The sequence below is a fragment of the Hevea brasiliensis genome, chromosome 17 (assembly GCF_030052815.1).
Source record: "Hevea brasiliensis isolate MT/VB/25A 57/8 chromosome 17, ASM3005281v1, whole genome shotgun sequence".
NCBI lineage: Eukaryota > Viridiplantae > Streptophyta > Magnoliopsida > Malpighiales > Euphorbiaceae > Hevea > Hevea brasiliensis.
The window spans coordinates 31,898,233-31,970,321 of NC_079509.1; positions in this window are offsets into that span (position 1 = coordinate 31,898,233).

The window sequence follows — 72,089 nt, forward strand, 5'->3', positions numbered from 1 at the left end:
ATTCAAAAAAGAGTTTCTGATGAGAAAAATCTTTTTAATCAAGAACTGGAATTAAAAGAGAACATAATATTCATAGCAAATGAAGTTTGACATAAACCATGACTCCAGCTTGAGTTGGGATTTTGTAACAGAGAGATTCTAGTGCATGGTAACATATGATTATAGGTTCATTTAAGATAAATCTTATTACTAATTGGGTGGCCATGGCATGCTATGCTAGGTGTTAACCATGGTCTATGAGGTTGATAAAATGATTTAGAGAAATCATTTATGGTAAGAAAGAGTTCTGATGATATTAAGAGTTGATATCATGTCTCATTGCCAATTAGTGATGAGCCTAGTAAGTCACACACATACACAAGTTATCACCTATTTAAATATGATTTAATTAATTAATTAAAGAGTTTAAATTGATTAATTAAATAGGTTTGGTTTGCAATTAGATTGCAAAGTCCCTAGCATGACTTGAAACCAAATCTAGATTATTGGATGTATAATATAAGTTAAATTTATATTTAAAGTGTTTAAATATGAATTTAATTAATGAGAAATTAATTAATAGAGATTAATTAATTAATTTATATTTGATATAAATTAATTAGAAGAAGAAAATAATTATTTTGGGTTAAGAACTCAAAATTAAGACACAGGGGCATTTTGGTCATTTTGCAGTGTGACACGTGGCACCATGAGATGGTGACACATGGCATAACACATAAGCTTGCCAAATGTTTTTTAATCATGTAAGATGATTAAAATCAAGATTAAATATAGGTTTGACACTTGGCACAATGTAATTGGGTCACTTAAACCTAGAGCTAATCAAAGGGTGACATGTGGCAAGGGTTTAATGTGTTAACCTAGCTATTTAAGTGTTGTTATGAGAAAGAAAAAATAACCAGCAGCCACACTCCTTTGTCACGCCACTTTGAGGGTTTTTATCTCTTCTTCTTCATCTCTCATCAATTCAAAGAGTTTAGCCATCAATCTCTTGAATTAAGAACACTAGAAATTGTTTCTAGTGTCCTGTTTACATCTCTACTATCTTAAAAGGCAGAACTTGAATTTCTAATTAATAGAAAAGGCTTTAGAAGCTGTTCAAGGGCTGCCATAGGTGTTCTTGGTGTGGACAAGCTAGAGAGACAACATTTGGTGTCCTGAAGACGAATCTCAAAGGCGCAGACATTTGCGATTGCATCAAGAGGTTAGTGTAATCGTTCTTGATTTAATCTAGGGTTCTAAAATTAATCTGATTAATTTTAAAATCTTAAATGGAAAATACAGATCCAAAAACAAATTAAAAGAGTTTTAATATGTTGTTTATCATTGAAATCAAATAGATAAAAATAAATCTTGCATGGTGCATGTGACCCTAGGCGAAATTTTTTTGAATTCAATGGAATAATCTTGTGTTTTTCACGCTTCCGTTCCTTCAGTCCAAAGTTTCATGTTCCTCTTGTGTGGCCTCTAGAGGTAAGGGACCAGGAACATTTGAATCTAGAACATATCCTATATGTTCAAGGTTTAGGACAAGTTTCAAATTTCTTAGCCAATCAGACAGATTAGGTCCTGTCAACCTATTGTGATCAAGTATGCTTGCAAGGATATTGGATGGTGGTGGTTGTTTTGTGCTCATTTTTGTCAGAAAATTAACTGCAAAAAATAACCAGATTAATTAGTAAATGTATAATGTAATTAACCAAAATGATTATGGTCTTTTAATCAAATTGGTCCTCCCACTAACTTAGCGAATCCTACACTTCCAAAGTAGAAAACGGAAATCCTAGTTGGATGGATTTCTAGTGGGTGATTGAATTCTTATAATTCTATTGATCATCCTTGGGTACATCCATTATTGGAATTACAATAAACTATAAGTGAGAAACTCCTTGCCCATCACATCTCATGTGAGGTTCAATCCTTTACCTAACCCCTAATGCTCAAAATCTCAGGTACATCCATTATTGACTTATCTTGCATTAGTTAAGTTGATCCCATTGAGCCAGTAATTATGCAAATAATTTTAATGTCCTCAGGTACATCCAATATTGGCCACTAAACCATTTACATATTTACAGCATCTCATGCTTAACAATTATTCTTAAGAAAATCTCTTAAATTAATTGCATCTTATGCAACTATTTAAAATTTCTTAAAATAATTGCCCCAATGGAGGGCTTATGTTATAATTACTTTAATTATAGCATTTCCAACTTAATCATTTGTTTGGAAGATTTTATGGTCATTCTAATTACTATTAAGGTCTCACTTTGCACATTATCCAATTAGCATGCATATATCATATAATAGCATACATTCCCATACATCTCATGCATTCATGGATAAGAAATAAATATGGTATGATCATGGACTTTCTACTGGATTCAATTCGAGCCACCAAGAATTGAATCGGGGCATTCTAGGTGCATTTCATTCATTCATTCATTTTACAAGTGTTCTTTGAAGAAGTACATAATCAACACTTGATCTTGAATTCCTCCCACTGGTCCCACTAATGCTCTTGACCTCCTTGAACTTCTTGCAATCCAATATTACATGGTAATCCTTGGCATACCAAGGCGAATTTACAAGAACTTAAAGAAATGAAATTACAACCCAAAAATTATTACAAACTTAATAATACATGCCCAAAATAAATTAAAATAAATTAATTAATTTACAATCCCAAAAAAATATAAAAGAAATAAATCCAATCACATTGGTCTTTTATAGTCCATGATCATCCATCATGCATATCACTATTTAACAATTAAATAAAACATACATACTTAAATTAAATTGAATATCACATATTCAACTTAAAAAATCAGATTTGAATATGATTCAAATAAATTTAAAAATTCAGATTTGAATCTCATTCAAACAAATTTAAAAATTCATATTTGAATCACATTCAAACAACTTTAAAAATTCAGATTTGAATCACATTCAAACATTTTTTAAAAAATCAGATTTGAATCACATTCAAACATTTTAAAAAAAAAACAGATCTGAATTTTATTCAATCAATTTTAAAAAATCAGATTTAAATATGATTCAAACAACTTTAAAAATTCAGATTTGAATCACATTCAAACAACTTTTAAAATTCAGATTTGAATCACATTCAAACAATTTTTAAAATTCTGATTTGAACATAATTTAATTATGTGATTAAAATTACTAATTAAACACTTTAATTAGTCAAAGAATAGGCCTTAGATCATACAACAATTGTAGAATTAAAAGCCAAACCTCGAACCACCCATGGTAGCCAAACCATGCGCACCATTGATACTGTTTTCTTAAATATGCCGCCACCTTGCTTTGCAACCAGTAATGATCTTTTGATCTCATGATCAAACACACAATTAAATCATATAATCAACAATCTAAATGGCAAATATAGTGGCTCTGATACCAATTGTAGGAACGGAAGCGTGAAAAACACAAGTTTATACCATTGAATTCAAAAATTTTCACCTAGGGTCACATGCATCATGCAAGATTTATTTTTATCTATTTGATTTCAATGATAAATGTGACACCCCTTACCCGTGTACAGTGTACCCGAGTAAGTAATGCCACACGGTGTACCGGCACACTCTAATATTCCTCAATTAATTTATATCATACTTTTGCATATAATTTATGAAATACAATTTGTTTAAGCCATTTATCAAAAGTATTATTCATTTAAGGTTCCGAAAATTTTAAAGAAAATCCGGCGGAGTACCGGCTAAAAATGGAGAAAACCGTTCTTCGGAACCTGTTAAAAACACTTCCAATAAACAAATTCATTCATTCTCAACTTCAATATCATCACAAAACTCAATATCAAGATTTGAACAATTTTTCAGTTTCAGGTTTCAACAACCTTTTCATTTCTCAACATCCATTTCTCATATACAAGCAATAAATACATGCTCAAATCTTGCATTCATAGTCATAACTTTCATTATTTACATAAACATCAAAATATATTACATGAGTTCAAGTACATATGAGAAAATACAAATCTGCTACAAAATATCAAAATGACAAAATGACACCTAGTGCCCTACCGATGCACTGCAGGTAGTGAGGTGACACGGACAGCGAGCGTAATCGGATGGACTCACCCAGTCTGTGGTCTACTGGGCTCACGGTCGGAATCTCCAGTACCTAAGCGTGGCAAAAGCAACGCGCTAAGCAATAATGCTTAGTGGTGCAATAATATAATAGAAGAAATTGGCAAGAAAATAAATGTGTATGCAAAGTGTATGCTTTCTTTGTTTGATTTTGGTATATTCATTAATTCATTAACTTTGTTCACTTTTATTCATTTGGTTGCCCCAAGTAACCTACACTAGACGACTGGACTGGATAACGGGTAAACTGGCACTGGGTACCTAGTACCTCTGGCACACCATCGGTCACATATGCATCTCCGGTGTGCAGAGCGGTAACAAGCTGTAAATAATATCAGGCACAAGGCCAAGTCTCAATGCAAAGTCAGAATGGCTAAAAGCCATGAAATCACAGAATGGCATTTTTGCCATGTGCAGTACTGCTAACTGAACCCTATTGGCATGCCAAACTATCCAAACCAATCTTGTTAGGTATACTAGGGCATTTGAAACTCTTAAATTCGTCAATTTGTGAATTTCAACTTTTTTGGTGTTACTATTCATCATTGGTCAACAAAAATGTTGACTTTTAGAATAAAAATGTGTACATCAACTTTGGCACTCCCAACATACCACATTTGGTGTTTAAAACTTGTTGGCATTAAGTGTTTTTGCCATTCCAAAGTGTAACTCAACACAAACAGATTTTTCAGTTTTGGTGAGTCAACTTCACTGTTCCATTGGACACTGTTACTGTTGGAATTTGAGGAAATGTAAAACATGAAAGTTGTTCCTTATTTTGTCTAGTTGAATTTCCTTTTTTGAATCACTCCATTTGGAGTTTTGTAGCTCCAGATATGGCTCAAAAACCCAGGCTGTCCGGATATGCAGTCTGCAGAATTTTACCATATCTACAGTGCATGAACAGTGACTTGAGTCACTTGGTTGAATGGGTTCTGGCCATAATTTTGGGTAGGTTCCTTCATGAAAGTTGTTTGTCTATGTCTTAACGTATTGCTGTAAAACTTTCAGACCAATTGACCAAATATACAGTGACTTATGGCCAAATGAACAGTTGGTCAAATTCTGCAGAGGCAGTTTGGGGTTCGGATTGTGGCTGAGTTTTGACCCTTTTGCTTTGGTCTTTTGGGCATGGTTTCTTCAGCAAAATGTGCCATTATAAGCCTAGTTTCATGTCCAATTGGCCAAACATCAATTGGACAAGCACAGCCCAAGTTATGGCAGTGCAAAGGGACTGAAATTTCAGTCCCTATGCTGTCCATAGGGGCGATTTATACTTTCACTTTACCATCTCATTTTCAGTTCTAATTAGGGTCAACCTACTTAAAATGGTCACTAATTGACCATTAAAAGTTCCTAACCATTTCCTAAGCTAAGTCACAATTTCACCTACACAACCCTAATGTCCAAACTCATTACTCATACACTTTGATTAACATACTTACTTAAGTCTCCATGCATATTAATACTTTAACCATGATTTCCAACCATTCTAAGCTTATCAAACAATCAACCTCAATCTCCCATAGGGCTGCCTAAATTCTTTGGTAGAGATACACATGGATTTGTTTCATTATTTCACAATTTTTCATTCATTACAAGCATAGATCATGGAACTAATGAGTTTTAAACTTCATATATGCACTAACCTTGTTTGGGCAGAATTTCCAAAGCCCTAAACTCCAATATCTTCCTTCTTCTAGGCTACTAAGAGACCATGCAAGGTACTAGAACAAACTTTAGTGAAGCTAGGTTATGATTTTAGGGTGAAACAAGGTAGGAATTTGAACTTGCTTATTTGAACTTCAATGGAGGTTTCTAGGTGTGTTTAGTGGGTAGGGAATGAAGAGGGGCTGCTGCAAATTTTGGTAAATTTAGTATTCATTTAGTCTTTTATTTAGTTAGTCAAAGGGTGGTTAAATTGTGATTGGTCCAAATAACCTTAATGACATCACCATGATGCCATAATTAAGCTTTTTTCCTCATTTTCTTTCCTTTTCTCCACTACTCATTTTCAATTTGATTTCTAGTAATGTTTATTCATATTTTATGTTATATTAATTATTTACTCAACTGGACAAGTCGGCCAAAAATCACCTCGGAAGGCGAAATGACCAAAATGCCCTCCGTTTGGCTTAACGGGTCAAAATCGTCTGTACCGATTGAAAAATTTTTCTAGGTATTTTCTTGGCATTCTAATGCCATGGGAACCTCAATTACCCTTCTCTGGAGTCCCAAAAATTATTTTATAATTTTTCCCCCGGGTCTAGGGCTCCTCGTTGCGAGAACCGCAACTTCCCTCCGGTGACCCATCGCTTGGGCACCGGCTCGTTTGACTCAGTTGTATTTTATTTCTAAAATTTTTACTAAATTTTTCTTATTAATATTTGAGTTAATTAGGGTTCCTGACTTTAGTTTAAATATTTTTCCGGACGTTCTAGCTGTCCGGACCAACACCGGTCACCGGAACAGTAGGATGTACGGAGTGGTTATCGGGAGGGTGTTACAATAAACAACATATTAAAACTCTTTTAATATGTTTTTGGATCTGTATTTGCCATTTAAGATTTTAAAATTAATCAGATTAATTTTAGAACCCTAGATTAAATCAAGAACGATTACACTAACTTCTTGATGCATTGCAGCGTGTCTGCGCCTTTGAGATTCGTCTTCAGGACACCAGATGTTGTCCCTCTAGCTTGTCCACACCAAGAACACCTATGGCAGCCCTTGAATAGCTTCTAAAGCCTTTTCTATTAATTATAAATTCAAGTTATACCTTTTAAGAGATTAGAGATGTAAACAGGACACTAGAAACAATTTCTAGTGTTCTTAATTCAAGAGATTGATGGCTAATCTCTTTGAATTGATGAGAGATGAAGAAAAATAGATAAAAAGCCTCAAAGTGGCATGACAAAGGAGAGGAGTGGCCGCTAGTTGTTTTTCTTTTCATAACAACACTTAAATAGCTAGGTTAGCACATTAAACCCTTGCCACATGTCACCTTTTGATTAGCTCTAGGTTTAAGTGACCCAATCACATTGTGCCAAGTATCAAACCTATATTTAATCTTGATTTTAATAATCTTACATGATTAAAAAAACATTTGGCAAGCTTATGTGTAATTCCATATGTCACCATCTCATGAAGCCACGTGTCACACTGTGAAATGACCAAAATGCCCCTGTGTCTTAATTTTGAGTTCTCAACCCAAAATAACTATTTCTCTTCTTCTAATTAATTTATATCAAATATAAATTAATTAATTAATCTCTATTAATTAATTTCTCATTAATTAAATTCATATTTAAACACTTTAATTATAAATTTAATTTATACTACACATCCAATAATCTAGATTTAGTTTCAAGTCATGCTAGGGACTTTGCAATTTAATTGCAAACCATACCTATTTAATTAATCAATTAAACTCTTTAATTAATTAATTAAATCATATTTAAATAGGTGATAATTTGTGTATGTGTGTGACTTACTAGGCTCATTACTAATTGGCAATGAGACATGATATCAACTCTTAATATCATCAGAACTCTTTCTTACCATAAATGATTTCTCTAAATCAATTTATGAACCTCATAGATCATGGTTAACACCTAGCATAGCATGCCATGGCCACCCAATTAGTAATAAGGTTTACCTTAAATGAACCTATAATCATATGTTACCATGCACTAGAATCTCTCTGTTACAAAATCCCAACTCAAGCTGGAGTCATGGTTTATGTCAAACTCCATTTGTTATGAATATTATGTTCTCTTTTAATTCTAGTTCTTGATTAAAAAGATTTTCTCATCAGAAACTCTTTTCTGAATAAATCTATCTGTCCTGGCCAGGAACTTGAAACATCAAGAACAATTAAATGAACATAGGATTTTATCTCTATTTACTTAGAGGAACAGATTCCATCTTGATCAACACCTACCTCCATATATAACTAGTAGGAGCCAACACATGCCCATATACCCATACATAGTACAAGTATGAAAGCAGTATCAAACTCAAACTACCTATATACAAGGTAACAGTGCTATCTCAGGTCTAAAGATTATATGCACTGATATGATTTATGACAAAACATTGACAAGAGTAAACTCCATGTGCTTGTCATAAGTGTCACTGGTTCAGCCTACTTATCATTTATAAGTGCCTATCATGTTTGTTATGTGGCATGAGATTCACCATTCCATCTTATTTATATCTCATATAAATAACTTGGGAACAAACATGAATACAATCTTTCTGGATAAGTCATGTCCTTATTATGAAGTATCCTCGATTGTGAACCTATTTATGATACTTTGTGCTAGAAATATTGTCACTCATATTCTTAACAACTTAAGAATAATATTTGTAAGAAAATATCATTACACTTAAATATATTATGTAAACGGAAAAGTGGAAATGCCTTTTATTAATAAAATATGTACAAGATACATACTAAATGATATGCTCTAGGGCATACTACTAACAATAGGTCCTCGAGGATATGTTGAGAAGTTGTGTTATTGAGTTTGAGGGAAGCTGGGACAGATATCTTCCACTGGCAGAATTTGCATACAAAAATAGCTATCAAGCTAGCATACAGATAGCACCCTATGAAGCATTATATGGGAGAATATGTAGAACACCTATATATTAGATTGAATTGGGCAAAGAAAAGTTAGTGGGGCCAGACCTGATAAAACAGACACAGGAAAAGGTGAAACTGATAAAGGCCAATTTGAAAGTTGCCTTAGACCGACAAAAATCTCATGCTGACTTGAGGAGAAAGGACACTGAGTATGACGTTGGCGAGAAGGCATTTCTCAAAGTATCACCGTGGAAGAAAGTGCTGAGATTCGGGAAAAAGGGAAAATTAAGCCTTAGGTTCATTGGCCCATATGAAGTTATGGAACGTGTCGGACCAGTAGCCTACCGACTAGCCTTACCACCTGAGTTGGACAAGATACATAATGTGTTCCATGTCTCGATGCTTAGAAGATACAGATCAGATCCTTCACATGTCATCTCAATAGAAGAAATTGTGGTACAACCTGACCTGACATATGAAAAAGAGCCGATTAAAATCTTAGCATGAGAGGTAAAAGAGCTTAGAAATAAGACAATTCCACTAGTGAAAATCCTATGGAGACACCACAACACAGAAGAGGCAACATGGGAGAGCGAGGAGACAATGAGGCAACAGTTCCCTCAGCTCTTCACATCAGGTAAATTTCAAGGACAAAATTTTTATTTAGAGGGGAAGAGTTGTAACATCCCCATTGTATGTGTTCTGTACGTTCTATTGCTCCAGTGGCCAAATATCAGTCCAGGCAAGTCAGGATGTCTGGAACTACACTTTGGTGATAGTGACCAAACATATAATGATGAAACAAAAAAAAAAAGAAAATACAAGAAAAATCAAAGAAAAGTGAAAGAGAGAAAATGAAGCTAAGTTAAACGAGCCTGCACCACAACGATGAGTGATTGCACTAGGAAGGCCGTTGCTGACCCCAGGACCGCGGGGAACCCTCGGAATTTAATTTTGAGACATAAAATGAAGGTTTATTGAAATGTAATTGACACTAGAAATATCAAAGAAAAATTAATAAATTAGTACAAAAAAAAATGAAAAATCGAGAAATAGACAAAAATCGGTGTTACAAAAAAATCGGGAATATAACACGAAGTGGGGTATTTTGGTCAATTGACACCAAGAGCTGCCTTTTGACCTCAATGTCCATTTTAGTGTATATTTCTTTATATTTGGCACCACTAAGCAAAATTGCTTAGTGCGTTGCTTTTGTAATGCGTAGGTATTGGAGACACAGCTGGGGAGCCTTGCAGACCTACGACTGGGTGAGACATCAAATCTACGCAGGAGTCTAAAGTCATCTGCACTGCATTGCATACATGGTAGGACTTAGGATATCTTGTAATTTTGTACTTTTGTTGTATTTTTTAAATTTGGCCTTGTATTTGGTAATGTTATGAAAGCTCTAAAGTTTTTAATATTTTGTACATATTAAATAATATGGAGATTTTTTGGATATATTTGAATTATTATGGACTGTATTATGAAACTATTTAATGACTGTAAAAGTCTATTGACTTTACTGAGAAATAGAGACTGTAAAATATTTGAGATTTTGATATTATCATATTAAAGCTTTTCAACGAGTTTGGAAGGAATGATTTGTCCGAAATACGGACGGCACCTTGCCAAATTTTTATTACCAATCTTGAAACACTGATATCAAAGTATGAAAATAGTATCAACATGATATGAATATTACATAAAAGACTTCTTAAAATCAAATTGAGCTCAGGAAATGAAATAATCACAGACTAGGTGTTCCGGCACGCTGTGTAGCACGCCTTACTCGGCTATTCTGTAGACGGGTGAGGGTTGTTACATTATGAGAATAGGTGGATGGGATTTCTATTCTCATCACAAATAGAACTTATGAGACATTATTCATATAATTTGAAATGTGATTTATAAATTACTATAAATGAAATATTAAAGGTATAAATGATATACAAATAATATTTGAGACTTACATTCCTTTTATGAATACAAATGAATCTGCTTGAATCTAGGTACATATAAATGAAATTTGCTTGAATCTAGGTACATGCAAATTGGTGTAATAAATTAGATAAGAAATTGTAAGTGATAAGAGATTGATAAATAGCGAACTATATAAATGAAATTTATGAATATATGCATTAAATAAAAAAACAAAATGAATTTGGACATAGTATTTCCACTAGGAAATAAAATAAAACCTATTAAAACTTAATGGTACATGAGTGAAAATAAGAGGAATCATAAATATTTTGTAAGAAAAAATGTTTCTTGAATTTCAAATAATAAGTTATATAAATAGTGTAATGAATAAATGAATTATATTAATGTACGAATGAGATAGTAATTCTCATTATTGGAGAAAGGAAATATACTTTGAGTACAATGGCACATAAGGATTATTGATGTGAATTGTGATCATATGCATGATCAAAATGAATGTATAAATTATGATGAATGCATGAATTATGTAGAATTATGTTTTAGAAATTTATATTTCTGCTATAAATAAAAATTGAAATATTATAAATTATAACTAAAACTTGTAATGAAATAATGAAATAATAAAAAAAAAATATTATCACTTAATGGTACTATGTGCCCATGTATTGCCTAGACATGTGTGTCTGATTGGATAGATTAGCATGCCAATAGGGTATTATTTTAGCAGTACTGCATATGGCTTTATGCCTGTATTCATGGCTTTATGCCCGCACTCATGGCTTTTATGCCTGATTATACGTTATCATGGCTTTTTAGCCATACTGACTGCATACGCTGTTGATGTTCCGCGTCCAATGGTATGACGGCCCGAGGCACTGCGGTGTCCGGTGCCAACGACTCGTTATCCAGTTTAGTCAGCCTGTTATAGGTTACTTGGGCAGTGAAATTTGTTAAGAATAATGTGAATTAAATGAATGAATAAGAAAGAAACTAGAATTAGTTTTAAAATTTTGTTTACTATGAAATGATCCAAACACCTAGGAAATGTTGAGTGAAAGGATAAAAAGATTAGCAAAATAGATATCATTTAAATAAATAATTACAACTGCATCTGTCACACCCTACCCCGCTGTAAGGCATAACATGATCCCGTAGTATGTCTAATGAATTACCAACTCCGTCTATTGATAACCCATTAAATACACTACAAGGGATTTTAAAAACTTTTCTAACTTCTTTTACAGTGGTGAGCACTATTTACAGTTGTTAAAAACCTTTTTGAACTGAAGTGATAGAACTGACACATTTGAATTATTTGGAATTTCTGTAAAAATTTTGGCAGAGTGCTATCTGTATTTTGGATAAAACAGTTCTTCAGAAAACCTGTAAAAAAAAAGCACTTCAATGAATTTCCAAATCTCAACTCCAACATATTTCTCAACTCAAATCCACAGTGATTTTTCAAAGACTGAGATAAAAGAAATATAATACAATTTTTACAAGCCAAAATAACTCATAATTATTTTACAACTTCAAGGTACAATTTTAATTTACAACTGCTCAAAACCAAAAACAATATGTACATACAGTGGTCATACATTACAGTAAAAAATGCAAAATGTGGTATACTCGTTATACCCGAAAATCTCTCATTTGGAGGTACTAGCGGCCTAGTCTGTGCCCTATCTCATGCATCTCACTGCGACAGCAATAAAAAGCTATCGCTGAGACAATGTCTCAGTGGTGCACAACATTAACCAAATACAACTTAAATCACAGTTCATAAATCGTTTAAATGATGGATATGTAAAATCATAGTTAAATTCAAGACAATGAGTGTCAGAAGGAATTTAACACAATATCACAATAAATCTCAGAGATCAAAACATATTTAACTTCAAAAGACAGTGAATGTCAATAAGGATTTAACTCCATTTCACAATCTCATAATACAAATCAATAAGTCACACACAGCTTAATCATGTTCCAAAGTTCAATTCGTCCCAAAAGTCGATGACTAATGAGGAATAACATACCTAGCTAGCAATAATATGAGTACTCATCCAATTCGTCCTCAACAGGCACACAGCTCAACACTTCAGCCAAAGAGGGAATTCAATTCGTCCCACTAGACAAGCTAGCGAGGAATACAATCAATATACATGATAGCTGTGGTTTCAAACCATTTCCAATGCTTTTCAATCAATAAGTATCCATCAATATCATTCAAACAATTTCTCACAGTTTCAAACCATTTACAATGCCTTTCAAGCAATAAATATCCATTCAAACACATTTCCACAATTTAAAACAATAATGTACAAATAGTCATAATTCATTTCAATTGAAAAATTCAAAAGAAATAGTTGTGCACAAACCTCTGATAACTGTCTCTTGGTCTGGACTCAGTGTTTCCTTCCCTTTTCCTGAGTCTTTGGTTACTGAGAAACACAATTTGAAGTGTTTCAGTACTAAATTAAACTATCTCTATCTATGATGCTTGATAAGTAATTCACTGAAAGCTATTATTTGCTTAATCACCTAATATATCGATCCTCGATGTGTTCTAGGTAAATTAGGTTTTAACATTACTAATATGTCACATTCGATAGTATTTTAGGGTTGGTACATGTTACCGATTTCATTTCCTTGTTTAGTGCATTTTATTACAACTTGCTGGATTCCGGGATACTAGTTTGACCTAGCCGGAAGACCTAGTTTCCTCGGTTTTCGGGTTTCGGTCAAAAATACAAACTTGTAGATCTATGTCTTACGGAACGCGGGACAAAATTTTAGGTCATTCTGAGTTATGTAGACCAAGTTATGGTCATTTTACTATTGCTGGTCAAATGGCATCAAATTTGGTCATTTTAGGTCAATTTTGGTCAACTTGGTTCGGCCAGTTTTTGGACCCGAACTTGTGCAAGATGTTTGACTTGCTTATGGTCATTTCTGAGCTTTGGTATCTTCATAAGACTTGTAGATATGGGTCTTAACTATTCATGGTTAAAATGTCATGTCAATTGGACCTGTTTTGAGTGAGTTATGGCCCAAAAACTAACTGCTGCCCAAATGGTCAGTTTTCAGGCCTCACTTGCACTTAATCCGGATTTGGTCATTTTTCAAGCTACCTTGCAAGCAGAATTTTGGTATGTTTCCTTCATGAAAGTTGGCACATTTTGTGCCTAGTTTCACCTCCAATTGGTCTCATACCAATTGGAGTTACACATTTAAAGTTATGGCTAAAATGCATGCTGTCCTTAATTACATTGCTTATACATGTATCAATTACACATTTACCTTACTCTAAGTCCACTTCCATTACCAATTCTGATTTGGTACATTGTCAAAACCATTTACTACTTCACCTTAAAGTTACTTTGGGCAGAATACAACATCCTTAATACACCAAATGAAGTCCTAACTCACAAAGTCCAAATACAACAATAGATACACATAAAACTCCTAATTATTACATACAATTTCCACAACTAATTTACATACATGTTCATCAACCCTCAATATCACAATTCATCCAACATCTTCATGAATTCAAACATTCATTAAGGAGTCTCAAGGCTGCCGAAATGCTCCACAATGCCAAAGTTTCCCACAATTCGTCAACTTCCATTTCAAGTGCATAATCACCACAAACATGTGGAATTAACATACTAGGACATTAAATCACCCTACTCAACATGAATTCCCACCAAATATATGTAAAAATAAATCATCAAATATACAACTCCATGGCTGTCCAAAATTGGATATATCAAGAACTCCTCAAAACTTAAAAATTCCTTCACAAAGCACACACCCATAACATGTATACAAAGTTTAACAAAGCAATATTCAAAAATACAAACTTACCTATTGTTAGGACTTGTTAAACCTTCACTAAACTTCTTGATTTTGCTATCAAACTCTTCCTTATGATGTGGAGATAATCTTTAATGAAGCCACGTAGGTGTTTGGAAGTGAAATGAGGAGGTTAATGGAGCTTGAAGGCAAAACGGCAATGGAGGTTTTCATCTTTTCATTTCGGCATGGTTGAGGGAATTGGAGAAGACGGAGCTGCAGAATATGTAATGGACTTACACCTGCCCAATTAGCTTTTAATTTATTCCTTAGTGGTCCACTTACACAATTTAAATCATATAATAAGTTTAATGTGCTAATTACACAATTTTCACTCCACTTTTGGCTATTTACATTAGGTACCACCAAACTAATTTTTTATTTTATTTTCTAAGTGTAATATTATTTATTTTTAATGGACATTTAGGTCAAAAGACAATTCGGGATGTCAAATGACCAAAATGCCCCTTTTCGGGTTACATTTCCTATTTTTTGGTAACACCAGGTTTTGTCTGTTTTTCGATTTCTCACTTTTCTTTGTACTAATTATTTAATTTTTCTTTGATATTTCTAATGATATTTATACTTCAATTGATGTCTCTTTAAGTCCTATAAATATTTTTCAGGGTTCCTCGCAGTCCAGGGCCAGTCAACGGTCCACGCCGTGACTTCCCGGTGCGGTCACCCATCGCTAGGGTTCTCGGCTCGCTTAACTTGGTTACATTTCTTTGCTATTATTTTTCCTTTGTTTTTCTTGTATTTTCTTTTCTTGTATTTCATTATTTTATGTCTCCTCCCTCATATCAAAGTGTAGTTCTAGGCATCCTAGCTGTCCGGACAACACTGGTCACCGGAACAGTAGAACGCACTACCGAACATAGGGGTGTTACAATTCTCCCCCCTTAAAATAAATTTCGTCTCGAAATTTTACCTGGCATTAGTCTCTGAACAGCTGTGGGTGCTGTCTCCTCATATCCTCTTCACGTTCCCAAGTAGCTTCCTGGCTGAATGATGGTTCCACAGCACTTTAACCAGGTGTATCTGTTTGTTCCTCAGCTGCTTCACCTCATAAGCCAGAATTTTTATGGGTTCTTCCTCATATGAGAGGTCTGGATTTACCTCAATCTCTTCAACTGATAGTACATGAGATGGGTCAGATCTGTACCTCCTTAACATGGACACATGGAAGACACTGTGTATCCTTGCTAGCTCTGGAGGTAATGCTAACCGATATGCCAAAGGACCCACTCTTTCCAGAGCCTCATATGGTCCGATGAAAAGAGGACTCAGTTTCCCCTTTCTGCCAAATCTCATAATCCTCTTCCAAGGAGAAACTTTGAGGAATACCTTATCACCCACTGCATATTCAATATCTGTTCTTTTTAAATCAACATAGGACTTCTGATGGTCTGATGCAGCCTTGAGTCTATCTCTAATCAATCTGATCTTTTCCTCTATCTACTGAACAATTTCTGGTCCAATCATCTTCCTCTCACCTACTTCATCCCAACATAAGGGAGTTCTGCACTTCCTGCCATACAATGCTTCATATGGAGGTATCCCAATGCTTGATTGGTAGCTGTTGTTATAAGCAAACTCAATCAAAGGAAAGTGTGTATCCCAACTACCTTCGAACTCAATCACACAAGCCTGTAGCATATTCTCCAATATCTGAATAACTCTTTCAGACTGGCCATCATGCGTGGGTGGAATCTTGTCTTTGAAGTTCAATCTAGTTCCTAGGGCTCTCTGAAGACTACCCCAGAATCTAAAATTGAACCTAGGATCTCTATCAGATACAATTGATACTGGCACTCCATGCAATTTTACAATCTCATATATGTACAATCTGGCTAATCTTTCTAGGCTATAGTCCATCCGAACTGGCAAAAAGTGAGCAGACTTGGTCAATCTGTCAACTATAACCCATACTGCATCATGACTACTCTGTGTCCTTGGAAGTCCTGTAACAAAATCCATAGTTATTCATTCCCATTTCCACTGCATCGACAAAGGATGTAACAAACCAAATGGAACTTGATGTTCGCTTTACTTGCTGACAAGTTAGGCATTTGGAAACAAACTTAGCTATATCCCTCTTCATGCCCATCCACCAGTAATGCTCTTTCAGCCCTCTGTACATTTTAGTTCCACCAGGGTGCATAGCAAATGGAGACTCATGTGCTTCCTTCATAATGATTTGTCTCAATTCCACATTAATAGGAACGCACATTCTGCCCTGATGTAGCAATAAACCATCATTTCTCACAGAAAATTCAGGTTTCTTGCCCTGCTGGACTTCTTTCAGTAGCTTCTGATATTTTTCATCACTCTGAGCAGCCATTCTGATCTGATCAATCAACACTGGCTGTACATGCCATGCAGCTACTGTCTGTCCCTCATCATCAATCTCTAAACTGGCATGCTGTGCTTTCAATTCACATACCATGGACAAAGGAGAAACTCTGAGACTTGCCATAGTCTTGCGACTTAAGGCGTCAGCCACCACATTTGCTTTCCCTGGCTGATAGTCTATTAAGCAATCATAATCTTTGATGAGTTCTAACCATCTCCTCAGCCTCAAATTTAATTCTTTCTGGGTGCCTAAGTACTTCAAGCTCTTGTGATCCGTGTAAATGTAGCATTTCTCCCCATACAAATAGTGTCTCCAGATCTTCAGAGCAAAAACAATAGCTGCTAGCTCCAGATCATGTGTTGGGTAGTTCCTCTCATGTGGTTTCAGCTGGCGTGATGCATAAGCAATGACATTCCGATCTTGCATCAGTACACAGCCTAGCCCATTGTGAGAAGCATCACTATAAACTGTGTATTCTTTACCCGGAGTAGGTAAAGTGAGGACTAGAGCTTCAGTCAAACACCTCTTCAACTCATCAAAACTTTGTTGGCATTTATCAGTCCACTGAAATTTTACATCTTTCCGAAGCAGTTTGGTCAGTGGAGAAGATAACATAGAAAACCCCTTCACAAACCGACGGTAATATCCAGCTAGACCCAGAAAACTGCGAATTTCTGTGATGTTCCTGGGCGGCTTCCAATTAAGGATAGCTTCTACCTTGCTAGAATCTACCTTGATCCCTTCAGCTGACACAACATGTCCCAAAAAGGAGATTTCTTTCAGCCAAAATTCACATTTCGACAATTTGGCGTATAGCTGTTTCTCCCTTAAAGTCTGCAGTACAATCCGCAGATGTTTGTCATGCTCCTCTGCATTCCTTGAATATATCAAAATGTCATCAATAAAAACCACCACAAATTGATCAAGATATGGTCTGAAGATAGTGTTCATCAGATCCATAAAAGCAGCTGGAGCATTTGTTAACTCGAATGGCATTACTAGAAACTCATAGTGGCCATACCGAGTTCTGAAAACAGTTTTTGGAATACTCTGCTCTTGCACCTTCAACTGATAATAACCAGATCGCAAATCAATTTTGGAGAATACAGCTGCACCCTTCAACTGATCAAACAGATCATCAATGCGAGGCAATGGATATCTGTTCTTTATTGTCACCTTATTCAACTGTCGGTAGTCAATGCATAAGCGGAGAGTACCATCCTTCTTCTTAACAAACAACACTGGTGCTCCCCAAGGTGACACACTAGGGTGGATGAAGCCCTTTTCAAGTAATTCTTGCAATTGTATCTTCAACTCCTTCAACTCTGCTGGTGCCATTCTGTATGGCGCTATGGAGATTGGTTCCACACCAGGCATAACATTAATTTCAAACTGCACTTCTCTTTCTGGAGGTAATCCTGGCAATTCATCAGGAAACACATCTGGAAAGTCATATACTATAGGGATGTCCTTCAATGCTGGACTCCCCACTTGGGTGTCTACCACATGTGCCAAGTAGGCTTCACACCCCTTTCTGATCATTTTTTTGGCTAGTGCAGCCGAAATAATGTTTGATGGCAATAACTGCCTCTCCCCTTGTATTACCACATCACTGTACTGAGGGAGACCAAAAGTGACTTTCTTCAGCCTACAGTCAATCATGGCATGATGTCTAGCTAACCAATCCATGCCCAAGATGATATCATAATCTCTGAAGGGCATTTCAATGAGATCAGACAAAAAAGTGTGTCCTTGGATCACCAAAGGACAATCTCTATACATTCTATTAACCCTGACCTCCTATCCTAACGGACTTGTTACTAGCACCTCAAAGTCCATTTTTCTACATGGAACAGCAATGCAATTAATGATGCTAGCACTCACATAAGAATGGGTAGAACCCGGATCAAATAACACAAACACATCTTGGTTAAAAGTTGAGAAGGTACCAGCCACAACATCAGATGTCTCGGCCTCTTCCCTCTATCTCATTGCATAGACTACCGAGCAACCTTTGTCTTGCTCGATTGTTTCATCGTGCCTTGGCCGTCTTTGGGCTACCTCTACCCCTGCCTCTACCTCTGCTGGGTGGTTGTGAACTTCTAGTGACAGGGCTCTGAACTGACCCTTCTGCAGTAGTAGGAGGTGGTCCAACTCTGCAACTACTGGTGCAGTTCTTGGCAAAGTGTCCTGTGCCTCCACAGTTATAACAGGCTCCAATAGCCTTGTAGCAGATCCCACCATGATTTCTTCCACATGTCTCACATTGGCGGGGAGGATAGGAACCTCTAGTACTCTGCTGACCAGATAGGGGAGGCTTCTGTCCTGAATATCTTCCCCTACCAGATTTCTTGCCACCTCTGCCATGTCCCCCATAGTTCTTCCTCTTTCCAGTCGGACCACTGGAACTCTGTTCTACAGATTTTCCCTCTTTCTCTGTCTTCTCTGATTTCTTTTTCTCAGGAGCAACTTCAGACTCAATTCTTTCTAACTCTAGAGCTTGAGAAATAAGTTCAGAGAAGTTAGTGTGTTTGAAGCCGACTACTTGTAATATGATACTGGGCTTCAAGCCAGTTTCAAACCTCTTGCATCTCTCCCTGCTGGTAGAAAGTAAACTTACTGCATAATGGCTCAGGCAGGAAAATTCTCTTTCATACTCAATCGATCTGCTCCCTATTTCAGACTTAGGAATTCTTGTAACTTCTGGTCTACATAAGCATCAGGGACATATTTCTGTCTAAATTCCCTGAGAAAGTCATTCCATGTTAGCACTGCAGGTTCTACCAGACTATGGGGAATGGTTTTTCACCAGTCATAAGCATTCCCCTGTAACAAAGATACTGAATATTCAAATCTGAGCTCCTCCGTGCAATGCAATTTCTTGAATACCCTATCCATTCTCTCTAACCATTGTTCAGCTTCTAGAGGATCTACTGTCCCCTTGAACTCTGTAGCCCCATACTTCATCAATTTGTCATACTGCCTAGTAGGAGACTGTGGTTGTACCACTGGTGTCTGTATTGGGACTTGAGTAGGCATATTACCAGCCATTTGTTGGAACATTGCAGCCATCTCACGAGCGAATCGAGCAGAAATCTGCAGATGCTGCTGAACCACTGACATTATGTAGGCTTGGGACATCCCCTTGCACCTCAGCCTCAATAGATTGATCGACTGAACAATCACCCTCTTCCATAGTCAATGCGAGGATTTTAGATCTCCTGAACAAATAACACAAGGAGATTTCCTCCCGTTAGTGCATATTTATAATGTAATGTACTGTATGTATCAAACAATGATATTGAGCAGTTGTACTATGAAGAAAAAATATTCAAGTAACATGTGAAAATAAAATTTAAAAAACTTTGCTCTGATACCACTAAAACATGTCACACCCTACCCCTCTGTAAGGCATAACATGATCCCGTAGTATGTCTAATGAATTACCAACTCCGTCTATTGATAACCCATTAAATACACTACAAGGGATTTTAAAAACTTTTCTAACTTCTTTTACAGTGGTGAGCACTATTTAGAGTTGTTAAAAACCTTTTTGAACTGAAGTGATAGAACTGACACATTTGAATTATTTGGAATTTCTGTAAAAATTTTGGCAGAGTACCATCTGTATTTTGGATAAAACAGTTCTTCAGAAAACCTGTAAAAAAAAAGCACTTCAATAAATTTCCAAATCTCAACTCCAACATATTTCTCAACACAACATATTTCTCAACTCAAATCCACAGTGATTTTTCAAAGACTGAGATAAAAGAAATATAATACAATTTTTACAAGCCAAAATAACTCATAATTATTTTACAACTTCAAGGTACAATTTTAATTTACAACTGCTCAAAACCAAAAACAATATGTACATACAGTGGTCATACATTACAGTAAAAAATGCAAAATGTGGTATACTCGTTATACCCGAAAATCTCTCGCTGGAGGTACTAGCAGCCTAGTCTGCTACTCTGCATCTGTCTACTGCTGCGGCAATAAAAAGCTATCGCTGAGACAATGTCTCAGTGGTGCACAACATTAACCAAATACAACTTAAATCACAGTTCATAAATCGTTTAAATGATGGATATGTAAAATCATAGTTAAATTCAAGACAATGAGTGTCAGAAGGAATTTAACACAATATCACAATAAATCTCAGAGATCAAAACATATTTAAATTCAAAAGACAGTGAATGTCAATAAGGATTTAACTCCAATTCACAATCTCATAATACAAATCAATAAATCACACACAGCTTAATCATGTTCCAAAGTTCAATTCGTCCCAAAAGTCGATGACTAATGAGGAATAACATAGCTAGCTAGCAAAAAATTTGAGTACTCATCCAATTCATCCTCAACAGGCACACAGCTCAACACTTCAGCCAGAGAGGGAATTCAATTCGTCCCACTAGACAAGCTAGCGAGGAATACAATCAATATACATGATAGCTGTGGTTTCAAACCATTTCCAATGCTTTTCAATCAATAACTATCCATCAATATCATCCAAACAATTTCTCACAGTTTCAAACCATTTACAATGCTTTTCAAGCAATAAATATCCATTCAAACACATTTCCACAATTTAAAACAATAATGTACAAATAGTCATAATTCATTTCAATTGAAAAATTCAAAGGAAATAGTTATTGTGCACAAACCTCTGATAACTGTCTCTTGGTCTCGACTTAGTGTTTCCTTCCCTTTTCCTGAGTCTTTGGTAACTGAGAAACACAATTTGAAGTGTTTCAGTACTAAATTAAACTATCTCTATCGATGATGCTTGATAAGTAATTTACTGAAAGCTATTATTTGCTTAATCACCTAATATATCGATCCTCGATGCGTTCTAGGTAAATTAGGTTTTAACGTTACTAATATGTCACATTCGATAGTATTTTAGGGTTGGTACATGTTTCCGATTTCATTTCCTTGTTTAGTGCATTTTATTGCAACTTGCTCGATTCCGGGATACTAGTTTGACCTAGCCGAAAGACCTAGTTCCCTCGATTTTCGGGTTTTGGTCAAAACTACAAACTTGTAGATCTATGTCTTACGGAACACGGGGCAAAAGTTTAGGTCATTCTGAGTTATGTAGGCCAAGTTATGGTCATTTTACTATTGCTGGTCAAATGGCATCAAATTTGGTCATTTTAGGTCAATTTTGGTCAACTTGGTTCGGCCAGTTTTTGGACCCGAACTTGTGCAAGCTGTTTGACTTGCTTCTGGTCATTTCTGGGCTTTGGTGTCTTCATAAGACTTGTAGATGTGGGTATTAACTATTCATGGTTAAAAGTTCAGGTCAATTGGACCTGTTTTGAGTGAGTTATGGCCTAAACACTAACTGCTGCCCAAATGGTCAGTTTTCAGGCCTCACTTGCACTTAATCCGGATTTGGTCATTTTTCAGGCTACCTTGCAAGCAGAATTTTGGTATGTTTCCTTCATGAAAGTTGGCACATTTTGTGCCTAGTTTCACCTCCAATTGGTCTCATACCAATTGGAGTTACACATTTAAAGTTATGGCTAAAATGCATGCTGTCCTTAATTACATTGCTTATACATGTATCAATTACACATTTACCTTACTCTAAGTCCATTTTCCTTACCAATTCTGATTTGGTACATTACCAAAACCATTTACTACTTCACCTTAAAGTTACTTTGGGCAGAATACAACATCCTTAATACACCAAATGAAGTCCTAACTCACAAAGTCCAAATACAACAATAGATACACATAAAACTCCTAATTATTACATACAATTTCCACAACTAATTTACATACATGTTCATCAACCCTCAATATCACATTTCATCCAACATCTTCATGAATTCAAACATTCATTAAGGAGTCTCAAGGCTATCAAAATGCTCCACAATGCCAAAGTTTCCCACAATTCGTTAACTTCCATTTCAAGTGCACAATCACCATATACATGTGGAATTAACTTACTAGGACATTAAATCACCCTACTCAACATGAATTCCCACCAAATATATGTAAAAATAAATCATCAAATATACAACTCCATGGCTGTCCAAAATTGGATGTATCAAGAACTCCTCAAAACTTAAAAATTCCTTCACAAAGCACACACCCATAACATGTATACAAAGTTTAACAAAGCAATATTCAAAAATACAAACTTACCTATTGTTAGGACTTGTTAAACCTTCACTAAACTTCTTGATTTTGCTATCAAACTCTTCCTTATGATGTGGAGATAATCTTTAATGAAGTCACCTAGGTGTTTGGAAGTGAAATGAGGAGGTTAATGGAGCTTGAAGGCAAAACGGCAATGGAGGTTTTCATCTTTTCATTTCGGCATGGTTGAGGGAATTGGAGAAGATGGAGCTGCAGAATGTGTAATGGACTTACACCTGCCCAATTAGCTTTTAATTTATTCCTTAGTGGTCCACTTACACAATTTAAATCATATAATAAGTTTAATGTGCTAATTACACAATTTTCACTCCACTTTTGGCTATTTACATTAGGTACCACCAAACTAATTTTTCATTTTATTTTCTAAGTGTAATATTATTTATTTTTAATGGACATTTAGGTCAAAAGACAATTCGGGATGTCAAATGACCACAATGCCCCTGTTCGGGTTACATTCCCGATTTTTCGGTAACACTGGGTTTTGTCTATTTTTCGATTTCTCACTTTTCTTTGTACTAATTATTTAATTTTTCTTTGATATTTCTAATGATATTTATACTTCAATTGATGTCTCTTTAAGTCCTATAAATATTTTCCAGGGTTCCTCGCAGTCCAGGGCCAGTCAACGGTCCACGCCGTGACTTCCCGGTGCGGTCATCCATCGCTAGGGTTCTCGGCTCGCTTAACTTGGTTATATTTCTTTGCTATTATTTTTCCTATGTTTTTCTTGTATTTTCTTTTCTTGTATTTCATTATTTTATGTCTCCTCCCTCATATCAAAGTGTAGTTCTAAGCATCCTAGCTGTCCGGACAACACTGGTCACCAGAACAGTAGAACGCACTACCGAACATAGGGGTGTTACAGCATCTTCTGAAATAACATGAATAGAAATGTAATATGCTAATATATTTCATATTTTGTATATCGCTACAGTAAATTTAGGAAACAAGCGATTCCAAAGAACAATATAATATGACAAAAGATAATTAATATTAGGAATTCCATATGAAATGAAAATAATTATTGATTACGCAAATTAGGTTTTATTTCCATCAGTATTTTCTATATATTATTTTCTTTGTTATATTATTGCACCACTAAGAAGCAATGCTTAGCATGATGGATTGTTTCCTTTGCGTAGGTACTGAAGGTAAAGCTCAACGAATATTAAATAGGGATTTTGGAGTTCTGATCTGCAGAAGTGTCTAAAGTATTCAAGGTTGTTACCTCCTCAGCAATGCGTGTAGATAGGGCCCATATAGATCATATTTTGTATTTTGTATAAAATGCTTGGATATTTTATTATAATATAGATTATGAAAAGGTAATTAATAGGAATGTGATGTAAATTAATAAATTAGTTTTTTTTCATATGTAATTAATTTATATATTATGTAAATTATGAAATTATGTAATTTGAGCATGAATGAGATTGCATGGGTTTGAAGACAGAATTGAAATATGATGCATGAAATGATGAGATCATTATGAGAATTACTGATGAGATTTTTATTGTAAAATATATTATTGAAAATTTCAAGCAGATAAATAGTGAATCACATCAAACGATAATAAAATAGGAAAAACTCCGTTGGTTTCTCCATAGAAAAATAATTCATATTAAAATATAATGAGTTCAAAATTATTAAAGAAATAAAGTAAGATAATTTATGGTGCTCTGTCATCGAGTGTGACATGCCTTGCTCATTACACATCAGATACGGGTGAGGGATGTCATAGAAGGAGTGCATAATCAACACATGATCTTGATTTCCTCCCACTGGTCTCACCAATGCTTTTGACCTCCATGATCTTCTTGCAATCCAATTACATTGTAATCCTTGGCATACCAAGGCGAATTTACAAGAATATGGACTTTAAAGTCCTCAAATAAATGAAATTATAACCCAAATTATTAACATATTTATAATACAAGCCACTAAAATAAAATTAATTATTTTACAACCTAAAGAAAAAATAAAAGAAATAAATCCAATCACATTGGTATTTTATTGTCCATGATCATCCATCATGCATATTAAAATTTAACAATTAAATAAAATTTACATACTAAAAATTAAATTGAGTTTGACATATTCAACAAAAAAATTCAAATTTGAATCTTATTCAAATAAATTTAAATTTAGAAACCCTTTCTAAATTTAATATCTTGAAAACATTTTTCAAGAATTAATTGTGTGATTAAAATTCCTAATTAAACAAATTAATTAGGTATGGGCCTTAAGATATACAACAATTGCAAGATTGGCCCATAAACCAAGCGCATAATTCAAACACACCCTTGAGGTGTGTTTCACATTCATGCCACCCCATGGTGAGATCCAAACAGCTTTAGATCAATCCAAATTTGATCCAATCACACAATTAAACCTTATAAACAATCTTAATGGCAAATATAGTGGCTTTGATACCAATTGAAGAGTGAAAGCGTGATTATTAGGCATTAGAACCTTGAATTTCATTAAAACCTTGAATTTCAAAAACTATTTCTAAGGTTATATGCACCATACCAAGTATCTTATGATTCTAATCAATTTCCAATGCCCAATTGCATACTAAAACATATTTTAGCATGCATTAAAATTTTATTTTCTATTAAAGATTATGAATTAACATTTAATTCAATTATACCCTAACTAAAAGAGGGATTTTTATGCATTAACCTCTTGATGCACAATTGATGCAATCTTAGGATGTTTTTAGGACCTCAAATGTTGTCCCTCTAGTTTGTCCACCACAAGAACACACCAAAGTAGCAATGGCAGCCCCTAGATTGGTTTCTCAAGCCTTGTCAACTAATTATGAGATGGGGTTTATGCTTTGTGAAGGTTGTATGAATGTATTGGGTGTTAAAAACACTTTTTAATAATTTAATTCAAGAGGAAATCTTAGTTTTTTTTTTCTTGAATCAATTGAGAAATTGAAGAGGAGAGAAAGAGACCATATTGCTATCCAACATAACAGAGAAAAGAGAGGTGGGCTGATTTTTCTTTATAACCTTTCTTTATATACTTAGGTCAAACCCTAGCTTCCTTGTGACATGTCACCACAAGATCCCATCTTCTTATAATTTGATTTAATCCTATGAAGCCATGTGTGACGCTCCATTTAAATCACAACATGTGGTCTTCCATCATAGGAAGACAAGTGGCAAGATCATATGGTGCCATGTGTCACCATCTTATGGTGCCACATGTCACCATGTGAAAAGACCAATTTGCCCTTACTCTTTAATTTGAGTTCTCAACCCAAAATTATAATTTCTCCTCTTTAAATCGATTTATATCAAATATTAATTAATTAATTAATTAATCTCCATTAATTAATTTCTCATAATTAAATTAATATTTAATCAAATTAAATATAAATTTAATTTATACTATACATCCAATAACCTAGATTTGGTTTCAAGTAATGCTAGAGACTTTGTAATCTTATTGCAAACCAAACATCTTTAATTAATTAATTAAACTCTTTAATTAATCAATTAAATCACATTTTAAATGGTAATTAGCCTGTGTAGATGTGTGACTTACTAGGCTCATTACTTATTGGCAACGAGAAATGATATTAACTCATAATATCATTAGAACTCTTTCTTACCATAAATGATTTCTCTAAATCATTTCAGGCATCTTATAGAACATGGTTGACACCTAGCATAGTATGCCATGGCCACCTAATCAATAATAAGGAATACCTTAAATGAACCTTTAATCATATGTTACCATACGCTAGAATCTCTCCATTATAAAATCCCAATTCGAGCTGGAGTCATGGTTAATGTCAAACCCCATTTGCTATGAACATTTTATTCTCTTTTAATTCTAGTTCTTGATTAATTATATTTTCTTGTCAGAAACTCTTTTCTGACTAAATTTGTCTGTCCTGGCCAGGAACTTGAAACATGAAGAATAATTAAATGAACATAGGATTTTATCCCTATTTACTTAGGGTAACGGATTCCATCTTAATCAACACCTATCTCTATATATAACTAGTAGGAGCCAACACATGCCCATATACCCATACACAGTACAAGTATGAAAGCAGTATTAAACTCAAACCACCTATATACAATATAACTATATTATCCCAAGTTTAAAGATTATATGCACTGATATGATATATGACAATTCATTGACAAGAGTAAACTCCATATGCTTGTCATAAGCATCACTAACTTGGCCTACTTATCATGTATAAGTGTCTATCATGTTTGTTATATGGCATGAGACTCACCACTCCATTTTATTTATATCTCATATAAATACCTTGGGAACAAACATGATTACAATATTTCTGGATAAGTCATGTCCTTTGTGAAGTATCCTCTATTGTGAACCAATTTATGATACTTTGTACTAGAAATACTGTCACTCATATTCTTAACAACTTAAGAATAGAATTTCTAACAAATTGCAATGGACCTTTTCTATTACACATAAATATACTATGTAAAAGGAAAAGTGAAATTACTTTTTTTTTTAATAAAATATGTACAAGATACATAAAAAATGATATGCTTTAGGGCATACTACTAACACCTTACACCCTCACTAAAGCAAAAACCCCAATTTCAAGTGGTTTGCAAGGCTTTAAAAGCTAAGATTGTGGCTGCCATTGCTACAATTGGTGTGCTTATGGTGGACAAGTTAGAGGGACAATAATTGGAGTCTTAAGAGCATCCTAAGGAAGAGAGATTCATTGATTGTGCACCTTAGAGGTTAGTATTCAAAATCCCTCTTTTAGTTAGGGTTTAATGAATTAAATTCCTAAAGTTCAATTCTTAATGGCAAATGAATGTTTAGTGCATGCTAAAATGTGTTTTGGTATGCTTTTGGGCATTGGAAATTGATTAGGCACATAACTCATCAAGTATGATGCATGTAATCCTAGATTGAATTTTAAATTTCAATGCTCTAATGCCCTAAATTCCATGCTTCCATGCCTTCAACTTATACTATATATAGGTATATAGGCATGTGTTGGCTCCGACTAGTTATATATGGAGATAGGTGTTAGTCAAGATGGGATTCATTACCTTAAGTAAATAGGGATAAAATCCTATATCCATTTATTTATTCTTGATGAATTCAAGTTCCTGGCCAAGACAAATAGACTTAGTCATAAAAGAGTTTCTGACAGGAAAATCTTATTAATTAAGAGTTAGAATTAAAAGAAGACATATAATTCCAAGCAAAAGAGTTTGACATGAACTATGACTCTAGCTGGAATTGGGATTTTATAACAAAGAGATTCTAGTCTATGGTACATATGATCAAAGTTTATGAATTGGGGAATTAATTCAGAACTAATTAGGTAGTCACGGTACATTATGCTAGATGTCATTCATGATTTATGAAAACTTAAATAAAAAGGAAATTTCATTTTAAGTTTGAAATGGTTCCAATAATATTAAGGAGTTAATATTATTCTCATTGCTAATTAGTAATGAACCTAGTAAGTCACACACAGAAGAGCAACAACATTAATTTGATTAATTAATTAAATAGTTTAATTAATTAATTAAATTAATAAATTTAGTTTTAATTAGATTACAAAGTTTTTAGCATGACTTGAGACTAAATTTTCCAATAGAAGTATTCAAATTAATATTTAAAGTGTTTAAATATCAACTTGAAGAACTAAGCTTAAGGAAGAAATAAATTTTGACTAGTTTTACTAAGTCAAAATTTGACAATTTTAACCATTTGACTTGGTCAAAAATGGAGGAAAATGATAATTAATTAATGGTTAATTAATTAGTTAATTAGTATTTAGAATACTAATTAATAAAGTTAAATTTTCTTAATTAAGATTAAAGGCTTGACAAGTGTACCTATCATGGGATAAAAACTCATTTAAATGTTGAAATATAGATGGACACTTGTTAGATTAATTTTAATTAAAGAAATTAAATTATAAAAGTAAGAGAAAAGAAGAAAATATCATCTTCTTCTTTTCCCTTCCTTGGTCGACTCACTTCTTCCTCCATAATAAAAAATTCTTCTTTCTTTCTTTGCTTGATTCAAGAAGAATAAGTGTTATTTCTCTTGAATTAAAAGTTTGAGGAAGAGTTTCTCATCTCTTCCATCAAGTAAAAACCTAAGAAAACTTCTTCTCCTTGTTTTTTTTATTTGGCCGAATTTCAAGGAAGAAAAAGGAGAGGATTTTGGTTGATCAAGGTTGCTTTGATCAAGAGCTTGTGTGGACAAGCTAGAAAGCCAACACTTAGTGGCTTCACTACTTGGATTAGGTGGTTAGAATTTGATTCTGCACTTATTAGTTTAAGAATTTTTCCAAGCCTTAACCTGTTAGAATTTGGGAATTTTGTTTCCTAATGGCTAATTAGGCTTGTTAGCAATCGATTATGACCAAAACTGTGTTTTTATAGTAGTATAAAGTGTTTATGCATGTTACAGGAAACCTAGAGTTGTAAATTTTAAAATTGCTAACTTTGCACCTTAAAGCTTGTTTAGGTGTATTTTTCTTTCAATTGGTATCAAAGCCATCCTAATTTGTCATTAGGAACATGTGATCATGTTATATGACAAGTGGGACACTAATATATTGCATGAGATGCAAGTGAAAATAAGGAAAATGCAAAGGAAATTGCTTTGTGAAGCATTCAGCCATGGTGAGACCATGAAGGAATCCTATTTGGCCAAAATTTAAATTTGGCCAAACAATTTTGTCTTGTTGAGTTCACTTGTATTATGGTGTTTGACATGTGTGAGATACAATTGGGAACCATGGAAATCCAAGAAAAATCATGACTTTTGAGTGGAGCACCATTATGGCCAAAATAGTGGGACCATTTGCCTTATGATGTGATCATGGTGCTTGATCAACTTTCATGCCTTTTCTTGGTGATTAAAATGTTTAATCAAAGTCCCAACATAATTATAACATGATTCATCCTTGGTAAATTTAATTTTCAATATGAGATATTTAGAATTAAATGGCATATTTAAGTATTGAATGTGTGTATTGGCATAAAGGATGATCATGGACTTTAGAAGACCAATGTGATTGAGTTCCTATTTATTTCTATGGGATTGTAATAATTAATTTTAATTTTTCCAAGTGTTGTATCATAAAGTAATTGTGATAGCCTTAGGTAGTAATTTATTTATTTGAGCTTGTATGCAAAATCTATTATAATTTTCACCTTGGTATGCCAAGGATAAATATTGTAATTGGCTTGGTGGATTTTACAAGAAGAAATGAAGCAGTGGATGTGATGCCCCTTACTAGTTTATAGTGTAGCCGTGAAAAGCATGCCACATTCGGTGCCGAAGCACCCTATCTTATCTTGTCCTATCTATTGTTAATTTTAAACTTCATAAAAAATATGTGGTAAATTTTTTTTTTTTTATCACAATTTATTTCTATGGAGACTCGAGTAGAGCCTCTTCTGTTTTATTAGCATCTGGCAGGTTCCAATATTTACCTGTTAAAAACAATTTCATATCTATTTCACATTTCCATATGTCATATCATATCATTTCTGCTCATAAAATTTTAAGAAAATATATTTTTCATTCATTCATTCGTATGAAAATTTATATAAAAAAAGTTTACAAGCTTTATTTACAATCCAAAATGTAATTACAATTTATTTATAATGTTGTAATAACTTAGTTCTGGAATTGTAAAATTAATTATGTAAGATTGCATGGATGTATGAGATGTTTATCATTGATGATGGAGGGAGTTGAGCTCCTAGATGTTGATATATTCGATTTGAGGATTGTGAGGGTGAGCTGAGCTCTCCATATTATTGATATTATTTGTTTACAAGTCGAGTGCTCCCCATTGGATAGTCTAATTTATAACCAGACTCTATCTACTTGTTTTCTTGAATTAGACTACCTTAGTGGGCTTTATGAATAGATTAAAAATAGTTAGACTTATTACGGGCTTTGGGGGCCTTATTTTGAACCAAGTCCTAGTGATGGTTAAGCCCAGAAATTAAGTCATGACAAAGTTGGTGTCAGAGCACAGAATCTTAGAATTTTAAAAAAAGTCTTCTTAGGAGGTCACAACTCATCCTTGTTTTGTCATCCTTGCAGCTAGCTTTTGCTTTACATGTTTGTATGTGTTTATGGTTGTATAGTTATGTATAACATATTATTTTGGTATTTGTGGGCTTAAATAGTTGAATTTCAGGAAGTATGTGTAAAGGAAGGAGAACAGTTGCGATACAAGAGTAGGAAGTGCCAGATGAATTATTAGCGTAGAATGAGGCATCGCCTAGAAAGCATGGCAGAGACCTAGAGTCGCTTAAGTGGAAGAGTAGCCACAACCAGAAGAGCAACCATACATGGCCTAGGGTCCTGCAGATGGCAGTTGCCCTTGTAGGACTACAAAGGACCATTGAAATGATGGCACAATACATGACAAACCCTCCACAGTAGCCTCTAGTACAGAGGGCAGAGCCTTATTAGTAAATAATCAATTTTAAAAAGCTGATGCCTAATGAAAAGCACGGGTTATAGCAATTCAAGGTCTGGTTTGAGACCTTCTTTTGCACCATGTACTCAATGTGGAAGAGTACACTCAAGACCCTACTTGGTGAGTATAGGAGGATGATTTAGGTATGGCCAGTCTAGTCACTTTGCTAGGGAGTGGCCCATGTTCAGTGAGCATCACATGGGGTCCCAGGGTTCTATAGCCAATGTACTCCACCAACTACTCCCTGGTACTTCTAACATGTCAGGTAGCCAGTTTAGTGGCTAGTAGGGCCATGGACAAAAGGGGCGTAGTTACGGAGGTAGATCTGGTGGGAGAAGCCAATTCAGTGTTCTACAGCACATAGCATGGGACAAGCTCGGGTTTTCACCTTAACACATCAGGATGCTCAGACTTCAAATGCGGTAGTAACAGGTATTCTCATAGTCTGTTCTTTTGAGCCACGTGTTTTAGTAGACCTAGGTGCTATGCATTTGTTTGTTTGCCCTGTGTTTGCCTTGAGATTGGGTAGGAATCCTATAGCTTTGGAGTGTCCTCTGATAGTAGCCGCTCCTCTTAGTGATACTATAGATGTGGCTATGGTTTTTCCTGGCAGTCTAGTAATAGTAGATGGAAAGATCCCCCCTGTAGATTTGGTTCCCTTACTGGTGATGGACTTTGATGTGATTTTGGGCATGCATTGGTTGTCAACCCATTATGCCACATTGGACAGTAGAAACAAAAAAGTTTACTTTCATATTCCTAGAGTGGAAGAGGTAAGCTTTGATGGTGATAGGAGTATAGCTCCATACATTCTAGTCTCAGCCATAAGTGCTAGAAAGATGTTAAGGTGTGGTCATCAAGGTTATTTGGCACTAGTGAGGGACATATTTGTTTAAGGTACTAGTGTTAAAAATGTACCTATTGCTAGGGAATTTATAAATGTGTTTCTCAAGGAGCTTCCTAGGTTGCCACCTAATAGGGAGATTGAATTTTGCATAGATATTGTGCACCACTATACAGGATGGCTCCAGCAAAGTTAAAAGAATTGAAAGAATAGCTACAGGAGCTTCTGGATAAGGGTTTTATACGGCCAAGCACATCACCTTGGGGTGCTCCAGTTTTATTTGTAAAGAAGAAGAATGGGTTATTGAGATTGTGCATTGACTACAGGCAACAGAAGAAGGTGATAGTTAATAATAAGTATCTACTCTCTTGAATTAATGATTTGTTTGATCAGTTGCAAGGAGTAAGATACTTCTGTAATATAGACCTACGGTTAGGCTATCATCAGCTGAGAATAAGGAGTGAGAATGTGCCAAAAACAATATTCAGGACTAAGTATAGTCATTATGAGTTCTTGATGATATCGTTTGAACTCACTAATACACCAACAACCTTTATGGATCTAAAGAACAAGGTGTTTAGACCATTCCTAGATCGCTTTGTCATTATTTTCATAGATCACATTTTAGTATATTCTCAGATTAAGGAAGAACATGCTTGGCATTTAAGGATGGTGTTGCAGACCTTAAGGAAGCATTAGCTACATGCTAAGTTTTTATAGTGTGAGTTCTAGTTGGAAAGTATTTCATTCTTGGGGTATGTGGTCTCTAGTAAAGGCATTCAAGTGGATCCTAAGAAAATTGAAGCAGTAATTGATTGGCTTAGGCCTACTATAGTCACCAAGGTGTAAAGTTTTCTAGGCCTAGTAAGTTATTATAGATGCTTTGTACGTAACTTCTCCAGATAGCACTCCTTTGACACGGTTGACTTAAAAGAATGTCCCATTCTTACGGTTAGTTGAGTTTGAGAAAAGTTTCGAAGCTTAAGGACTGCTTTAACTATAGCTCTGTGTTAACTTTACCGTGAGTGGAGAAGGGTATACAGATAATCGTGATGCTTTTAGAGTTAAAAGTGGTGTGTTTGATATAGTATAGTAAAGTGGTGGTTTATACTTCTAGATAGCTAAAGAAACATGAGCAAAATTACCCCACTTATGATCTGGAAATGGTGATTGTTGTCTTTGCACTAAAAATTTAGAGGGACTACCTATATAGTGAAACGTGCAAGATATACACTGATCATAAAAGCTTGAAGTATATCTTTCAGCGGAGGGATTTAAATTTGAGGCAAAGGAGTTGGATGGAGCTTCTGAAAGACTATGACTGCACCATCTAGTATCACCCTGGTAAAGCAAATGTAGAGGCAGATGCTTTGAGCAGGAAGCCTTTTAATAGCCTGGATCATATAATAATAGAGAGGAGACCTTTGGTATAAGAGTTGCATGAGCTGAATATTAGATATAACTGCTTCGGGTGCACTTTTTGGACATTTCAGAGTACGACTGGATTTGAGGGATAGAATTAGAGTTTTCCATAATAAGGACCCATAGTTAATATGGATCATGGAAAAGGTGCAACAGGGAGAAGATTGTGAAATTGGGTTTGATAGAAATGGTACTTTTATGCAAGGCTCTAGGGTATGTGTGCTTTGACAACCTAAGAAATAAGATTATGCAGGAGGCACACTACACATCTTACAACATTCACCCAAGATCTACAAAGATGTACCATGATGTGAAGGATAGGTAATGGTGAAATGGTATGAAGAGAGATATAGCAAACTTTGTGTCCAAGTGCCTGACTTGTCAGAAAGTAAAGTTTGAGCATCAGAGGCCGTTAGCGAAGTTGCAGTAGATTCCCATTCCAGAATGGAAGTGGGAAATGATCACTATGGACTTTGTGACTAGGTTGTCTCATATTACCCAAGGGTATAATTCCATATGGGTTATTGTGGATCATTTGACCAGTTTGGCTCACTTTTTACCTGTACGGATCACCTTCTCTATTGCTCAAGATGCAAGGTTAAACATTCATGAGATAGTCAAATTGCATGAGGTTCCTGCTTCCATAATATCTGACAGAGGGCCCCAGTTCACTTCTCAGTTCTAGAGGAAGCTATAGGAAGCAATTGGCACATAGATAAATTTTAGCATGGCTTTTCATCCACAGATAGATGGGAAGTCTGAGAGGACAATAAAAACACTAGAGGATATGCTTTGTATAAAAGGCCATGGATTTTAAAGGTCGCTTGGATGATCAACTACCATTGGTGGAGTTTGCTTATAATAACAGCTATCATTCTAGTATTGGTATGGCACCCTATGAGACCTTGTATGAAAGGAACTGTAGATCCCCTTTATGTAGGACAAAAACTAGAGAGGTAAGAGTACATGATGTAGATTTGATGTAGTACTCTTTAAAGATGGTTCCTTTGATCAGAGAACATTTAAAAACAAATTTTTAACAAAGAGAAGAGTTATGCAGACTAGAGGCAAAAAGATGTAGAATTTGCAGTGGGTGATTATGTATTCTTAAAAGTCATTCCTATTAAAGAGGTTACGAGATTTGGAAAGAAAGACAAGTTGGCACCCCGTTACATAAGACTTTTTGAGACCATAGACAGAGTGGGAGTAGTTGCTTATTGGTTGGAGTTGCTACCCAACCTTTCTCATGTACACCCAGTGTTTCATATTTCTATGCTTAGGAAATATTTTCTCCACTCGTCTCATGTGCTAAAACTAGACATAGTGGAGTTAAATGAGAACTTGACTTTTGAGGAATAACTTGTGGCCATAGTGGATTATCAGATGAGGCAGCTTTAGTCAAAACAGATCTCTATGGTTAAAGTCCTATAGAGAAATCGATATGAAGAGGAATGCAGCTAAGAGTTAGAGCGAGATATGCACAACAAATACCCATACTTGTTTAGTATGTAAAGCACGTCTCTTAAAGCTATGTAACTTTGTGAATTTATTTTGCCTTATACAAAAATTTGAGGACAAATTTCTATAAGGAGGGAAGAATGTAACATCCCAAATTTATACATAAAATTTTTACATATTTATTTTATTTATAAATTTTAATATTTTAATATATTAAATATTCAGGTATTTTAATTTAAATTTTCTAGGCTTTTAAAATTGGGTTTTTATTTTTCAAGGAAATTAATTTTAATGATATTTAAAAAATTAATTTAAAAATCATGTGGCAAGTTTGAAAATATTTTTAGACTCTATAAATTTTTTTAAATTTTCTATAATTTTTTCAGAATTTTTGGGCTTGTTTTGGGTCTCAGAGCCTAGCAAAAATTAAATTTGTAACTAGTCAAATTGAATCGGTTCGAATCGGACCGAATCATCAATCTTCTTTTCCTTCCTTCTTCTTTTTGTGCAGCCTTGACTTCCTCTCTTCTCTCCCTCTTTCTCTCCTTCCTCCCCACCACCGCCGGCCACCACCCCCCTAGCCTTCCTCCCTTGCTGACACACCCCCCAATCCCCTTCCCCATCATCGATAGTCCTTTTTCTAGTGAGAAACCGTGCTCTAAACGTGCCCTACACGCACGTGACTTTTGGGCTTCCTCACCATTTTCGGCAATTTACCATCAATTAGATAGGGTCTTGTTTCCTTTTGTTCTACACTACATAAGCTTTCCATAGATACTAATTTCACAAATTTTTAATAAGCAATTTGTGTGAATCAAGCCCAAAAGTTTTAGCCCTTTTGACTTCCGTGCTAGATTTCTTCCAAACCGTAAATCCCGCACAAAATTTGAGACCACCAAATGACCTACATGTCGAGAGCTTTGCAACGACACCAATTTAGAATTTTTTTAACACCAAAAATTTAATGGGTCCCATGATCATATTGGTAACTTTTTAGGGTCTTTAATGAGTCTTTTAATTAAATAAAAATTATATTCTAACTCTTGATTTTGTGAGCTTTGCATAGATATTTTCATTTCAAAGAAATTCCATAGGCGATGGGGACTGTAATTTTGGGTAGGACGCGTGGGCTGCTGGACCTACTTTAGAAATGGGTCAATATTACAATGCTTCCCTCCATTATTAGATGCCTCAGATGAGTTTCAGGTGTCAGAATTGGTGTAAGTAAACCCGAACTCCGAATTCTCCTTTTTACCTAATGGTGAGTTTAAAATAAAAATTCATAAAATATTTATGGGTAGCTAGAAAATTATAATTCCAATTGCAATAGTAGAATAGCATTGTTAAGAACTACAAGGAATAATTACAGAATTTTTGGGGTTAATTTGGATAGTTTTTACAAAATATTAGTTTTAAGCTAAATAGTTGAAATGTGTATTTATATAAGAATTGATTGGTTTGGTAGGCCCAGGAGGGGCATTGTATTATTGTTGTGTTTGTTAGTAGTATACCCTAGAACATATCTTGAAATTGTATCTTATAAATATTTATTCCCTTTAATGGCATATATCTTTTTCTTTTAACTTTAAATTATTTAAATTTAATAGAAAAATATCCTTTAGTAACTTGTTAGATGTTTCATTCTTAAAGTGTTAAGAATATGAGTGACGGAACAATTTAGTACGAGTACTATAAATTATGGTTTATAGTTTTGGATACTTCAGAGGATAAGATTTATCCATATAAACTGTCATATTTGTTTGTTCCAATCGATTAGTATGCGATACTAATGATATGGAATTGTGAGTCTCATATCATATAACAAAAAAAGTGGGCATTTATAAGATAAGTAGGCCAAACCAATGATGTAAGATGATATGTACATAGAGTTTACTCTTGTCAATACATAATCATCTAGATCATAATAGTGCATATAATCTCTTGACCTAATATAACACAGTTATCTCATATATATAGGTGATTTAAGTTTTATACTACTTTCATGCTTATACTAGATATAAGTATATGGGTATGTGTTGGCTCTAACTAGTTATATATGAAGATAGGTGTTTAGTCAAGATGGGATCTGTTACCTTTAATAAATATGAATAAAATCCTATGTTCATTAAAATTGTTCTTAATAAGTTAAGTTTCTGGCCAAGACAGATAGACTTAGTCAAAAAAGTGTTTCAGACTGGAAAGTCTTATTAATTAAGAATTAAAATTAAAATGAGGACATATGATTTTAAGCAATAAGAGTTTGACATAAATCATAACTCTGGCTTGAATCAGGATTTTGTAACAAAGAGATTTTAGTGCATGGTATGTATGGTCAAGGTTCATGAGTTAAGGATTAATTCATAACTAATTAGGTAGTCATGGTATAATATGCTAGGTGTCAACCATGATTTATGAGAACTAAAAGTGAAAAAAGAAATTTTAGTTTAAGTATGGAATAGTTCCACTAATATTAAAGAGTTAATATTATTCTCATTGCCAATTAGTGATGAGCCTAGAAAGTCACGCACATAAAGAATAACATGATCAAAGCATAATTAATTTGATTAATTGATTAAATGGTTTAGTTAATTAATAAAATTAATAATTTTAGTTTGCAATTAGATTGTAAAGTCCCTAGCAAGACTTAAAAATAAATTCAACAATAGAAGTAATCAAGTTGATATTTAAAGTATTTAAATGTAAACTTAATTGATTATTCAGAAGAAAAGAAATTAATTTGGTTAATATAACTTTAGTCAAAGGAGAGAGAAAGTAGTAGTTAATATTTTTCATAATACTAATTAATTAAAATTTTAATTGCCTAATTATCTTAACTTGACAAGTGGCCTAATGAGAATTAGAAAACAGATTTGATTATGGAATTAAATGTGGATACCTGTCAAATTAATTATAATTAGGGAAATTAAAATATTTAAAATTAAGAAAAAAAATAATTATTATACATCTTTTTCCTTTTGGCCAACACTCTCTCTCTCTCTTTCTAAAGCAAATTTTCTATCTTCTTCCTTCCTTGTGTGCTTAATTCAAGAAAGATTAATTTTAGTAACTCTTGAATTAAAGGTTAAAAAAGTGTTTCTCTACACTTCCATAAGGTTTAAACCTTGAAAACTTAAACTCCTTACTTGTGCTATCTTGGCCAAATCACTTGCAAGCACAAAAGGAATTTTGGTTCATTTAACAAAGCCTTTATCAAGTTGTTTGTGTGGATAAACTAGAGGATCAACATTTGGTGATCTACACTAACCGGATTAGGTGTTTGAATGTGATTCTGTGCCTTAAGGGTAAATTCCTTAAACTTGATCTTGTTATTATTAGGACTTTTGTTTTCTAATGGCAATTAGGTATGTCAGCAATTGAAATATAATTTTTTATAACCAAGTTATGTGTTTCACAGTAGTATAAATGGTTTGCATGTCACACCTTACCCCTTTGTAAGGCATAACATGATCCCGTAGTATACCTAATGAATTATAGAACTTCGCCTACTGATAACCCATTAAATATACTACAAGGGATTTTAAACCAATTTCTATTTATTTTAAATTGTAAGGTAATGTTGAATACATATTAAAAGCCTTTAATTAAGGTTTATGTTATGTCACACCCTACTCCCCCGTAAGATGTAACCTAATCTCAGAGTACACCTAATGATTTATCGCATTTCGCCTATCGATAACCCATTAGATATACTACAAAGGATTTTGAAATAATTTTTGTGAAATTTAAATCATCGATTAAAATCTGGTGTTATAAATTTTTTTTTTCAAAATTTTGGTAGAGTGCCGGCTGTATTTTAAGAAAACAATTCTTCAATCCTGCAAAGGAAAATACTCCCAATATGTTTTCTCAAATACAACTCCAATAAACTTCATTTCATCTCATTACTCAAATCTCAATAATCAAATCAATTCATTTTCAAACCAACCTTATCATAAAAGAAATATTTCATTGATTACAAGACTCAAAATTAATATTATAAAACTATTCAAGTAAATGAAATCTCAAATTTACATTTACAATAATTTACATTTAATTACATACCAAAATATTTTACAAGAGTTTTTATACAATCGCCAAATAATTTACATACATATTATTATATGCATACATCAAAACCTGTGTACATGGGTATACCTGGAGCTGATTTGAATGTCTCTTCAAAGAAGCTTACTCAATTTCTCTATGCTCTTTTCACCTGTGACAACATACAAAGCTATCGCAAAGTGGTGAACTCAGTGGTGCACAACTATAATTTAAAACATAGTACAATATAACTTAACAAAAATTATAGCAAATAATTTGAAAACTGATACTCATCAAATTCCAAAACTCAAAATATTCATTGCCAATAATATAAATCATTTGTATAAAATGACTTTGATCACGAAATTCAATTTATCAAATCATAACTAACCATTTAAGGTAATTCCAACAATTTATAGAAATAAAGATTAATTCCAATAAAATCAATTATACATAAATCCCATTTGAAATCGAAATTCTTTACTATTCAAAAATCATTCTTTATCCCAAAAACCATTCTTTATCTCAAAAACCATTTTTTATCTCAATAACTATGCAAGACTAATCCGAAAGGGCCATCTTCGAGGTGATTCTAACTCCCTATGGTTGGGGAGGTCGAATCATCGTGCACAGTACACATCACAATAATGAAACTTCCGAAAGGGCCATAACATAAAAACTTAGATCTTACCTCTAATAAGAGGAGAATCTAAGCCTTTGCATGTACCATGGTAATCAAAATACAACTAACTCCATTGTCTTCTCAACAAATGAGAGAGACGGGTACTAACCTAGTCAAGCATCTATAGTGAGATATAAAACAATATCACAATCCTTTTAGTGAGCATAAATCACAATACAATTCGATTCAAAGTCAATTCCAATATCCAATAATTTTTATGCTCATCACAATTCAAATCATAAATTTGCATTTTTCCATGCAAATTGCCCATCACAATTCAAAACATGTTCTATCACAATTTTCCAAAACATAATTTATTCAATCCACAACAATGCTTAATACTTGTGGAAATACCATTTCACAAAGCTAAATTCATACATACTATAACAATTTCAATAATCATTGAATTAAATCCAATACTTATTAAACATAATACATAAGAAAATATGTCATTTAATCATATGAAATATTCAGAACAAAATCAGTTAAAAACTAGTTATGCACAAACCTAATTCGAGTCGCTCCTAGGCCTTGACTCAATGTTCCTTGTGCTTCTCAATATCCTTATCGACTGAAACACACAATTTAAAGTATTTCAGTACTCAATAAATTTGTTTCGAATCATAAAATTCAATATCTAAATTTTCTTGGTACTATTCCCTTCAATTCATTTCATTAATCAACTTATAATGTTGACCCTTGATGCACTCTAAGTGAGTAAATTCCAATGTGACCAATATGTCACATTTTATAGCCCTTTAGTGTTGGTATATGTTACCAAATTCATTTTCAAATGTATTGCATTTTATTGTAATTTACTGGATTTCGGTGTACTATTTTGACCTAGCTGGACGACCTAGTTTCCTCAGTTTTCGAGTTTTGGTCCAAACTACAAACTTGTAGGTCTATGTCTTATTACACGTGGGGTAAATTTTCAGGTCATTCTGAGTTGTGTAGACCAAGATATGGTCAATTTACTAATGTTGGACAAAATGCACTAAAATGGTAGGCTTAGGTCATTTTTAGGTCACTTTTGGTTCGGCCAGTTTTGATACCTAAAATTTTGCAAGCTATTTGGCTTGGTTCTGGTCATTTCTAGGCTTTTGTGTCTTCGTAAGAATTGTAGATATATGTCTAAACTATTAATGGTGAAAATTTCAGGTCAATTGGACCTATTTTGAGTAAGTTATGGTCAAAATACTAACTACTACCCAAATGGTCAATTTTCAGGCTTTCAAGTCACTAATCCAGATTTGGTCATTTTTCAAGTCACCTTCTAGGCAGAATTTAGGTAAGCTTTCTTCATGAAAGTTGGCATATTTTATGCCTAGTTTCATCTGCAAATAGTCTCATACCAATTGGAGTCACATACTTAAGGTTCTAAGCTAAAACATATACTACCCTGCTACACATTCTTCATCACATACCAATTATACATTCTATACTTACCAAGCTAACCCTTTCATGCCAATTCTGGTTTGTACCATACCATTAACATACTTAACAACACATTTTGGTCATTTTGTATAGCTTGTAGCCATTCTCAACATACACATTATAACTCAGAATTTTCCAAAGTCCATTTACACAATTTAACCACATGAACATACCCCATTTACATATCCAATTCCAATCTATTATACACATATACATGCTGCCACCATAAACAACATAATTCAATAAACCAAACCATGAAACAACACATTTCAACTACACTTTAAAAGTTTCCAAATTGCACATCTCCTTCAAATAGCTTCCAAAACCAAGTGCACTATCACACATACACTTAGTATACATTATCTAAATTATTTCTATACACATAAACACTTACATCAACATCTTAAACAACCATTTACAAGTGAAAACAAGCTAAATATACTGAATTCCCATGGCTGCTGAAATGGTGTATCACCATTAAATCATCAAGCTTCAAAACTTCTTCCACAAAATAACTCACGACAACATCCACTCAAAGTTTAATGAAACAAGAATTAAAAATACACACTTACCACTTTTAAAGCTTGACCAAAACTTCACTAAACTTCTCAAGATTGCTATCTAACTCTTCCTTGTGATGTGGGAAGTAAAGTTAGTGAAGCAAGCTTTGGGTTTTAAGTTGAAAATGGTGGAGTTTAGGGAGGTTGCATGAAATGGCCATGGATGGAGAGCTTGAGAGAACCATTCGGCTATGTTGAAAATGAAGGTTGAAGATGATGGTTAGTGCTACCCTCCATGTCCACTAACATTTAAATAATCCACTTAGTGCTCCACTTACCTTACTTAACATTTAAATAACCCTAAGTTTCCTAATTTGCAATTAACACCTAAATTTCTTACTATTTACATTATGTGTCAAGTTTCTCATTTTCATGGTATTTTTAAAATTTAATACTACTTCTTTTTAATGGACATTTAGGTCAAAAGGTAATTCGGGGTGTCAAATGACCAAAATGCCCCTATTTAGTTTATATTCCCGATTTTTCAAGAATAACGAAGTTTTGTCGTTTTCTTGATTTCTCGTTTTTCTTTGTACTAATTAATTAATTTTTTTTTTGATATTTCTAATGAAATTTATACTTTAATAAGTATTTAATTATGTCTCGAAACTAATTTTTGAGGGTTCCCTACAGTCCTGAGGTGGGCTATTGCCTGCGCCGTAACTTCCCTGTGCAGTCACCCATCGCTGCAGTACTGGCTCGTTTAACTTAGTTTCATTTCATTGCTATTATTTTTCCTTTGTTTTTTTTTTGTATTTTCTTTTCTTGTATTTCATTATTTTATGTCTACTCACTAACATTTAAATGTAGTTCTAGGCATCCTAGCTGTCCGGTTAGACACTGTCACCGGAACAGTAGAACGCACTACCAAACATAGGGGTGTTACATGTCACGAGTTAAATTTTTAATTAATTCGGGATTTCAAAAATGTTATAAAAATTTCGTCAGAGTGTCATCTATAATTTGAGAAAATAGTTCTTCAAAACCTGTTAAAAACACTCCCAATATATGTGTCTTAACCACAACTCCAATATTTTCAACACAACTCAATCTCAACAAACACAATTTCAAGCAATTCATTATTTGAACAATATAAAAAGAAACTTAAGCATTTCATTAATATGAAATAATAGGTTTACATTACAAATATTTACACTGATTAAAAATAAAATTCCAAAATTTTTATATAACTACTCAAGTCTATTATATATATACACACAGATACATATACATTAAACGAAAATTTACCTGGGTATAATATATATACCCAGTAATGACTCCAAAATGCTGATCACTCCACGTCACAAGCAGTATACTCTACTGCTTTATCTGCCTCTTTACCTGTGATAGGATAACCAAGTTATTGCTGAGCCAAAGACTCAGTGGGACACAACTTAAAAAAAAATAATAATAATTTACACATCAACATAAATCACAATCTTCCAAATTAAATCAATTGAAATATTAACACATATAAAATCATACTTTATTTTTAAAGCTAGAAAATTTCTTAAATAAATCAAATTTTATTCCATAAGTCATAGAATAAGAATTTCAAAAAGTCACACAGTTTTGATCATGACATGATTATTGAATTCGTCCCAATAACCAAAGGCTAATGGGGAATGCAAAGGCTAGCTAGCACATGTATATGAGTACTCTTTCAATTCCTCCTCAACTGGCACACACCTCAACACTTCAGCCAGAGAGGGAATAAAAAACCAATTCGTCCTACTAGGCAAGCTAGTGAGGAATTCAAACATATATTCATGACAACTGTGGTTTCAAACCATTTCAATAATTTTCCAAGCATCAAAATATTCATTATTTCACGCTGTTATTTCATTCAAATAATTTCCCAAAATTGGGCTAGCAACACATAGTTTTTGTCAATCAAAATATTCAATAATATAATAAAGACCATAAACTATTTTCACAACTCATTCAATGCCAAATTCAATTTGAAAAACCAAAGATAGTTAATTGTTGTGCACAAATCTCTTTAATTAGTCTTGACTTGATCCAACCTTTCCTTGTTCCTTGGATGGCTCCTTGTTAGTAGTATGCCCTAGAGCATATCATTTAGTATGTATCTTGTACATGTTTTTAATAATAAAAGGCATTTCTACTTTTCTGTTTACATAAGATATTTATGTGTAATAGAAAAGGTCCATTGATATTTTGTTAGAAATTCTATTCTTAAGTTGTTAAGAATATGAGTGACAGTATTTCTAGTACAAAGTATCATAAATAGGTTCACAATCGAGGATACTTCATAATAAGGACATGACTTATCCAGAAAGATTGTATTCATGTTTGTTCCCAAGTTATTTATATGAGATATAAATAAGATGAAATGGTGAGTCTCGTGCCATATGACAAATATGATAAGCACTTATAAATGATAAGTAGGCCGAACCAGTGACACTTATGACAAGCACATGGAGTTTACTCTTGTCAATGTTTTATCATAAATCATATCAGTGCATATAATCTTTAGACCTGAGATAGCACAGTTATCTTGTATATAGGTAGTTTGAGTTTGATACTGCTTTCATACTTGTACTGTGTATGGGTATATAGGCATGTGTTGGCTCTTACTAGTTATATATGGAGGTAGGTGTTGATCAAGATGGAATCTGTTCCTCTAAGTAAATAGAGATAAAATCCTATGTTCATTTAATTGTTCTTGATGTTTCAAGTTCCTGGCCAGGACAGATAGATTTAATCAGAAAAGAGTTTCTGATGAGAAAATATTTTTAATCAAGAACTGGAATTAAAAGAGAACATAATATTTATAGCAAATGGAGTTTGACATAAACCATGACTCCAGCTTGAGTTGGGATTTTGTAACAGAGAGATTCTAGTGCATGGTAACATATGATTATAGGTTCATTTAAGGTAAACTTTATTACTAATTGGGTGGCCTTGGCATGCTATGCTAGGTGTTAACCATGGTCTATAAGGTGCATAAAATGATTTAGAAAAATCATTTATGGTAAGAAAAAGTTCTGATGATATTAAGAGTTGATATCATATCTCATTGTCAATTAGTGATGAGCCTAGTAAGTCACACACAAACACAAGTTATCACCTAATTAAATATGATTTAATTAATTAATTAAAGAGTTTAATTGATTAATTAAATAGGTTTGGTTTGCAATTAGATTGCAAAGTCCCTAGCATGACTTGAAACCAAATCTAGATTATTGGATGCATAGTATAAGTTAAATTTATATTTAAAGTATTTAAATATGAATTTAATTAATGAGAAATTAATTAATAGAGATTAATTAATTAATTTATATTTGATATAAATTGATTAGAAGAAGAGAAATAATTATTTTGAGTTAAGAACTCAAAATTAAGACACAGGGGCATTTTGGTCATTTCATTGCAGTGACATGTGGCACCATGAAATGGTTACACATGACATTACACATAAGCTTGCCAAATGTCTTTTAATCATGTAAGATGATTAAAATTAAGATTAAATATAGGTTTGACAGTTGGCACAACGTGATTGGGTCAATTAAACCTAGAACAAATCAGAGGATGACATGTGGCAAGGGTTTAATGTGTTGACCTAGCTATATAAGTGTTGTTATAAAAAAGAAAATAACATAACCAGCAGCCTCTTTATTTGGTGCCGCCACCCAAGAAGGTTTCTCTCTTCTTCATCTTCTTCTCTCATCTTTCCAAGAGATTAACAAACAATCTCTTGAACTAAAATAACTAAAAATTGTTTCTAGTGTCCTGTTTACATCTTTAATCTCTTAAAAGGCAGAACTTGATTTTATAAATAATAGAAAAAGCTTTAGAAGCTGTTCAAGGGCTGCCATAGGTGTTCTTGGTGTGGAAAAGCTAGAGGGACAACATCTGGTGTCCTGAAGACGCATCTCAAAGGCGCAAATACACCGCAGTGCATCAAGAGGTTAATATGTTTGTTCTTGATTTAATCTAGGGTTCTAAAATTAATTTGATTAATTTTAAAATCTTAAATGGAAAATACAAATCAAAAAACATATTAAAAGAGTTTTAATATGTTTTTTATCATTGAAATCAAATAGATAAAAATAAATCTTGCATGATGCTTGTGACCCTAGGTGAAAATTTTTTAATTCAATGGTATAAACTTGTGTTTTTCACGTTTTCATTCCTTCAATTGGTATTAGAGCCACTATATTTGCCATTTAGATTGTTGATTATATGATTTAATTGTGTGTTTTGATCATGAGATAATTTATCGATTGCTGGTTGCAATGGATGTGTGGCGGTATGCAAGAGAACACCTTCATGGTGCGCAAGGTTTGTGGCTTCATGGTTGGCTCAAGGTTTGGCTTTTTAATTTGCAATTGTTGTATGATCTAAAAGCTCATCCTATGTCTAATTAAATTGTTTAATTAGAATTTCAATCACACAATTAAATTTTGATTCAAATCAGAATTTTAAAAATTGTTTGAATGTGATTCAAATATAAATTTTAAAAGTTGTTTGAATGTGATTCAAATCTAAATTTTTAAAGTTGTTTGAATCATATTTGAATCTGATTTTTTAAAGTTATTTGAATAATATTCAGATCTAAATTTTTAAAAATTGTTTGAATGTGATTCAAATTTGATTTTTTAAAAATTGTTTGAATGTGATTCAAATCTGAATTTTTAAGGTTGTTTGAATGTGATTCAAATCTGAATTTTTAAATTTGTTTGAATGAGATTCAAATCTGAATTTTTAAATTTATTTGAATCATATTCAAATCTGGATTTTTAAGTTGAATATGAGATTTCTATTTAATTTAAGTATGTATGTTTTATTTAATTGTTAAATAGTGATATGCATGATGGATGATCATGGACTATAAAAGACCTATGTGATTGGATTTATTTATTTTATGTTTCTTTGGGATTATAAATTAATTAATTTTATTTTAATTTATTTTGGGCATGTATTATTAAGTTTGTAATAATTTTTGGGTTGTAATTTCATTTATTTAAGTTCTTGTAAATTCGTCTTCGTATGCCAATGATTACTATCTAATATTGGATTGTAAGAAGTTCAAGGAGGTCAAGAGCATTGGTGGGACCAGTGAGAGGAATTCAAGATCAAGTGTTAATTATGTACTCCTTTAGCAACTCTTGTAAAATGAATGAATGAAATGCACCTAGGAATGCCCTGATTCAATTCTTGGTGGCTCAAAATTGAATCCCTTAGAAAGTCCATGATCATACCATATTTACTGCTTATCTATGAATGCATGAGATGTATGGGAATACATGCAATTATATGATATATGCATGCTAAATGGATAATGTGCAAAGTGAGACCTTAATAGTAATTAGGATGACCATAAAATCTTCCAAACAAATGATTAAGTTGGAAATGCTATAATTAAAGTAATTATAACATGGGCCCTCCATTGGGGCAATTATTTTAAGAAATTTTGAATAGTTGCATAAGATACAATTAATTTAAGAGATTTTCTTAAGAATAATTGTTAAGCATGAGATATTGTAAATATGTAAATGGTTTGGTGGCCAATATTGGATGTACCTGAGGACATTAAAATTATTTGCATAATTACTGGCTCAATGGGATCAGCTTAACTAATGCAAGATAAGTCAATAATGGATGTACCTGAGATTTTGAGCATTAGGGGCTAGGTAAAGGATTGAACCTCACATGAGATGTGATGGGCAAGGAGTTGCTTACTTATAGTTTATTGTAATTCCAATAATGGATGTACCTGAGGATGATCAATAGAATTATAAGAATTCAATCACCCATTAGAAATCCATCCAACTAGGATTTCCGTTTTCTACTTTATAAGTGTAGGATTCGCTTAGTTAGTGAGAGGACCAATTTGATTAAAAGACCATAATCATTTTGGTTAATTACTTGATACATTTATTAATTAATCTGATTATTTTCTGCAGTTAATTTTCTGATAATAATGAGCACAGAACAACCACCACCATCTAATATCCTTGCAAGCATACTTGATCGCAATAGATTGACAGGACCTAATCTCTCTGATTGGCTAAAAAATTTGAAACTTGTCCTGAATCTTGAACATATAGGATATGTTATAGATTCAAATATTCTTATTCCCTTACCTCCAGAGGGCACTCCAGAGGAACATGAAACTTTGGACAAGTGGAAAGAGCATGATATGAGAGCTAAGTGTTGCATGCTTGCTTCCATGAGTAATGAGTTACAGAAGCAGCATGAGAACATGAAGAGTGTGAGTGAGATCCTCCTTCACCTGTAAGAGTTGTATGGTGAGCATAGTAGGAATGCTAGGTATGAGATATCTGGGCAGCTATTCCTCATGAGGATGTCTGAGGGACAGAATGTTGGGGATCATGTCCACAAGATGATTCGGCTGATTGAGCAATTGGAACATCTTGACTTCAACATGGATTTCCAACTACAGACGGATTTGATCCTTCAGTCCCTTCCTGATTCTTTTGAGAATTTTGTGACAAATTTCCATATGACTAAACAGGAATGCACCTTAGCTGGTTTACTCAACATGCTGGTTATTGCCCAAAAGAATATGCTGAGCAATAAAGGAAAAGAGGTAGCTTTGATTACATCTTCTTCTACTGGAAAGTCCAACAAGAAGAAGGGCAATAAGAAAAAGAAACCTCATATTCCTGGTCCTTCTAAGAAAATAGCTAAACAGAAAGGGAAGACTAAAGTTGATGGAGGCAAAAGGAAAGTGTTTCCACTGCTAGAAGGATGGGCGCTGGAAAAGGAACTGCCCAAAGTATCTTGCTTCTCTAAAGGACAAGAAGGATACACCTTCAGAAGGTATGTCCATATCTTGTTATTTAGATTCTGATGATGCTCATAGTTTATCTACAGCTTGGGTTTTAGATACTGGTGTCAGTTCTCACATTTATAATGATATGCAGGAACTAGCAAATAGTAGCAGCTTGCATTCTCAAGATTTTTGAGTCCGGATTGGCAATGGTTCAACTGTTGAAGCTTTATCTATAGGATTTAAATCTTTTTACATGTTTGGACATGTTTTGTGTTTGGATAATATTTTATATGTACCTGATGCTTTTAAGAACATCATTTCTATATCTAGTTTCACTAGAAATGGCTATGAATTTCAATTCACAGATGATGTTTGCAATATTTATTTTGGAAATAAATATGTTGGTTTGAGTTATATGAATGAAGGTCTTTATTATTTAGATAATAATGACAAATACAAAATGAATGCAAGTGATCTAAATGAATGCAATGCCATGGTAAAAACCAACTCAAGTTCAAAACATATTTGGCACTTAAGGTTATGTCATGCTGCAGAAGATAGGATTGCAAAACTGGAGAAAATGAGGATTCTATCCTCATTGGACTCTGAGCCTACTCCAACTTGTGAATCTTGCCTTCAGGCTAAAATGACTAGATCACCCTTTGTTGGACAAGGGCTAAGGGCTGAAAATATTTTGAAGCTAATACATAGTGATGTATGTGGTCCATTTAAGGAAATGGCTAGGGGCGATTTTCATTACTTTATTACCTTTACTGATGATAAATTAAGGTTTGGGTATTTGTATTTGATGAAATACAAACATGAATCTTTTGAAAAGTTCAAAGAATTTAAATCTGAAGTAGAAAATCAAACAGGAAAGAGTATTAAAGCTCTTCGATCAGATCATGGAGGTGAATATTTGAGTATTGAATTTGATGAATACTTGAGAGAGCATGGCATTGTTTCCCAGCTGACTCCTCCAGGAATGCCATAGCTGAATGGTGTATCTGAAAGGAGAAATTATACCCTATTGGATATGGTACGTAGTATGATGAACTATACTGATATGCCAATCTCCTTTTGGGGATTTGCATTAGAATCAACTTTGTATATTCTGAATAGGATTCCATCAAAATCAGTTTCTTCCACACCTTATGAGATATGGCATGGAAGAAAACCAAGTCTTAAACATATTAAGATTTTGGGTTGTCCAGCTTATATCAAAAAGCTGAACACTGATAAATTGGAAACCAGATCGGAAAAGGGTCGATTTGTTGGATATCCAAAAGATAGTTTTTGATATTATTTTTATTTTCCTACATTACAAAAGGTTGTAGTGAGCAGAGATGCCACATTTCTTGAACAACAGTTTGTTCAAGAAGGAGGCAAAGGAAGGCAAATAGAGTTGGAATTTGAGAATTCTGACCAACCAACAGATCAGATGGATATAGATCCATCTAGTCAACCTACACCCGTTGATGAAACATCTACAGCTATTCCTCATACAACAACCAGGGTATCTCACCCACCAGTGAGATATGGTTTCCTTCACGAAGAAGAACAAGAGTTGTCTACTCATGAAGAAGTAGATCATGGAGATGATCCACTTACCTATGAAGAAGTTATATCAGATATAGACTCTTCAAAATGGATTGATGCTATGAAATCTGAAATTGATTCCATATATAAGAATCAAGTTTGGGATCTTGTTGACCCACCTGAAGGTATTGTACCTATAAGGAACAAATGGGTTTTCAAGAAGAAAATTGGTTCTGATGGAAAGGTAGAGACCTATAAGGCAAGGCTAGTAGCGAAAGGGTTTTGCCAAAGGTAAGGAATTGACTATGAGGAGACTTTCTCGCCTGTTGCCATGCTTAAATCAATTAGGATTCTATTAGCAATAGCTGCATACTATGATTATGAGATTTGGCAGATAGATGTCAAAACAACTTTTCTCAATGGATACATTGAAGAAAACATTTTAATGAAACAACCTAGGGGTTTTGAATCCCAAGATGGTTCCAAGGTATGCAAGTTAAAGCAATCCATTTATGGGTTGAAGCAACCTTCGAGGAGTTGGAACATCAGTTTTGATGAAGCTATTAAATCCTTTGATTTTATCAAAAATGAGGATGAGCCATGTGTATATAAGAAGGTTAGTGACAGTGCTATCACTTTCCTTGTCTTATATGTGGATGACATACTGTTGATGGGTAATGACACAGGTATGTTGACAACTATAAAGGTATGGTTGTCAAATACATTCTCCATGAAAGACTTAGGGGAGGTAACCTATATTCTTGGGATTCGCATCTATAGAGATAAAGCGAAAAGAATAATTGGTTTATCCTAAAGTCTATGCTTGGAAAAAGTGTTAAAGAGATTTAACATGCTTGATTCCAAGAGAGGATTGTTACCAGTGAGACAGGTATCCACCTTTCTAAAGAGATGTCTTCAAAAATACCTAAAGAAAGAGATAAGATGGCCAGGATTCCATATGCTTTGGCTATTAGAAGTTTAATGTATGCAATGTTGTGTACTAGGCCGGATATCGCATGTGCTATTAGTTTGACTAGCAGGTATCAATCTAATCCAGGTTTGGAACAGTGGATAGCTATTAAGAATATCCTTAAGTACTTGAGAAGAACTAAGGATTTATTCTTGATATATGGAGGTGGAGACTTGCAATTGGATGGTTATAGTGATTTTGATTTTCAATCAGATGTCAATGATAGAAAGTCTACCTCTTGATATGTGTTCATTTGTAATGGAGGTGCAGTCAGTTGGAAGAGTTCCAAATAGAGCACAACTGCAGATTCCACTACCAAGGCTGAGTATATTCTCGCATCGGATGCTACAAAGGAAGTTTGTTTGGATAAAGAAATTCGTGACAGAACTTACAGTAGTTCCTTCCATTGAGTCAGCAGTTCCACTACACTGTGACAACAATGGAGCAGTTATACAGGCTAAGGAACCAAGGTCTCACCAGAAATCCAAACACATAGAAAGGCACTACCACATTATCAGAGAAATAGTTGGACGAGGCGATGTAACCATATAGAAAATAGCATCAGTTGAAAATCTAGCTGATCCATTCACTAAGCCTATATCACAGGACTCACTAGACCGACATCACGAGAAGATGGGTCTAAGATATTATAATAAATGACTCTAGTGCGAGTGGGAGATTGTTAGTAGTATGCCCTAAAGCATATCATTTAGTATGTATATTGTACATGTTTTTATTAATAAAAGGCATTTCCACTTTTCCGTTTACATAAGATATTTATGTGTAATAGAAAAGGTCCGTTGATATTTTGTTAGAAATTCTATTCTTAAGTTGTTAAGAATATGAGTGGCAGTATTTCTAGTACAAAGTATCATAAACAGGTTCACAATCGAGGATACTTAATAATAAGGACATGACTTATCTAGAAAGATTGTATTCATGTTTGCTCCCAAGTTATTTATATGAGATATAAATAAGATGGAATGGTGAGTCTCATGCCATATGGCAAACATGATAGGCACTTATAAATGATAAGTAGGCCGAACTAGTGACACTTATGACAAACACATGGAGTTTACTCTTGTCAATGTTTTGTCATAAATTATATCAGTGCATATAATCTTTAGACCTGAGATAGCATAGTTATCTTATATATAGGTAGTTTTAGTTTGATACTGCTTTCATACTTGTACTGTGTAGGGTATATGGGCATGTGTTGGCTCCTAGTAGTTATATATGGAGGTAGGTGTTGATCAAGATGGAATCTGTTCCTCTAAGTAAATAGAGATAAAATCCTATGTTCATTTAATTGTTCTTGATGTTTCAAGTTCCTGGCCAGGACAGATAGATTTAATCAGAAAAAAGTCTTTGATGAGAAAATCTTTTTAATCAAGAACTGGAATTAAAAGAGAACATAATATTCATAGCAAATGGAGTTTGACATAAACCATGACTCCAGCTTGAGTTGGGATTTTATAACAGAGAGATTCTAGTGCATGGTAATATATGATTATAGGTTCATTTAAGGTAAACCTTATTACTAATTGGCTGGCCATGGCATGCTATGCTAGGTGTTAACCATAGTCTATGAGGTGCATAAAATGATTTAGTGTAACACCCCTATGTTCGGTAGTGCGTTCTACTATTCTGGTGACTAGTGTTGTCCGGACAGCTAGGATGCCTAGAACTACACTTTGATATGAGTGAGGAGACATAAAATAATGAAATACAAGAAAAGAAAATACAAGAAAAAAAAAGAAAAAATAATAGCAAAGAAATGTAACCAAGTTAAACGAGCCGAGAACCCTAGCGATGGGTGACCGCATCGGAAAGTCACGGCGTGGACCGTTGACTAGCCCTGGACCGCGGGGAACCCTGGAAAATATTTTTTAAGACTTAAAGAGACACCTATTGAAGTATAAATATCATTAGAAATATCAAAGAAATATTAATTAATTAGTACAAAGAAAAGTGAGAAATCGAAAAACGGACAAAACCCAGTGTTACCGAAAAATCAGGAATGCAACCCGAATAGGGGCATTGTGGTCATTTGACACCTCGAGTTGTCTTTTGACCTAAATGTCCATTAAAAATACATGATATTATACTTGTAAAATGTCATGAAAATTAAAATTGTGGTACATAGTATAAATGATGGAAGTTTGGGGCACACAAATGAAAATTGAGAAAGTTTGAATAATTAAACATTAAAATAAGTTAAGTGCTCCACTAAGGCAGCTTGGACCACCTATAAAAGTCACTTTGGACAGATGAACATCATCTTCAACCTCCAGCAACTGAACCAGCCGAATGCATCCCAAAGAAAACTCCATGGCCATTCATGCATGAAGCTCTAATCCTCCATGATCAAGCCCTAGTTTCTTCAAGAGTCCTTCACTAAAGTTGTTCTATACAACTTGGGCAGTAGATAGGCAGCAAGAAATTTAAGTTTTGGTGAGGTTTTGAAGAATTTCAAAAGTAGTAAGTATGTATTTTTGATGCTTGCTTCATTAAAGTTTGTGTGGATGTTATGGGTACTTGAATTGTGGAAAGAATTTTGAGGTTTGATGTTTAAAGGGAGAGCTGTATTTTTGGCAACCATGGAAACTCCTTGAAGACAGTTTATTTTTGCTTGTAAATGGTGGATTAAAGGATTGATTAAATGTTTATGTGTGTAGGAAATTATTTGGGTGATGTATACTTAGTATATGTGAATGTGTAATTGAAATTTGAAGCTTGGGAATTAATGGAAAGTAAATGCATGAATCGGTAGCCTAGTTTGGTGAACCATAAGGATGTTATTTCATGTTTGGATTATGGTATAATAATGTTGAATTGTGATGGTTGTTATGGCAGCTTAGGTATATGTGTGATGGTGTGAGGTTGGGCATGTAAATGAGCATGAATAGGTGATCAAATTGTTGTAATTGAGTTTGACAAATTCTGCACTTTATGGTGTGAGTTGAATGTGATTGCAAGCTGCCAAAATGATCAACAATATGTGGTAAAAAATGTTTAGGTTAGGGTAATAACCAGAATTGGCATGAATGTGAAGTTTGGTAAGTGTTAAAGGTGATCTTTGATGAGTATGAACAAAATACAATAGGGCAGTTTGTGTTTTGGGCTTAGAACCTTAAGTGTGTAGCTCCAATTGGTATGAGACCAATTGGAGGTGAAACTAGGCACAAAATGTGCCAACTTTAATGAAGGAAGCTTGCCAAAATTCTGCTTGTAAGGTAACTTGAAAAATGACCAAATTCGGATTATTGCAATTAAGGTCTGAAAATTTACCAATTGGGCAACAGTTAGTTTTTAGGCCATAACTCACTCAAAACAGGTCTAATTGACCTGAAATTTTGACCATGAATAGCTAAGACCTATATCTACAAGTCTTATGAAGACACAAAAGCCCAGAAATGACCATAAGCAAGTCAAACAGCTTGCACAAGTTCGGATCCAAAAACTGGCCGAACCAAAATTGACCTAAAATGACCTAAAGTGACCAATTTTGATACACTTTGACCAGCAATAGTAAAATGACCATAACTTGGTCTACATAACTCATAATGACCTGAAATTTTGCCCCACGTGCAATAAGACATAGATCTATAAGTTTTTAGTTTTGACCAAAACCCAAAAATCGAGGGAGCTAGGTCGTCCGGATAGGTCAAACTAGTATCCCGGAATCCAGCAAATTGCAAGAAAACGCAAGATACATGGAAATGAGTTTGGTAACATGTACCAACCCTAAAAGACTATTGAATGTGACATATTAGTAACATTAAAACCTAATTTACTTAGAATACATCGAGAGTCGACATATTAGGTTGACTAAGCAAATAATAGAATTCAGTGAATTAATTATCAAGCATTATCGTTAGAGACAGTTTAAATGAGTACTGAAACACCTCAAATTGTGTTTCTCAATTAGAAAAGACTCAGGGAAAGGGAAGGAAACACTGAGTCAAGGCCAGGAGACAGTTATCAAAGGTTTGTGCACAACAGTTATTTCTTTTGAATTTTTCAATTGAAATAAATTATGACTATTTGTATATTATTGTTTTCAATTATGGAAATGTGTTTGAATGGATAATTATTACTTGAAAAGCATTGTAAATGGTTTGAAACTGTGGAAAAATTGATTTAGTGTGATTTGTGAAAATTGAAGTTAATTATGAATTGTGTTGCCATTTTGTGAATGAAATTATAACTTTGGAAATTTATTGGATTCTTACGAATCATTGAATAAAATGTTTGGAATTGATTTTGTGTTCACACTTAGCATGACAGTATCACATCATTCATTCTCCATTTATGGGGTTGTGATCATTTATTTTTCTCCCTCTCTGGTTTACCAGTTGAGGTGATTGGATGAGTACTCATTATATAGCTAGCTTCCTTCCTCATTGATTTCGATTAGTGGGGTTGTGATTGCTTTGTCGTGGTGTACAACGTGGCATTGATAGAAAAATTGTGTCATGGCTTAAGTTGTGTATGAATTGGCAACACTGTATTCTTAAATTATTTGACTAAATTGTATTGTTATAAGCTTTGATAATTTGTGAAATGGAGTTTAAATTCTTATTAGCATTCACTGTCTTTTGAATTTAACCATGTTTTGACTATTGAGATTTATTGTGATATTGTGAAATAGAGTTTAAATTCCTTATGACATTCATTGTCTTGAAATTAATTATGGTTTTACGTATCCATCATTTATATAATTTATGAATTGTGATTTAAAGTTGTGTTTGGTTAATGTTGTGCACCACTGAGACATTGTCTTAGCGATAGCTTTTCATTGTTGTCGCAGGTAGACAGACGGATAGGGCAGCAGACTAGGCTGCTAGTGCATTCAGCGAGAGATCATCGGGTCTATTGAGTATACCACATTTGCAATTTGTATCAGAATGTATGTTCCTTTGTATGTATATATTGTTCTTGACTTTGAGCAATTATAAATTAAAACTGTACATTGAAGTTGTAAAATAAATTATGAGTTATTTTGGCTTGTAAAAATTGTACTGTATTTCTTTTATCTCAGTCTTTGAAAAATTATTGTGGATTCGAGTTGAAAAACTTATTGTGTTGAATTATGTTGGAGTTTGAGATTGAGAAAAATATTGAAATGCTTTTTTTTTTTACAGGTTTTCTGAAGAACTGTTTTGTTCAAAATGCAGATGGCACTCTGCCAAAATTTTTACAAAAATCCCTAATAGTCCAAATGTGTTAGCTATTTCACTTCACTTCAAAAAGGTTTTTAACACCTGTAAATAGTGCTCACCACTATAAAAAGAAGTGAGAAAAGTTTTATAATCCCTTGTAGTGTATTTAATGGGTTAACAGTAGACGAAGTTGGTAATTCATTTGGTATACTACGGGATCATGTTATGCCTTACAGAGGGATAGGGTGTGACATGTTTTAGTGGTATCAGACCTAGTTTTTAAATTCTCTTTTCACCTGTAATTTGAATACTCTTTCTTCATAGTACAACTGCTCAATGTCATTTTTTGATACATACAGTACATTACATTATAAATATGCACTAACGGGAGGAAATCTCCTTTTGTTAATTGTTCGGGAGGACTAAGATCCTCGAATTAACTATGGAAGAGAGTGGTTGTTCAGTCGATCAACCGATAGAGGCTGAGGTACAAGTTGAGGCCCCAGCTCCACAAAGTGTCGAAGGCCCGACTGTACCAGTTTTACTGGTACAAATTACTGCACAAATGGCCCAGCAAATGGCCACTTTCTTCCAACAAATGGCTGATAATCTGTCAGCTCAAGCCCAAGTACAGACCCAACCCCCACAAGGGCAATATGAGTTAGAGAAGAGGGAGAAACCTATCGGTCAGAGCTCAAGCAGTAATTTGAGAAAGAGAAAAGAATATGAGGAGCCCCGAGCTCACGGATATAACAGAGGTGGATCATCAAGGCAGAGAACATCAAGGTCCAGTCGTCGAACAACTAGAAGTTCCTACCCTCCCTGCCAATGTGAAACTTGTGGTAGAAATCATGGTGGGGTATGCTATAAGGCCATAGGAGCCTGTTATAACTGCGGAGGAATAGGACACTTTGCCAAGGACTGCACCAGTAGTCGCAGAGTTGGATCACCTCCTACTACTGCAGAAGGGTCAGTTCAGAGCCCTGTCACCAGAAGTTCACAACCACCCAGCAGAGGTAGAGGCAGGGGTAGAGGTAGCCCAGCAGGCAGCCAAGGCACAGTGAAACATTCAGAGCAAGATAGTGCTCCAGTCAGAGTCTATACAATGAGACAGAGAGAAGAGGTCGAGACATCTGATGTTGTGGCTAGTACCTTCTCAACTTTTAATCAAGATGTGTTTGTGTTATTTGATCCGGGTTCTACCCATTCTTATGTGAGTGCTAGCATCATTGATTTCATTGTTGTTCCATGTACAAAAATGGACTTTGAGGTGCTAGTAACAAGTCCGTTAGACAGAGGTTAGGAGTTAATAAAATGTATAGGGATTGTCATTTGGTGATCCAAGGACACACTTTTCTATCGATTTCATTGAAATGCCCTTGAGAGATTATGATATCATCTTGGGCATGGATTGGTTAGCTGAGCATCATGCCATGATTGATCAGAGGCTAAAGATCCACTTTTGGTCTCCCTCAATACAGTGATGTGGTAATACATGGGGAGAGGTAGATATTGCCATCAAACATCATTTCGGCTGCACTAGCCAGAAAAATGACCAGAAAGCGGTGTGAAGCATACTTGGCACATGTGGTAAACACCCAAGTGGGGAGTCCAGCATTGAAAGACATCCCTACAATACATGACTTTCCAAATGTGTTTCCTGATGAATTGCCAGGATTACCTCTGGAAAGAGAAGTGCAGTTTGAAATTAATGTTATGCCTGGTGTGGATCCAATCTCTATAACACCATACAGAATGGCACCAGCAGAGTTGAAGGAGTTGAAGGTACAGTTGCAAAAACTACTTGAAAAGGGCTTCATCTGCCCTAGTGTGTCACCTTGGGGAGCACCGGTATTGTTATTAAGAAGAAGGATGGCACTCTTTGTTTATGTATTATTTGACCTGGAACCTACATACATTTATGTTAGTGTTAGAACTATAAGTTCTGTTATTATTCCTTTATAGGGGAATAAATTTTGATGCATTAGTGATTAGTCCTTTAAGATAAGGGTTGTGATAATAAGTGAAATTAGTTTTGAAAGAGTTTATCGACGAAAAGTATTTTCTAACACACCATAAATTATAAAGCTAAACGGCAAGCCTACTTAATGTAAGGCAAGAGGACGTAAAAGTAAGATGTGGTAATAGAATTATTCTAGATGAAGGCAGAAATATTACTGTTAGTAATTGTTAATGGATATTGTAATCAGAATAAATTTCGGATATCAGTGAATTCGAAAAGGATAAATGATAGGAAAGTTTGATCTATTGGGATGTATCGTAGTAACTATGCAATGTTCTTGATGTTTATATTGTAAGCTACAGATTACAGTACTGACTTGAGATTATTGTGTAGAGCTACGTACTACCCGATAGTACACCTAGATGAGAATAGTTGCCAACGGCATCTGTTTTGGTATAGTTATGCCAGGACAGAATTTAATTGTTAGAAATAAGTTTGAAAATCCCACTTAGGGATCTAAAACTCAAAAGTTAGAATATCGAAAGGTTATAGTAAGTACAAAAGGAAGTAAGTTATAGAATATTGACAGATAAAAATGTTAGTAGTATGCCCTAGAGCATATCATTTAGTATGTATATTGTACATATTTTTAATAATAAAAGGCATTTCCACTTTTCCGTTTACATAATATATTTATGTGTAATAGAAAAGGTCCATTGATATTTTGTTAGAAATATTATTCTTAAGTTGTTAAGAATATGAGTGACAATATTTCTAGCACAAAATATCATAAATAGGTTCACAATCGAGGATACTTCATAATAAGGACATGACTTATCCAGAAAGATTGTATTCATGTTTGTTCCCAAGTTATTTATATGAGATATAAATAAGATGGAATGGTGAGTCTCATGCCATATAACAAACTTGATAGGCACTTATAAATGATAAGTAGGCGAACGGTGACACTTATGACAAGCACATGGAGTTTACTCTTGTCAATGTTTTGTCATAAATCATATCATGCATATAATCTTTAGACACGAGATAGCACAGTTATCTTGTATATAGGTAGTTTGAGTTTGATCTGCTTTCATACTTGTACTATGTATGGGTATATGGGCATGTGTTGGCTCTGCTAGTTATATATGGAGGTAGGTGTTGATCAAGATGGAATCTGTTCCTCTAAGTAAATAGAGTTAAAATCCTATGTTCATTTAATTGTTCTTGATGTTTTCAAGTTCTGGCCAGATGATAGATTTATTGTAAAAGAGTTTCGATGAGAAAAATCTTTTAATCAAGAACTGGAATTAAAAGAGAACATAATATTCATAGCAAATGGAGTTTGACATAAACCATGACTCGGCTTGAGTTGGGATTTTGTAATGCAGAGAGATTCTAGTGCATGGTAACATATGATTATAGGTTCATTTAAGGTAAATCTTATTACTAATTGGGTGGCCATGGCATGCTATGCTAGGTGTTAACCATGGTCTATGAGGTTCATAAAATGATTTAGAGAAATCATTTATGGTAAGAAAGAGTTATGATGATATTAAGAGTTGATATCATGTCTCATTGCCAATTAGTGATGAGCCTAGTAAGTCACACACATACACAAGTTATCACCTATTTAAATATGATTTAATTAATTAATTAATTAAAGAGTTTAATTGATTAATTAAATAGATTTGGTTTGCAATAAAATTGCAAAGTTCCTAGCATGACTTGAAACCAAATCTAGATTATTGGATGTGTAGTATAAATTAAATTTATATTTAAAGTGTTTAAATATGAATTTAATTGATGAGAAATTAATTAATAGAGATTAATTAATTAATTTATATTTGATATAAATTAATTAGAAGAAGAAAATAATTATTTTGGGTTAAGAACTCAAAATTAAGACACAGGCGCATTTTGGTCATTTTGCAGTGTGACACGTGGCACCATGAGATGGCGACACATGGCATAACACATAAGCTTGCCAAATATTTTTAATCATGTAAGATGATTAAAATCAAGATTAAATATAGGTTTGACACTTGGCACAATGTGATTGGGTCACTTAAACCTAGAGCTAATCAAAAGGTGACATGTGGCTAGGGTTTAATGTGTTAACCTAGCTATTTAAGTGGGGTTATGAAAAGAAAACACAACCAGCAGCCTCTCCTATCATATGTCATGCCACTTTGAGCCTCGTCAGCTATTTTTGTTCATCTCTCATCAATTCAAAGAGATTAGCCATCAATCTCTTGAATTAAGAACAATAGAAATTGTTTCTAGTGTCTGTTGCATCTCTAATCTCTTAAAAGGCAGAACTTGAATTTCTAATTAATAGAAAAGGCTTTAGAAGCTGTTCAAGGGCTGCCATAGGTGTTCTTGGTGTGGACAAGCTAGAGGGACAACATCCGGTGTCTCAAGACGAATCTCAAAGGCGCAGAACACTGCAAAGACATCAAGAGGTTAGTGTAATCGTTCTCGATTTACTCTAGTGTTCTAAGATTATTCTGATTAAGTTTAAAATCTTAAATGGCTTATACAGTTCCATATCGAGAGTCAAAGAGTTTTAATATGTTGTTTATCATTGAAATCAAATAGATAAAAATAAATCTTGCATGGTGCTTGTGACCCACTGCCAAAAGGATGGGCACTGGAAAAGGAACTGCCCAGAGTATCTTGCTTCTCTGAAGGACAAGAAGGATACACCTTCGGAAGGTATGTCCATATCTTGTTATTTAGATTCTGATGATACTTATAGTTCATCTACAGCTTGGGTTTTAGATCTCGGTGCAGTTCTCACATTTCTAATGATATGCGGGAACTAGCAAACGATGCTTGCATTCTCAAGATATTAGAGTCGGATTGGCAATGGCTCAACTGTGAAGCTTTAGCCATAGGATCTAAATCTTTTACATGTTTGGACATGTTTTGTGTTTGGATAATATTTTATATGTACTGATGCTTTTAAGAACATCATTTCTATATCTAGTTTGACTAGAAATGGCTATGAATTTCAATTCACAGATGATGTTTGCAATATTTATTTTGGAAATAAATATGTTGGTTCGGGTTATATGAATGATGGTCTTTATTATTTGGATAATAATGACAAACACAAAATGAATGCAAGTGATCTAAAAGAATGAAATTAAATGTTGAAAACCAACTCAATTTAAAAAAATAATTGGAACTAAAGCAAATGTCATGTTGAAGAAGATAGGATTGCAAAATTGGAGAAAATGGTGATTATATCCTCATTGGTCTCTGAGACTACTACAAATTGTGAATCTTGCATTCAATGCAAAATGACTAGATCACCCTTTTTTATAAAAGGGCTAAGATCTGAAAATATTTTGTAACTAATACATAGTGATGTATGTGGTCCGTTTAAAGAAATGGCTAGAGGGGCTTTCATTATTTTATTACCTTTCTTGATGATAAATCAAGGTTTGGGTATTTGTATTTGATGAAATACAAACATGAATCCTTTGAAAAGTTTAAAGAATTTAAATCAAGTAGAAATTCAAACAGGAAATAGTATTAAAGCTCTTCGATCAGATCGTTAAGGTGAATATTGGAGTTCTGAATTTGATGATTAATTGAGAGAGCATGGAATTATTTCTCGGTGACTCCTCCAGAACGCCACAATCGAATGGTGTATCTGAAGGAGAAATCGTACCCTATTGGATATGGTACGTAGTATGATGAGCTATCTTGATATGCCAATCTCCTTTTGGGGATTTGCATTAGAATCGACTTTATATATTACGAATAGATTCCATCAAAATCGTTTCTTCCACACCTTATGAGATATGGCATGGAAGAAAACCAAGTCTTAAGCATGTTAAGATTTGGGGTTGTCCACTTATATCAAAAAGTGAACAACGATAAATTGGAGACCGGATCGGAAAAGGTCGATTTGTTGGATATCCAAAAGATAGTTTTGGATATTATTTTTATTTGCCTACTTCACAAAAGGTTGTGATAAGTAGAGATGCCACATTCTTGAACAATAGTTTGTTCAAGAAGGAGGCAAAGGAAGGCAAATAGAGTTAGAATTGGAGAATTCTGACCAACCAACAGATCAGATGGATATAGATCCATCTAGTCAACCTATACCCATTGATGAAACATCTACATGTTCCTCGTAGAACAACCGGGTATCTCACCCAGTGAGATATGGTTTTCTTCATGAAGAAGAACAAGAGTTGTCTACTCTTGAAGAAGTAGATCATGGAGATGATCCACTTACCTATGAAGAAGCTATATCAGATATAGACTCTTCAAAATGGATTGATGCTATGAAATCCGAGATTGATTCCATGTATAAGAATCAAGTTTGGGATCTTGTTGACCCACCTGAAAGTATTGTACCTATAGGGAACAAATGGGTTTTCAAGAAGAAAATTGGTTCTGATGGAAAGGTAGAGACCTATAAAGCAAGGCTAGTAGCGAAAGGGTTTCGCCAAAGGCAAAGAATTGACTATGAGGAGACTTTCTCGCCTGTTGTCATGCTTAAATCAATTAGGATTTTATTAGCAATAGCTGCATACTATGATTATGAGATTTGGCAGATGGATGTCAAAACAGCTTTTCTCAATGGATACATTGAAGAAAACATTTTCATGGAACAACCTAAGGGTTTTGAATCCCAAAATGGTTCCAAGGTATGCAAGCTAAAGCGATCCATTTATGGGTTGAAACAAGCTTCGAGGAGTTGGAACATCCGTTTTGATGAAGCCATTAAATCTTTTGGTTTTATCAAAAATGAGGATGAGCCATGTTTATATAAGAAGGTTAGTGACAGTGCTATCACTTTCCTTGTCTTATATGTGGATGACATCTTTGTTGATGGGTTATGATACAGGTATGTTGACAACTATAAAGGTATGGTTGTCAAATACATTCTCCATGAAAGACTTAAGGGAGGCAACCTATATTCTTGGGATTCGCATCTATAGAGATAGAGCGAAACGAATAATTGGTTTATCCCAAAGTCTATACTTGGAAAAGGTGTTAAAGAGGTTTAACATGCTTGATTCCAAGAGAGGATTGTTACCAGTGAGACATGGTATCCATCTTTCTAAAGAGATGTCTCCAAAGACACCTGAAGAAAGAGATAAGATGGCCAGATTCCATGTGCTTGGCTATTGGAAGTTTAATGTATGCAATGTTGTGTACTAGGCGGATATCGCATATCTTTGTTAGTTTGACTAGCGGTATCAATCCAATCAGGTTTGGAACCTTTGGATAGCTATCAAGAATATTCTTAAGTACTTGAGAAGAACTAAGGATTTATTCTTGATTTATGGAGGTGGAGACTTGCAATTGGATGGTTATCGATTACGATTTCCAATCGATATCGATGATAGAAAGTCTACCTACGGATATGTGTTCATTTGTAATGGAGGTGCGATCGGTTGGAAGAGTTCCAAGCAGAGAACATTGCAGACTCCACTCTGAGGCTAAGTATATTCTTTGCATCGAATCTTTGCAAAGGAAGTCGCTTGGATTAAAAAGTTCGTGAGAACTTACAGTAGTTCCTTCCATTGAGTCAGGTTCCATTACAACTGTGATAACAATGGAGCGATCATCTGAGCTAAGGAACTAAGGTCTCACCCAAAATCCAAACACATAGAAAGGCACTACCACATTATCAGAGATATAGTTGGGCAAGGCGATATAGCCATGCAGAAAAATAACATCAGCTGAAAAATCCAGCTGATCCATTCACTAAGCTTTTGTCACAATTTCAGTTAAACCGACATCTTGAGAAGATGGGTCTAAGGTATTGTAATGAATGGCTCTAGTGCTAGTGGGAGATTGTTAGTAGTATGCCCTAGAGCATATCATTTAGTATGTATCTTGTACATATTTTTAATAATAAAAGGCATTTCCACTTTTCCGTTTACATAATATATTTATGTGTAATAGAAAAGGTCCATTGATATTTTGTTAGAAATATTATTCTTAAGTTGTTAAGAATATGAGTGACAATATTTCTAGCACAAAATATCATAAATAGGTTCACAATCGAGGATACTTCATAATAAGGACATGACTTATCGGAAAGATTGTATTCATGTTTGTTCCCAAGTTATTTATATGAGATATAAATAAGATGGAATGGTGAGTCTCATGCCATATAACAAACTTGATAGGCACTTATAAATGATAAGTAGGTCAACCAGTGACACTTATGACAAGCACATGGAGTTTACTCTTGTCAATGTTTTGTCATAAATCATATCGATGCATATAATCTTTAGACACTGAGATAGCACGATTATCTTGTATATAGGTAGTTTGAGTTTGATCTTGCTTTCATACTTGTACTATGTATGGGTATATGGGCATGTGTTGGCTCTGCTAGTTATATATGGAGGTAGGTGTTGATCAAGATGGAATCTGTTCCTCTAAGTAAATAGAGTTAAAATCCTATGTTCATTTAATTGTTCTTGATGTTTTCAAGTTCTGGCCAGACAGATAGATTTATTGAAAAGAGTTTACGATGAGAAAATCTTTTAATCAAGAACTGGAATTAAAAGAGAACATAATATTCATAGCAAATGGAGTTTGACATAAACCATGACTCGGCTTGAGTTGGGATTTTGTAACAGAGAGATTCTAGTGCATGGTAACATATGATTATAGGTTCATTTAAGGTAAATCTTATTACTAATTGGGTGGCCATGGCATGCTATGCTAGGTGTTAACCATGGTCTATGAGGTTCATAAAATGATTTAGAGAAATCATTTATGGTAAGAAAGAGTTCGATGATATTAAGAGTTGATATCATGTCTCATTGCCAATTAGTGATGAGCCTAGTAAGTCACACACATACACAAGTTATCACCTATTTAAATATGATTTAATTAATTAATTAAAGAGTTTAATTGATTAATTAAATAGATTTGGTTTGCAATAAAATTGCAAAGTCCTAGCATGACTTGAAACCAAATCTAGATTATTGGATGTGTAGTATAAATTAAATTTATATTTAAAGTGTTTAAATATGAATTTAATTGATGAGAAATTAATTAATAGAGATTAATTAATTAATTTATATTTGATATAAATTAATTAGAAGAAGAAAATAATTATTTTGGGTTAAGAACTCAAAATTAAGACACGAGGGCATTTTGGTCATTTTGCGGTGTGACACGTGGCACCATGAGATGGCGACACATGGCATAACACATAAGCTTGCCAAATATTTTTAATCATGTAAGATGATTAAAATCAAGATTAAATATAGGTTTGACACTTGGCACAATGTGATTGGGTCACTTAAACCTAGAGCTAATCAAAAGGTGACATGTGGCTAGGGTTTAATGTGTTAACCTAGCTATTTAAGTGGGGTTATGAAAAGAAAACACAACCAGCAGCCTCTCCTCTCATATGTCACGCCACTTTGAGCCTCTCCAGCTATTTCTCTTCATCTCTCATCAATTCAAAGAGATTAACCATCAATCTCTTGAATTAAGAACACTAGAAATTGTTTCTAGTGTCTGTTGCATCTCTAATCTCTTAAAAGGCAGAACTTGAATTTCTAATTAATAGAAAAGGCTTTAGAAGCTGTTCAAGGGCTGCCATAGGTGTTCTTGGTGTGGACAAGCTAGAGGGACAACATCTGGTGTCCTGAAGACGAATCTCAAAGGCGCAGACACGCTGACACATCAAGAGGTTAGTGTAATCGTTCTTGATTTAATCTAGGTTCTAAAATTAATCTGATTAATTTTAAAATCTTAAATGGCAAATACAGATCCAAAAACATATTAAAAGAGTTTTAATATGTTGTTTATCATTGAAATCAAATAGATAAAAATAAATCTTGCATGGTGCTTGTGACCCTAGGTGAAAATTTTTGAATTCAATGGTATAATCTTGTGTTTTCACGCCGTTCCTTCAATTGGTATCAGAGCCACTATATTTGCCATTTAGATTGTTGATTATATAATTTAATTGTGTGTTTGATCATGAGATCAAGAGATTCATTGCTGGTTGGATCATGAGATGTGGCGTCACACATGGAGAAGCCACCATTGGTGGCGGCAACAATGGTTCCATGGGTGGTTCAAGGTTTGGCTTTTAATTCTGCAATTGTTGTATGATCTAAGGCCTATTCTTTGACTAATTAAAGTGTTTAATTAGTTGTTTTAATCACACAATTAAATTATGATTCAAATCAGAATTTTAAAAATTGTTTGAATGTGATTCAAATCTGAATTTTAAAAGTTGTTTGAATGTGATTCAAATCTGAATTTTTAAAGTTGTTTGAATCATATTTAAATCTGATTTTTTAAAATTGATTCAATAAAATTCAGATCTGATTTTTTAAAAAATATTTGAATGTGATTCAAATCTGATTTTTTAAAAAATATTTGAATGTGATTCAAATCTGAATTTTTGAAGTTGTTTGAATGTGATTCAAATATGAATTTTTAAATTTGTTTGAATGAGATTCAAATCTGAATTTTTAAATTTATTTGAATCATATTCAAATCTGATTTTAAGGTGACTATGAGATATTCAATGTAATTTTAGTATGTTTGTTTTTTTTCATTGTTAAAGAGGGCTCTGCATGTCGGTTGTTTATGGACTATACAAGACCAATGTGATTGGATTTATTTCTTTTATGTTTCTTTGGGATTGTAAATTAATTAATTTATTTTAATTTATTTTGGGCATGTATTATTAAGTTTGTAATATTTTTGGGTTGTAATTTCATTTATTTAAGTTCTTGTAAATTCGCCTTGGTATGCGAAGGATTACTATGTAATATTGGATTGCAAGAAGATCAAGGAGGTCAAAAGTATTGGTGGGACCGGTGGGAGGAATTCAATATCAAGTGTTGATTATGTACTCCTTCAGCAACTCTTGTAATATGAATGAATGAAATGCACCTAGGAATGCCCTGATTCAATTCTTAGTGGCTCAAAATTGAATCCCTTAGAAAGTCCATGATCATACCATATTTATTGCTTATCCATGAATGCATGAGATGTATGGGAATGTATGCAATTATATGATATATGCATGCTAAATGGATAATGTGCAAAGTGAGACCTTAATAGTAATTAGGATGGCTATAAAATCTTCCAAACAAATGATTAAGTTGGAAATGCTATAATTAAAGTAATTATAACATAAGCCCTCCATTGGGGCAATTATTTTAAGAAATTTTAAATAGTTGCATGAGATGCAATTAATTTAAGAGATTTTCTTAAGAATAATTGTTAAGCATGAGATGTTGTAAATATGTAAATGGTTTGGTGGCCAATATTGGATGTACTGGGACATTAAAATTATTTGCATAATTCTTGGCTCAATGGGATCAACTTAACTAATGCAAGATAAGTCAATATTGGATGTACCTGAGATTTTGAGCATTAGGGGCTAGTAAAAGGATTGAACCTCACATGAGATGTGATGGGCAAGGAGTTGCTCACTTATAGTTTATTGTAATTCCAAGAATGGATGTACCTGAGGATGATCAATAGAATTATAAGAATTCAATCACCCACTAGAAATCCATCCAACTAGGATTTCCGTTTTCTACTTTGGAAGTGTAGGATTCGCTAAGTGTTAGTAGTATGCCCTAGAGCATATCATTTAGTATGTATCTTGTACATATTTTTAATAATAAAAGGCATTTCCACTTTTCCGTTTACATAATATATTTATGTGTAATAGAAAAGGTCCATTGATATTTTGTTAGAAATATTATTCTTAAGTTGTTAAGAATATGAGTGACAATATTTCTAGTACAAAGTATCATAAATAGGTTCACAATCGAGGATACTTCATAATAAGGACATGACTTATCCGTAAAGATTGTATTCATGTTTGTTCCCAAGTTATTTATATGAGATATAAATAAGATGGAATGGTGAGTCTCATGCCATATAACAAACATGATAGGCACTTATAAATGATAAGTAGGTAGAACGGTGACACTTATGACAAGCACATGGAGTTTACTCTTGTCAATGTTTTGTCATAAATCATATCGGTGCATATAATCTTTAGACCTGAGATAGCCATTATCTTGTATATAGGTAGTTTGAGTTTGATCTGCTTTCATACTTGTACTATGTATGGGTATATGGGCATGTGTTGGCTCTGCTAGTTATATATGGAGGTAGGTGTTGATCAAGATGGAATCTGTTCCTCTAAGTAAATAGAGATAAAATCCTATGTTCATTTAATTATTCTTGATGTTTCAAGTTCTGGCCAGACAGATAGATTTATTGAAAAGAGTTTCGATGAGAAAATCTTTTAATCAAGAACTGAATTAAAAGAGAACATAATATTCATAGCAAATGGAGTTTGACATAAACCATGACTCGGCTTGAGTTGGGATTTTGTAATGTAGAGATTCTAGTGCATGGTAACATATGATTATAGGTTCATTTAAGGTAAACCTTATTACTAATTGGGTGGCCATGGAATGCTATGCTAGGTGTTAACCATGGTCTATGAGGTTCATAAAATGATTTAGAGAAATCATTTATGGTAAGAAAGAGTTCGATGATATTAAGAGTTGATATCATGTCTCATTGCCAATTAGTGATGAGCCTAGTAAGTCACACACATACACAAGTTATCACCTATTTAAGTATGATTTAATTAATTAATTAAAGAGTTTAATTGATTAATTAAATAGATTTGGTTTGCAATTAAATTGCAAAGTCCTAGCATGACTTGAAACCAAATCTAGATTCTTGGATGTGTAGTATAAATTAAATTTATATTTAAAGTGTTTAAATATGAATTTAATTGATGAGAAATTAATTAATAGAGATTAATTAATTAATTTATATTTGATATAAATTAATTAGAAGAAGAAAATAATTATTTTGGGTTAAGAACTCAAAATTAAGACAGAGGGCATTTTGGTAATTACACAGTGTGACACGTTGAACCATGAGATGGTGACACATGGCATAACACATAAGCTTGCCAAAAATTATTTAATCAATTAAGAAGATTAAAATCAAGATTAAATATAGGTTTGACACTTGGCACAATGTGATTGGGTCACTTAAACCTAGAGCTAATCAAAAGGTGACATGTGGCTAGGGTTTAATGTGTTAACCTAGCTATTTAAGTGTGGTTATGAAAAGAAAACATAACCAGCAGCCTCTCCTCTCATTTGTCACGCCACTTTGAGCCTCTCCAGCTATTTCTCTTCATCTCTCATCAATTCAAAGAGATTAGCCATCAATCTCTTGAATTAAAAACACTAGAAATTGTTTCTAGTGTCCTTTTACATCTCTAATCTCTTAAAAGGCAGAACTTGAATTTCTAATTAATAGAAAAGGCTTTAGAAGCTGTTCAAGGGCTGCCATAGGTGTTCTTGGTGTGGACAAGCCAGAGGGACAACATCTAGTGTCCTGAAGACGAATCTCAAAGGCGCAGACACGCGCAAAGACATCAAGAGGTTAGTGTAATCGTTCTTGATTTAATCTAGGTTCTAAAATTAATCTGATTAATTTTAAAATCTTAAATGGCAAATACAGATCCAAAAACATATTAAAAGAGTTTTAATATGTTGTTTATCATTGAAATCAAATAGATAAAAATAAATCTTGCATGGTGCATGTGACCCTAGGTGAAAATTTTTGAATTCAATGGTATAATCTTGTGTTTTTCACGCTTCCGTTCCTTCAATTGGTATCAGAGCCACTATATTTGCCATTTAGATTGTTGATTATATAATTTAATTGTGTGTTTGATCATGAGATCAAGAGATTCATTGCTGGTTGGATCATGAGATGTGGCGTCACACATGGTGAAGCCACCATTGGTGGCGGCAACAATGGTTCCATGGGTGGTTCAAGGTTTGGCTTTTAATTCTGCAATTGTTGTATGATATAAGGCCTATTCTTTGACTAATTAAAGTGTTTAATTAGTTGTTTTAATCACACAATTAAATTATGATTCAAATCAGAATTTTAAAAATTGTTTGAATGTGATTCAAATCTGAATTTTAAAAGTTGTTTGAATGTGATTCAAATCTGAATTTTTAAAGTTGTTTGAATCATATATAAATCTGAAATTTTAAAATTGATTCAATAAAATACACATCTGATTTTTTAAAAAAATATTTGAATGTGATTCAAATCTGATTTTTTAAAAAATGTTTGAATGTGATTCAAATCTGAATTTTTGAAGTTGTTTGAATGTGATTCAAATATGAATTTTTAAATTTGTTTGAATGAGATTCAAATCTGAATTTTTAAATTTATTTGAATCATATTCAAATCTTGATTTTTAAGTTGAATATGAGATATTCAATTTAATTTAAGAATGTATGTTTTATTTAATTGTTAAATAGTGATATGCATGATGGATGATCATGGACTATAAAAGACCAATGTGATTGGATTTATTTCTTTTATGTTTCTTTGGGATTGTAAATTAATTAATTTATTTTAATTTATTTTGGGCATGTATTATTAAGTTTGTAATATTTTTGGGTTGTAATTTCATTTATTTAAGTTCTTGTAAATTCGCCTTGGTATGCCAAGGATTACTATGTAATATTGGATTGCAAGAAGTTCAAGGAGGTCAAGAGCATTGGTGGGACCAGTGGGAGGAATTCAAGATCAAGTGTTGATTATGTACTCCTTTAGCAACTCTTGTAAAATGAATGAATGAAATGCACCTAGGAATGCCCTGATTCAATTCTTGGTGGCTCAATTGAATCCATTAGAAAGTCCATGATCATACCATATTTATCGCTTATCCATGAATGCATGAGATGTATGGGAATGTATGCAATTATATGATATATGCATGCTAAATGGATAATGTGCAAAGTGAGACCTTAATAGTAAATAGAATGACTATAAAATCTTCCAAACAAATGATTAAGTTGGAAATGGTATAATTAAAGTAATTATAACATAAGCCCTCCATTGGGGCAATTATTTTAAGAAATTTTAAATAGTTGCATAACATGCAATTTATTTAAGAGATTTTCTTAAGAATAATTGTTAAGCATGAGATGTTGTAAATATGTAAATGGTTTAGTGGCCAATATTGGATGTACCTGAGGACATTAAAATTATTTGCATAATTACTGGCTCAATGGGATCAACTTAACTAATGCAAGATAAGTCAATAATGGATGTACCTGAGATTTTGAGCATTAGGGGCTAGGTAAAGGATTGAACCTCACATGAGATGTGATGGGCAAGGAGTTGCTCACTTATAGTTTATTGTAATTCCAATAATGGATGTACCTGAGGATGATCAATAGAATTATAAGAATTCAATCACCCACTAGAAATCCATCCAACTATGTTTTGAGTTTTCTACTTTGGAAGTGTAGGATTCGCTAAGTTAGTGGGAGGTCCAATTTGATTAAAAGACCATAATCATTTTGGTTAATTATATGATACATTTACTAATTAATCTGGTTATTTTCTCGATTAATTTTCTGATAAAAATGAGCACAAAACAACCACCACCATCCAATATCCTTGCAAGCATACTTGATCACAACAGGTTGACAGGACCTAATATGTCTGATTGGCTAAGAAATTTGAAACTTGTCCTGAACCTTGAACATATAGGATATGTTCTATATTCAAATGTTCCTGGTCCCTTACCTCCGGAGGCCACACAAGATTAATATTAAACTTTTGACATGTGGAAGTAGCTTGATATGAGTTCTAAGTGTTACA